The 72089-nt window shown below is 40.4% G+C and overlaps 2 protein-coding genes across 5 annotated transcripts in view; both read left to right on the top strand.

Moving 5' to 3' along the window:
• The first annotated feature begins 888 nt into the window (after positions 1-888).
• atp6v0a1b (ATPase H+ transporting V0 subunit a1b) lies at positions 889-43714 on the top strand. Of its 4 annotated transcripts, none has more exons than XM_038736217.1 (22): positions 889-957; positions 11381-11543; positions 12096-12174; positions 12331-12428; positions 12957-13085; positions 13172-13254; positions 16349-16475; positions 16664-16746; positions 18177-18270; positions 19277-19489; positions 19847-19997; positions 21144-21283; positions 21404-21567; positions 22391-22481; positions 23016-23134; positions 24406-24622; positions 25605-25712; positions 29264-29464; positions 32093-32110; positions 34200-34317; positions 34553-34724; positions 41731-43714. In XM_038736217.1, the coding sequence occupies exons 2-22, from the start codon at positions 11427-11429 to the stop codon at positions 41822-41824; spliced, it is 2616 nt and encodes an 871-aa protein (XP_038592145.1). In that variant the 5' UTR covers positions 889-957; positions 11381-11426; the 3' UTR covers positions 41825-43714. The 4 variants fall into 4 exon arrangements, with proteins under 4 accessions (XP_038592145.1, XP_038592147.1, XP_038592146.1 ...); XM_038736219.1 differs by having other exon boundaries at positions 29357-29464; XM_038736218.1 differs by lacking the exon at positions 32093-32110.
• Positions 43715-59066: 15352 nt separating this feature from the next.
• Positions 59067-72089, top strand: part of rfng (RFNG O-fucosylpeptide 3-beta-N-acetylglucosaminyltransferase) — a 20658-nt gene continuing 7635 nt past the window's right edge. The window contains exons 1-2 of the mRNA XM_038735780.1: positions 59067-59478; positions 63685-64259. Coding sequence (XP_038591708.1) covers positions 63780-64259 — 480 coding nt within the window. The 5' untranslated portion in view covers positions 59067-59478; positions 63685-63779. The remainder of the gene's footprint in view (positions 59479-63684; positions 64260-72089) is intronic.

The following is a 72089-nucleotide window of genomic DNA, read 5'->3' on the forward strand; positions in this document are numbered from 1 at the left end:
TGCTGGCTCTGGGACTGTCTCGCCTTCTCTGCATGTTAGCTTCATGTTATCTTCGCAGCAGCAAATACAGCCACAGTTTTCCAACCCACGTTAGTTCCATTATTTGCTGCGTGGGTGTTGCACTATGTCATGGTATTTATCATGGTGTTGGATTTCTACAGAATTGTATACCCCACCTTTAAAGGGTACCTGTGTCTGCATGAGACATGAGTGTGGCATGTTACAACCTGAGAATGAGAATGAGTAGTCACAACCCTACAAAACAAACCCAACACTTCTTCTCTTTTTATGTGATAAATTCACTGTTTCAAACCCACAGTGAATCTGAGGAAACAGAAAAACAATAAACAAGTGAGAAAAGTAGTGCCTAAACAAGAAGCAGGTATTCTTATAAAACTTTATGTTACCTCTGAGTTCCAAATATGTGTATTTCTGTGTGTGTGTGTGTGTGTGTGTGTGTGTGTGTGTGTGTGTGTGAGTGTGTGAGAGAGAGAGAGAGAGAGGTAGGTAGGTGGAGAGTAGGTGCACTTGGATCAATAAAATGTAGCCTTAGGGTCTTTGTTTACCATTTTATGTACAAATATGCACAGTGTCGATGGCATGTTCAAATTAAGTCACCATCATTTGTAATCTTTTCATCTTTGACAGATTTAAAGTTAACTTCCGGTTGTGATTCCACAATAAAACCACAATGAGGAATCCATTACCCTGATTTTGAACCATCGAACGCGCCAGCGTGTGATGAACGGTAAACATATTTGAAATGCATTTGTTTCATTTTTGGTGTCTATTTAAAAAAATAAAAACATGTCAGTCAAGCGCATACCCCTAGCTTTTATTTTGAAACAGTCTATTTTCGGGATGCTTCCGGCCCATTGTATCTATCTTGACGCACCTCTCCGGACCTCAGCATCCAGCATCCCGGGGAGCTCGACAGACCAGCTGCGGGTTACGCAGGTGAGTCAGGATATTTAATGTCTTTAATGTAAATTAGATTAATTTCAGCGGTTCCGATTCTGTGTAAGAGAGGGAATTATTAACCATAGTCCTATGAATCATAATATTTTGACGTCTGGCCTGCGAGGACGATGATAAGGCGACCGACTGGTTCTTTCGTAGCAGAGTGATGTAGCCTAATCAAAATGTCTGTCATACGAACCGAGTCGTCCGGTCTGAAATGTTACTACAGCGACCTAACGGCACACAGCAGCTTGTAGATGAGTTCCCCCAAATTACATTCTAGGAATGGGCCTTTAATGTTGTTGTGTAAGGAAATAAACGCATACATATTATGTATTAGTGTCTGTCAGAGTCTTATTTCTGAAAGCGGACGGTGCAGTGTGTGGGAGGAGGGGGCGGATGCTGGAGGCCGGACTCCCGCAGCATCATGGCGTCCTTGAGCCGTGAAGGGCAGAGCTGCAGCAGAGAGGATGCTGCGACACCAGCGATGCTCCGCTCTGCATGTTAGCTTAGGGATCTGAAGAAGCTCGATTTTATAGAGCACAACATTTTTACAAAGATGAACAATCACTTGTAATTTAGCAGCCACATCATGGCGTTGTGTAGGCGCTGTTATAATAAAGGCCTGTCCCCCCCAGCTGTAGAGTCTTCCTGTAGGATGATCTACAGTATCCTACATATGAGCAATGCATTGCTGTTAAATTAGACTGCTGTGAAATTAGAATAAGGCCTGCCCTTCATATGAATGAATGAGATGAATACAGGATTGATTGAATCTAAGATTTTTACATTGTGATTTTTATGTTAGATATATTGAGAAATAGCTGTAGCCTACTCCACTAGCAGCGGTTTGCATTAAGTAAAACAAAATAAAATCACACTTACAGTTCAAAACATACACAGCTTACACAAACCACGCACAAGGTAGGTTAAACAAACAGAATGAACAAATTTACAGATATATATTCATTCAAACTGCCATGCTACTATACACCTGAATAAAAGATATGTCTCTCTGATTAGATCTGTGCAAATGACGATGGTGCTTAGAATGAGTTCATAACCTTATCTTAGTGTACTTTTATTCTAAAATATTCCAATAATGTGTCATTTTGGAATTATTCAAACCCACGGCCAAGCCACTACTTTACTGATCAATATTAACATTTGACAAGCTGGATCCAGATCATTTGTTCCTTGATATGTGACTTAAACAATTAATCCATTTTCATAATTGTTGCCAGTTTGTAATGATCTTGGTCTGTTGTGTTGAGTCCGTTTCCCTGTTTTACTCGGTGCCTGCTGCTGTTTTTGCTTTGATCTGCACTTCTGTTCGCTTGAGCACGTGTCTGCCTGTTCCTGGTTTATTTTAGGAACTGTCTGTGTTTCATACCCAGCTATGTGTCCTGTCCTTCTGATTTCCCAGATTTGTATGACCTGTTGATCACCCTGCCTGTCACGCGGGGGTGTGTGTGTTCTGTGTGTCTCACCTGTTTGCTCCCGCCCTGCTCGCTAGACCAGTTCACAGCTCTAGAAAAAATTATGATGCTCTGTATTTGTATAGTGCCTTTCTAGTCCTCCGACCACTCAAAGAGCTTTTACACACTACATTGCATTCACCCATTCGGGGGAAATTCAGGGAAGGAGTAGACTAACTACAAACTAAAACAGGATGTAAAGCTCACAACAACAAAGGAAATATATCACCAAATAAAACATAACTAAGAAAACCTATTCAAAAGCAAAGACCACAGAGTAAAACCAGACCAGACCAGAACAAAACTACAACGTAACACAGGAAACAACTACAAACACACCCAACCAACCAACCCAAACCTGTGACATCATCTTTGCTTCTCTTTGATGAAGTGCTTATTTCTTCTGGTTCAAACCGTCCTCACTGTGCACTTCTCCCCAGCTGCCATTTGCCATTCTTTTTATAGGACACTTGATGTCATTCTACGCTTGTTGAGTGACATCTGAATGAATTGGCGGGTCATCCCGGTCACTGGACAATCAGTTTTAGCCCTCTGCCAGTCTGTAGCTTTGTTGCCGCGACTGTCTGTTGCTTGATCTTGTTCTTATTAACTGCTGTCTTTGAAATTTTAGAGATGGAAGCAACCTGATGCACACTGAATCCCTCTCCGGTAAAGCCAGAATTGAACCCATCTTTTCCTCACTCAAAACTATTTTTTTCAACTCTTGACATGGTCAATTGTTCTTTATTTATTCAAGTTACCTTTGAGGTACTACTAGCACCATTTTTACAAACAAGCTAGTCCTATTGCAAGAGGATAGTGATGACTACAGCAGCGGTTTTTATACTTTCTCATATAAGGTTTTGTTCAGGTGATCACTTGATCAGCACCTCATTAAGTACAATGAGGTGTGCTTGTGTTGGATTTTAACAGACACTGGAACGGAATGGCTGCCATACATATAGAGACGCTGATTTCAGAAACATTTTGGAATGGTGTCTTTAGTTTTTCCAGAGCTGTATATTGTGTACTGTTTCTGTCAGTCTTTGCTGGATCATTGTAGCTTGTCATGCTCTGTCTTGTTACTCGTCTTGTGTGTTCCTGCCTGATATTCCCTGTCAGTAAATCTGCCTGCCTGTTCGCTCCCTGTGTCAGAGGATTTTTGGATATTTGCCTACTTCTTTTGGATCCATCACCTTGCTTTGTTGTAATACCCTGTTTGGTTGGACTATGTTTTTTGGATTTGTCACTCCTAGTAAGTGTGTACACGGAGTTTTCTTGTCAATTAATCATCAGAAGTTATCCTGTAAGCTTCCTGTGTCTTGCATTTGGGCCCAGAACCTGACACAAGCATGTTTTGACTCAGGGCACCTCTATAGGACAGAGTCTCAGTATTATCAGCAAAATGTACCTAAAGTATCAAAAGTAAATGTACTGGCCCCTGTGAGATGATATATATGTTGTGTTATGTAGAATAGCATTAGATTATTATAACTCAGGTATTTATGCTTAAGCTGCATTTTAGTCTTGTAGTTGGTTGAATTGGAGCTCATTTTTAAGAATTTAACCAATGGTTATTTATGTCATGGATTAATCTGATGATTCTTTTCTTGATCAATTAATTTATTGTTTGGTTTGTAAAACAGAACAAAATAGGGAGAAATGCCCATCACACTTAGTGAATCTGTGACTACAACAGTCAGTTCGATGTAATTTAGGACAGGGAGAAGCAGCAAATCTCCACATTTGAGAATCTCAAACAATAAACTGCAACATGTTGCGTGGCAAACTACAAGTAATCTGTTGCTGATACATTTTTTGGTAATGAACTAATCAATTAGTTGATTAATTGACCAATTTAAGCCATTTAAGCTCAAATTGTTTATTCTGTAGCTTCTTTTTTATTTTTTTACAATGCATCAAATTTCTAAAAAAGTTAAAGTTCTTCAAACAGATGTTTTTTTATGTAAATTCATTGTAAAGTAACAACTAACTCCAGCTGTCAAATACTTGTAATGGAACAAAAAGTACTATTTCCCTCTGTAATGTAGTAGAAGTATAAAGTGTCATGAATTAGTGTAAAAAAAAGACACCTCAAGATTATACTTAAGTACAGTACCTGAGTAAATTTACTTGGTTGCCTTCCACCATGGGGTGGACACAGTGGTTGAGTTCTCATGTAAGTTAAGGTATGACTCCCATTTCACAACATGTCACCAGACAATGTTCTTTCCCATGAGTAGTTCATGTCTCAGCACAGAGCTGTAAGGGTGTTGTGGTGGTTGAGCAGGTGGGACCCAAATGCAGGACATACGACTGGCAGGTATAGTTCAAAGATTTATTAACCAAAGGCGAGCGCACTTACTATCAGTGGCTGAGTCCAAAAGAATCCACAAGGGCAAGGGGAGAACACAAGTCCAAATACAGGTTGACAAGGTTTCAGGCAGATCTCCAGACAGAGCTTCTCCTCACGACAAGAACACTGCTAACACTGTATACAAGGTATACCACATACAGAAGGTAACACGAACAATGACCGGACAAGGGCTGAACAGAAAGACCACACATATATACCAGGGATAACGAGCAGGGCGGGACACAGGTGACAGACATGAGGCTAACGAGGCAGAGAGACAGCATGGAAAACAGAGACAAGCAGACAGGCAGAGAGACAGCATGGAAAACAGAGACAAGCAGGCAGGCAGGCAGAGAGACAGCATGGAAAACAGAGACAAGCAGACAGGCAGGCAGAGAGACAGCATGGAAAACAGAGACAAGCAGACAGGCAGGCAGAGAGACAGCATGGAAAACAGAGACAAGCAGACAGGCAGAGAGACAGCATGGAAAACAGAGACAAGCAGACAGGCAGGCAGAGAGACAGCATGGAAAACAGAGACAAGCAGACAGGCAGGCAGAGAGACAGCATGGAAAACAGAGACAAGCAGACAGGCAGAAAGAGAGACAGCATGGAAAACAGAGACAAGCAGGCAGGCAGGCAGAGAGACAGCATGGAAAACAGAGACAAGCAGACAGGCAGGCAGAGAGACAGCATGGAAAACAGAGACAAGCAGGCAGGCAGGCAGAGAGACAGCATGGAAAACAGAGACAAGCAGACAGGCAGGCAGAGAGACAGCATGGAAAACAGAGACAAGCAGACAGGCAGGCAGAGAAACAGCATGGAAAACAGAGACAAGCAGGCAGGCAGAGAGACAGCATGGAAAACAGAGACAAGCAGACAGGCAGGCAGAGAGACAGCATGGAAAACAGAGACAAGCAGACAGGCAGAAAGAGAGACAGCATGGAAAACAGAGACAAGCAGGCAGGCAGGCAGAGAGACAGCATGGAAAACAGAGACAAGCAGGCAGGCAGGCAGAGAGACAGCATGGAAAACAGAGACAAGCAGACAGGCAGGCAGAGAGACAGCATGGAAAACAGAGACAAGCAGACAGGCAGGCAGAGAGACAGCATGGAAAACAGAGACAAGCAGACAGGCAGAGAGACAGCATGGAAAACAGAGACAAGCAGACAAGCAGAGAGACAGCATGGAAAACAGAGACAAGCAGACAGGCAGGCAGAGAGACAGCATGGAAAACAGAGACAAGCAGACAGGCAGAGAGACAGCATGGAAAACAGAGACAAGCAGACAGGCAGGCAGAGAGACAGCATGGAAAACAGAGACAAGCAGACAAGCAGAGAGACAGCATGGAAAACAGAGACAAGCAGACAGACAGAGAGACAGCATGGAAAACAGAGACAAGCAGACAGGCAGGCAGAGAGACAGCATGGAAAACAGAGACAAGCAGACAAGCAGAGAGACAGCGGGGGGGGGGGGGGCACTTAACACAAACTAAGAACTAAGATACGAGACAAGACAGATACTAAGTAGTAAGAGTAAACTAGATACCTGGCATAACTGAAACTCAAAACACGGACTATATAACAGATACTGGACACCGGGCACTAGACAGGACAGAACCCAAAACTCAACATACAGATAATAAACTAAACTCAAAAGTGCAAAACAAGGTATGGCTGACAGGCAGAGTGTGACAAGAGCTCATTGTGAAGACATATAGAAAGGCAGGTACTTCATCAAAGTACAGAAAGAATGACAATATCAAGATTTAAAATAAAATGAGGTACATTTTGTTCAACATATACTTTAGTATGTTGTTCTACTCACCCTCTCTGCTCTGTTGTACTGTAATATACTATAATAAAGTATAGTATAGTATAGCATAATATAGTATAGTATAGTATAGTATAGTATAGTAATATAGTATAGTATAGTATAGCATAATATAGTATAGTATAGTATAGTATAATATAGTATAGTATAGTATAGTATAATATAGTATAGTATAGTATAGTATAGTATAGTATAGTATAATATAGTATAGTATAGTATAGCATAATATAGTATAGTATAGTATAATATAGTATAGTATAATATAGTATAGTATAATATAGTATAGTATAGTATAATATAGTATAGTATAGTATAGTATAGTATAGCATATATTATAGTATAATATAGTATAGTATAGTATAGTATAGCATAATATAGTATAGTATAGTATAATATAGTATAGTATAGTATAGTATAATATAGTATAGTATAATATAGTATAGTATAGTATAATATAGTATAGTATAATATAGTATAGTATAGTATAATATAGTATAGTATAGTATAGTATAGCATAATATAGCATAGTATAGTTAGTTTAGTATAATATAGTATAGTATAGTATAATATAGTATAGTATAGTATAGCATAATATAGTATAGTATAGTATAGTATAATGTAGTATAGTATAGTATAATATAGTATAGTATAGCATAATATAGCATAGTATAGTTAGTTTAGTATAATATAGTATAGTATAGCATAATATAGTATAGTATAGTATAGTATAGTATAATATAGTATAGTATAGTATAATATAGTATAGTATAATATAGTATAGTATAATATAGTATAGTATAATATAGTATAGTATAGTATAATATAGTATAGTATAATATAGTATAGTATAGTATAGTATAATATAGTATAGTATAGTATAGTATATACTACACTATTATTATGCTGCGCTAGTATAGCATAGTATAATACAGTATAGTATAGTATAGTATAGTATAGTATAGTATATACTACGCTATTATTATACTACGCTAGTATAGTATAGTATAGCATAATATAGTATAGTATAGTATAGTATAGTATAGTATAATATAGTATAGTATAGTATAATATAGTATAGTATAATATACTATAGTATAGTATAGTATAATATAGTATGGTATAGTATATACTACACTATTATTATGCTGCGCTAGTATAGCATAGTATAATACAGTATAGTATAGTATAGTATAGTATAATATAGTATAGTATAGTATAGTATAGCATAATATAGTATAGTATAGTATAGTATAATGTAGTATAGTATAGTATAGCATTATTAGTATAGTATAGTATAATATAGTATAATATAATATTATAATAGTATAGTATAGTATAATATAGTATAGTATAGTATAGTATAGCATAATATAGTATAGTATAGTATAATATAGTATAGTATAGTATAGTATAGCATAATATAGTATAGTATAGTATAATATAGTATAGTATAGTATAGTATAGTATAGTATAATATAGTATAGTATAGCATAATATAGTATAGTATAATATAGTATAGTATAGTATAATATAGTATAGTATAGTATAATATAGTATAGTATAATAAAGTATAGTATAATATAGTATAGTATAGTATAGTATAATGTAGTATAGTATAATATAGTATAGTATAGTATAGTATAGTATAATATAGTATAGTATAGTATAGTATAATATAGTATAGTATAATATAGTATAGCATATACTACGCTATTATTATACTACGCTAGTATAGCGTAGTATAATACAGTATAGTATAGTATAGCATAATATAGTATAATATAGTATAGTATAGTATAATATAGTATAGTATAGTATAGTATAGCATAATATAGTATAATATAGTATAGTATAGTATAGTATATACTACGCTATTATTATACTACGCTAGTATAGTATAGTATAGCATAATATAGTATAGTATAGTATAGTATAGTATAATATAGTATAGTATAGTATAATATAGTATAGAATAATATACTATAGTATAGTATAGTATAATATAGTATAGTATAGTATAGCATAGTATAGTATAGTATAGTATAATGTAGTATAGTATAGTATAGCATAATATAGTATAGTATAGTATAGTATAATAGTAGTATAGTATAGCATAATATAGTATAGTATAATATAGTATAGTATAGCATAATATAGTATAGTATAGTATAATATAGTATAGTATAATATACTATAGTATAGTATAGTATATACTACGCTATTATTATGCTGCGCTAGTATAGCGTAGTATAATATAGTATAGTATAGTATAGTATAGTATAGTATAATATAGTATAGTATAGTATAGTATAATATAGTATAGTATAGTATAGTATAGCATAATATAGTATAGTATAGTATAATATAGTATAGTATAGTATAGTATAGTATAATATAGTATAGTATAGTATAGTATAGCATAGTATAGTATAGTATAGTATAGCATAATATAGTATAGTATAGTATAGTATAATGTAGTATAGTATAGTATAGCATAATATAGTATAGTATAGTATAATATAGTATAGTATAGTATAGTATAGTATAGTATAGCATAATATAGTATAGTATAATATAGTATAATGTAGTATAGTAATATAGTATAGTATAGTATAGTATAGTATAATACAGTATAGTGTAGTATAGCATAATATAGTATAATATAGTATAGTATAGTATAATATAATATAATATAGTATAGTATAGTATAGTATAGTATAATATAGTATAGTATAGTAATATAATATAATATAGTATAGTATAGTATAATATAGTATAGTATAGTATAGTATAGCATAATATAGTATAGTATAGTATAGTAAAGTATAGTATAATATAGTATAGTATCGTATATACTACGCTATTATTATACTACGCTAGTATAGTATAGTATAGCATAATATAGTATAGTATAGTATAGTATAGTAATATAGTATAATATAGTATAGTATGATATAGTATAGTATAGTATAGTTTAATATAGTATAGTATAGTATAGTATAGTATAGTATAGTATAGTATAATATAGTATAGTATAATATAGTATAATATAGTATAGTATGATATAGTATAGTATAGTATAGTATAATATAGTATAGTATAGTATAGTATAGTATAGTATAATATAGTATAATATAGTATAGTATAATATAGTATAGTATAATATAGTATAGTATAGTATAGTATAATATAGTATAGTATAGTATAGTTTAATATAGTATAGTATAGTATAATATAGTATAATATAGTATAGTATGATATAGTATAGTATAGTATAGTTTAATATAGTATAGTATAGTATAATATAGTATAGTATAGTATAGTATAATATAGTATAGTATAATATAGTATAGTATGATATAGTATAGTATAGTATAGTATAATATAGTATAGTACAATATAGTATAGTATAGTATAGTATAGTATAATATAGTATATAGTATAGTATAATATAGTATATTATGATATAGTATAGTATAGTATAGTATAATATAGTATAGTACAATATAGTATAGTATAGTATAATATAGTATAATATAGTATAGTATAATATAGTATAGTATAATATAGTATAGTATAGTATAGTATAATATAGTATAGTATAGTATAGTTTAATATAGTATAGTATAGTATAATATAGTAAAGTATAATATAGTATAATATAGTATAGTATAGTATAATATAGTATAATATAGTATAGTATGATATAGTATAGTATAGTATAGTTTAATATAGTATAGTATAGTATAATATAGTATAGTATAGTATAGTATAATATAGTATGGTATAATATAGTATAATATAGTATAGTATAGTATAGTATAATATAGTATAGTATAGTATAGTTTAATATAGTATAGTATAGTATAATATAGTATAGTATAATAGTATAATATAGTATAATATAGTATAGTATAGTATAATATAGTATAGTGTGATATAGTATAGTATAGTATAGTTTAATATAGTATAGTATAGTATAATATCGTATAGTATAGTATAGTATAATATAGTATAGTATAATATAGTATAATATAGTATAGTATAGTTTAATATAATATAGTATAGTATAATATAGTATAGTATAATATAGTAATATAGTATAGTATAGTATAGTATAATATAGTATAATATAGTATAGTATGATATAGTATAGTATAATATAGTATATAGTATAGTATAATATAGTATAGTATAATATAGTATAATATAGTATAATATAGTATAGTATAGTATAGTATAGTATAGTATAATATAGTATAATATAGTATAGTATAGTATAGTATAGTTTAATATAGTATAGTATAGTATAATATAGTATAGTATAATATAGTATAATATAGTATAGTATAGTATAGTATAGTATAATATAGTATAATATAGTATAGTATGATATAGTATAGTATAATATAGTATAGTATATCATCCTCAGCACTGTACAATGCAAAATAGTTTTATTTCTGTATGTGATTTTATAATTTTTGTATGTAATGTTTGCTTATGTGAGTTGCAGAAAGGGAACTATGAGATGAAACCTCATCTCATTATACAATCCTTTGTTGAAAAATGACAATTACATGTACCATGTACCTTGTAGTAGAGTTCCAGACATTACAGTATATCGCTCTAATTTGTTTTAAAGGATAATAACAGTTCCTTTAGGAAGTCTTTTGACTTGACCTTTTCAAAAAAACAATGAAGCTCTTTTCAAAAATCTTTAAATCTAATAATTGCACCTGTCTTCCTGTCCTAGGTGCAGTGTTTCTTTATTCTAGCTGAGGCAGAGTTTGGTTCTCATCATGGGGGAACTATTCAGGAGTGAGGAGATGACCCTGGCCCAGCTCTTTCTCCAGTCAGAGGCAGCCTACTGCTGTGTCAGCGAGCTGGGAGAACTGGGCATGGTCCAATTTAGAGATGTGAGTATGAAAATTCTCATGCTGTGCAGTTTCTGGGTGGTAGGACTCCTCTAAGGTCAGTGAAAAAGGTGAAAGGTCAGAGGGGACATGTGGGGTTACTTGTTTCCTGCCTTATACACAACATCACACATGTATTGGTGATAAATAATGAATTCATATTAGATGTTTTCAGTTTCAATTTCCTGGTTATTAGTCACTTAGCCAAATATCCATTATTAACAACATTTCTTTATACCTAAATGACAAATTAGGTTGTTTGACACTGCCTCCCTAAACAGCATATTACTGTTGGAAAATACCCGACCAGCGACAGGTGTACTTACGTGACGTCTACTTAACTTAAAACTCAAATAGCTAAGCACTGACTTGGTTTCACATAGGAATCAAACACGGAAGTTCTGAGTTTGACCCATCCAGTGTGCGTTCATCTCCTTACATGGACTTTCTTGCTATTTAATCTCTGCCACATGACTTCCTAGCTTCCTTCCCAGCCACAATAAACATGAACAGGTCAAAATCATTTTGTAAATAATTTTATTTGTACATCCACAGCTGAATCCAGATGTAAACGTGTTCCAGCGCAAGTTTGTGAATGAAGTAAGGCGGTGTGAGGAGATGGACAGGAAACTAAGTAAGTAATGAGACAAGTCAACACTCAGGCCCAATGGGACAGTGTAGTTCCTACCTATGAGTCAGTCCAGCTTCATTCGCTGGTACTTAATTGCTCCTGTCGGATTAAGACCACCTAAATGCAGGTATTGAATAATGGATTCTCTCTGCTGAACAGGGTTTGTGGAGAAGGAGATCAAGAAAGCTAACATCCCAACTGTGGACACTGGAGAAAATCCAGAGGTGCCTTTTCCCAGGGACATGATTGATCTAGAGGTAATCAGTCTGCAGTCTGTATCATTACTACTCATCATCAATTAATGTTATTTTAACACATGTCAGGCAAGGAGAGGATTTAAAATGCTTTTGACATTTGTCAAATGTCATGTGATGATAAATGCACCATTGTTAAATGTATTATATGGCATTGAATTTACCTACGCACACTAATAACTTGGTAGAAAGGTAGGGGAAAGTTGAGGGAAAAAGTATCGAAAGCTTGAAAGTTCTACCCATAGAGTCCAAATAAGGTTTTACATTTCAGTAGTTCAGTTGGATTTTATTTACTCCAGCCCTTTAAACTATAGTTAGATAGATTTGTGGTTGGTTTGTTTGAAAAGCCCCTCAAATTTCTTTTATTTGAGAATACCATTACTTTAACAATTTTTATTGCTCATTACTGCGTGTTGACATGAACATTGAAAATGCTGTAGCTGCTGTAAGATTAGACATTAGCCAAATGCCAAAACATTGTGAAAGGAGATGGAAATAAATCAGTGAGTGTTTGCTGACTGTGATGGTCAGGCCACCTTTGAGAAGCTGGAGAACGAACTGAAAGAGATCAACACCAACCAGGAAGCCCTGAAGAAGAACTTCCTGGAGCTGACGGAGCTCAAACACATCCTCCGTCGAACACAGCAGTTCTTTGATGAGGTGCGCCCACACACCCATTAGCAAAATAAATAATTGATGTGCTTCCATAAATAAAGCTACTGAGGTTTTCCTAATGTCTTTGACAGATGGAGGATCCCAACCTGCTGGAGGAGTCATCAGCCCTGATGGAGGGCAGTGAGGGGGGGCGTGGTGCCCCGCTCCGACTGGGGTAAAGCATAGGGCTCATGATATTATCAAATACACATTCTTCAGTAGTCTTGGAAAATATTGAAATAGTCATATGACCTGCGCGTGACACATTGCACACAAATACATATTTTGGTGGTCAGCAAGATCTCCTCATCTGAAGAGATTTGTTGTCAAAAGATTGTAATGAACTCATTACTACACATAAACACAATCCCAGGTTTCTGTTTAAGACTGTGGATCAGCTGGTAAACCCAACCCCTCCTTGTGCCTCAGCTGGAAGTAATGATGACTGTGAATTGTTTTTATCTTATTTTACCAATAAGGTGGTGTCAATCAGAGCCTCTATTACCCCCGTGGACTCTTACTCAGAGGTCCCTCACCAGCAACAACAGAGTTTTAACCAGTTTTATCCCATCGACTTGTCTGAGCTTTTAAAAACAGTATCACAAATGAGAGTGTCCTCCGGCCCACTTGATATAATACCTACAAAATTTTTACTGAAAGTAATAGATTCTGTTGGGCCCCATTTGATCTCTGTTTTCAACAGCTCCCTATCTACTGGTTGTGTCCCTGATTATTTTAAAACGGCTTGCGTGAACCCACTTTTAAAGAAACCTGGTTTAGATCCCTCCCTCCCACATAATTTTAGACCAATTTCAAAACTGCCTTTTATTGCAAAGATTCTAGAAAGAATTGTGTCCAAACAGCTGCTCACTGTGCTGGAAAATAACAAATTATTTGAAAAGTTTCAGTCTGGTTTTAGGAAGTACCACAGCACTGAGACTGCCCTGCTTAAAGTCACCAATGACCTTTTAATGTCTGCTGATGAAGGTATGTGCTCAGTCCTGGTACTCCTGGACCTTAGCGCTGCTTTTGACACCATTGATCACAACATCATGTTAGACAGACTGAGGCACTGGGTGGGGATCTCTGGTACTGCTCTAGAATGGTTTTCATCCTACCTGTCAAATAGGAAGTTTTGCGTGTCTGTAAACAACTATGTCTCTTCATTCTGTCCAGTTAAATATGGTGTGCCTCAGGGGTCGGTCTTAGGACCCATTTTGTTTTCCTTGTATCTGCTTCCCCTTGGACATATTATCCATAAACATGTCATTTCTTTTCATATTTATGCTGATGACACACAAATATACTTGCCCGTCAGATCCACAGACCCTGGAATGCTGAGTTCACTTAACAACTGCCTTTGTGAAGTTAAAAAATGGATGTCAAATAATTTCCTCCAGCTGAACTCAGACAAAACAGAAATCCTGGTCATCGGGTCTCAGCAGATGGCAAATCAAATACTGCCATCTGCTGGTTCCCTAGTAAATCACATTAAGCCTGTGGCAAAGAACCTTGGTGTTTGGTTTGATAGTAATTTAAATTTCGAGCAGCACACCACAAAGCTTGTTCAATCATGTTTTTATCAACTTAGAAATATAGCAAAAATTCGATCTATGTTAACTTTTAAGGACACCGAGACCATTTTACACGCCTTCATCTCATCACGCCTGGATTATTGCAACAGCCTTTTCACCTGTTTAACCCAAAAATCTATTGATCGACTCCAGACTGTCCAGAACTCAGCTGCCAGGCTTTTAACCAGAACAAAGAAATATGTCCACATTACTCCTATTTTAGCTTCATTACACTGGCTCCCAGTATGTTTTAGAATTGACTTGACATTCTATTGATCACTTTTAAAGCTCTTCATGGCCTCTCGCCTTGTTATATTTCTGACCTTTTAGTCCCATACGCACCAGCACGTACCTTGAGATCCTCGGGCAGAGGTCTGTTGTCTGTTCCAGAGTCTCGACTGAAAACTAAAGGGGACAGAGCGTTTTCTGTCAGGGCCCCGAGGCTCTGGAACAGCCTGCCCGAGGAAATCAGGTCGGCTGAGTCGGTGAACTCTTTTAAGTCCCTTCTTAAAACATACTTTTATAGGAGAGCTTTTCCTGATCTTATTTGACTTTATTTTATCCCTTTTATTTTATTGTATTTTACTAATTTTATATTAAATTTTCATGCTCTTATCTTTTTTGTATTATTCTTTACACTTGTTAAAGCACTTTGTAACTTGTTTTTGAAAAGTGCTCTACAAATAAGGATTATTATTATTATTACTAATTAGTTAGTGATTTAATTGAAAAATCTGCCATTTTCTCCAGATGTGTGGTCCTTTAGCAGTAATATAATCAGATAACTATTGAATCAGATGGGTCTCGATATTAATAATAATAATGTGCACAGAAGGATTCATAAATGTACAAATGCAAATGATTATATATAAATATATACATACATAAATTATACCAAATATTTATCGTAATAGTATTGTTATTTTCATTAAAAACATATTTGGATTTGGACACACACACACACACACACACACACACACACACATATATATGTACATACAGACTGCTGAAGCTGCAATTAACTGCTTGTCATGTGGGAACTGTGAATCTAGCCGTGGCATGGAAGTGTCCAAACACCCACACACAAATGCAGTGAAGTTAACACATTTCATGCTGCATTCCCACCTGTACATTAGTGAAATAACGTGAAACCATTGGCAAGAATGATTCTAGCATCACCTGCGCACATCCTCATGCAAGTTATAGACGAAACAGGGACCACTTCGTATAGACCATAGACCATTAAACTTTGTGAGAGAAAGTTCATATTTAAAGACATAGAATTGTGCTCCATGATGTGTTTATTGTGTCTTGGAACATTGTCATCTTCATATCCATTATCCCCCAAAGGATCTCAGTATCTGCTGGAAATTGTTGCACGTTGTTGGAATTAAACACGTCATTCAAGCAGAGAAAACTTAATAGAAATCATTTTCTTAGCTGAAAGAGGAAGAAAGGAGGAGCTGGTATTATGAAACATCTTGTCATCCAAAGTGACATATAAAATATGTCAGAGGTCACATACCTCTGGAGCAACTCTCACACCAAAGGCCAAAGGCGTCTTATCCACTGCCCCATCACCACCCCGCCCCCTCATCAGTTCTTTTTACCATTCAAAAGGCAGACTATGTGCACACTGTGGTCTGTTTGGTTTGTGTTGTCTACTCTGAGCACTTGTTTGTTTCGTGTATGCAGGTTTGTGGCTGGAGTGATCAGCAGGGAGAGGATTCCAACGTTTGAGAGGATGCTTTGGAGGGTGTGTCGCGGGAATGTCTTCTTAAGGAAGGCAGAGATTGAGGACCCTCTGGAGGACCCCACCACGGTCAATGCTCAGTCATAGAGAATAGAAACATATTAAGAAGAAAATGTACAAAGAATCAAACAAAATTCAGCCATACCCAGTTACAACATAATAAATGAGATTTTACATAGTAGAAACAGACGTACGACTCATCAGTGAGTTATGTAAGTAAGTGTAGGTTTTCTAACAACTTCTTCTCTTTCCAACAGGGAGACCAAGTCCACAAATCAGTGTTTATTATCTTCTTCCAAGGTGACCAGCTCAAGAACAGGGTGAAGAAGATCTGTGAGGGGTGGGTGTTATTGAAGAAAAATGCCTAAAATCTAGCTGAATATTGCATACAACTTAAATACAACATGTCATTGTATGTTAGCCTGTCTTGTCCCTTGTGTTTTGCTGCATACAGATGCCACAATTTATGGACAGGAGCCAAATCCTGAAGGTTGAGTTTAGGCATGTGCAGTTATGTTAAGTATGATATAACAGTGAATATGGCTATGTTTACAGGATGGTTAATAAATGGAAGAATGTGGCAGGACTGACTCTGGCCATAATCGCAGATGGATCCATAAGAAGAATGTTTATCCAGAATAGTAAACAAGGGGATTTAGCGCCATAAAGGTCTACAACAGAAAATAGTGGAGAAGTCTGGACTACCATTTACAATTGCTCAACATTTTGTCCGATGGCATGTAGTTAACTATGCTAACTATTCAGAGTGGAAAACATATTCTATCTTTTTAGAGAAAGGTTTGGACTTTTTGGAATAGAAATATGTGAAGTGGTTCTGAAAATGAAGCCAACGTGGAAGTGCCAAAAACTGCAGTTCCTTGAATGACCACTTGAGTCTGGCTCCAAAAGCGAGTCAGCCACCATAAAGTGTGATTTATACTTCTGCATCGAATCGAACCCTATGCCATCACCTACGCCGTAGCCTGACGTGCACCTCCTCAGAAATGTAACTACACGTCGGGACAATGCGGACCGTAAGAACTGTGATTGGTCGGCTGGGTAGCCTCGCAATGCTTCCGAGCCGACAGGAAGTGCCCCGTGCTTTGAAGTAAATTTTACTAGCGGCCAAACCAGCAGCTGAAATTACTCGTTTCACTATCAGACTGTGATCCATTTGGTCGATAACAGCTGCATGTATATAATTTGACCACCATTCAAGTTAGCAGAGGGCTAAACCAGAAGTTAGCCTGCTTCGCCGGCAACACTGCTCTTGTCTGCACAGTTGACGGTGTAGCGTTACCGCCAACTAGCGTTTGGTGTTTTTGGTGTAATTGCAGAACGATGTAGACACTGAAGTATAAATGCATGGCTACGTGCGTAGCTGACGCTGTAGTCTACGGCGTAGACTCGATGCCGAAGTATAAATTATGCTTAAACCCCAATGTTAAAATGCCCAATTTACAGCAGAAATAAATGTTTACAGCCCGGTACAAAAAACGATTTTATTCCCCTCTTCATGAAAGCTGTCAGCTGTCAAGGAGGGGGCCTAAAGGGAGGAGGGGGGGATTTTTTCAGTTGGATACTTTCAGAATCTAGCTATCTCTTGCTAGTTCTTCAACGTTGCCTACCCTAGCTTTAACATTATGCATAAAAAAGGGTGAACAGATCATGTGCATTATAAAATATGAGTAAGACAGAAGGAAACCAGGAGAAAGTACAGTATGTGTTAGATGCTGTGAGTTGACTCTCCTGGTGGGTGTAATTTTTCAGGTTCCGTGCCTCACTCTACCCGTGTCCAGAGACCCCACAGGAGAGGAAGGAAATGCTGGCTGGAGTCAACAGCCGCATCGATGACCTCCAGATGGTACGTTTGTCAATATGATGGATCTTTACATCTCATTACTATTATTACACACACATTAAATAAACCAGAAAAATGTTAATAAATTCAAAATAGAGTAAAGTAATAGTCAGTTTCCATGGAGGTGGCTGGCCTTAGAGTAAAGCCTGCTTATTGTTTAAGCCACATTAACTTCAGCGGTGCAGTTTATTTTTTAATTCAGTAATTCTTTCAAAGGGCCTTTGTACTCTTTGTTACACTGCTGCTCACTAAACAACAAGACATTAATCAGAAACTTAGCACAACAGGATGTATGTGTAACATGTATTTTGAATCAAATTACAAAAGCCCTCACAGTGTTGCTGGGTGTTTTCTCGTGCATTAGTTCTTATCTGTGAAAGACCTTTGTCCTGTTTCATAGTGCTGTGGTTTCCCAAAGTTTGCCTTATTAAGCCTGGAAAAAAGCCTGGTTCTGCTTGAGAGGCCTGCTCTACTCTGAGCCTGCCATCTAGATACAATGCATTGCACTCTAGTACAATAGAGCATTTTACCCAGAATCTTAACTCAGACTGCAGGAACATGACCTAGGCCTGGGAGCCAGTAAGATCAGTCCACTTTTGCCATTCACCAACATGTTTACACCGCAAATACTGCACATTCTAGGTGTTTCATTCACATTGTGGTAATTTCATATATCCATGACAGTGAGCTACGACTGTAGTCTTATAGGCTTTTGGATACACTTGTTTACCACTGATGTCATTATAACACTTCAGGTCAGCCAACAGACACTGTAAAGGTCCTGCGCCATCTAAACATCCAGTGGTTCACACCATGTAAGTTACCAACTTAGTTATATCCATGGTTTGAACTAGGTGTTTGGGAAACAGTTGCGTCGCAACTGCATAGTTCCAACCAAGGAAGTTGCTACCGTAGTTAGCAACCATGCTTTTGGAAAACGCACCCCAGTTTGATTGAACAAGGATCTACAGTAGAATGTAAAAGAAATTGCTCCACACTGCTATTGTAGGTTCTAAACCAAACAGAGGACCACCGTCAGCGAGTGCTACAGGCCGCCTCCAAGACCATGCGGGTGTGGTTCATTAAGGTGAGGAAGATGAAGGCCATCTACCACACGCTCAACCTCTGCAACATCGATGTCACCCAGAAGTGTCTAATTGCTGAGGTGTGGTGTCCTGTCTCAGACCTGGACTCCATCCAGTTTGCTCTGCGCAGAGGGACGGTGAGTTGTTTTTAGTTTGGTTGTTTTATTTACGCTGATCACATAATCAATTTCATACTGAAGTAAAGTTTAACTGAAATTTGAATTATCCCCACTATATGTGTAAAGAAAAATAAACTATAATGATACTACAGCTGTTGTGCATATTGTTTCCACATTTCAAAAGAGGATAAAACTGTATTTGCACATAATTGTGGAAACTGTTTTACAGCCATACATACAGTCACAACTGAAGTGAGCACACTATTTTGAGTTCACAGCCATTGATGTTGAGTGGAGGCCTCTGTGTAAGTCATCTGGTCTTGGCAGTACAACATGGGCAGTATGTGGCTGATAAGTGGCGGCTTTATTTGACAGGAGAGAAGCGGCTCGACAGTGCCGTCCATCCTCAACAGGATGCAGACCAAGCAAACTCCACCTACCTTCAATAAGACCAACAAGTTCACATCAGGCTTCCAGAACATCGTTGACGCATACGGCATTGGAAATTACCGGGAAATTAATCCAGGTCATACAGGAAGTCATTTGTCTATATTTGGATTCATTGCTCATCATATTAATTCATATTTGAACTAAAACGTGTAATAGTGCAGCAGCAATAAGTCTTTTTAAGGACTTTGCTTTTTGAAATCTCCAATGCTCTCCTGCATGATATTGGATGCACTGTCATCAGCAGTTTGGTTCAGTGTTTGTCAAGACACATTAAAACAGTGTTGTGGCTCTCTCTTTTATACCACTCATCATGCAAAACTAATTGTGTGTCACAAGAGTGGGTTATTATAGAAGTATCCTAACTTGTCAAAGGTGGTCAGAGCCTTTAATTGACGTCACCTGCAGAGGTTATTAGAAACAGGATTAGAGACTTTATTTCTAATTCCCTCTGCTAGAGTAGTACTGTATTTATTCACTAATTATGTCAAGTGGTTCCATTTAGCCGTTCTTGAATTGCTGTTAAGATACTATCAGTAATTCAACTTCTTAGATGCCTTTCAGCCTCTCAAAGTGCGTAATCCCTCTATTTCCTGGTAAGACTTTAATGTGAAAAGTCTGCAGAAGTATCAATAACAGTTGCTTAACTGCTATAAAAAAGGGCAAACTGGAATAGACTGGAAATAATTAGTGAATAAAAACTGTTTTTGAACGTGAGAGCAGCAGAGAGGTGAGTATAATATGTCTGTTGCTGTTCTGATGGAAGTGTGCTGTGGAAATATACATTATACAGAGAATACTGTAATAGCTTCATTTATCATGTTAGCTGTTGCAGTTTAGGAACCACCTTCACCCTTCCTCTCGCCTCTCCTCACATAAATTATGTAATTTATAATAAATTATTTTATATAAATATATTGCAATTTCAATATTCTACAAGTTCTCAGTAGTTTTCCTTTAATTCTGCATTGATTAAATATTATTATTGCTATATGTTATACATGTGCACTCCATATGTTTAGGTTCACTGTACTTTCACTACCTTACACTGGCCGTAAAAGCTGGTAAATTCAACCTCAACCTTCAGCCTATGAACAAAGTTATTCTTTATCTGACATTTGCAGCTTCTTGCAGCTTGGAATTTTTAATACTGATTGAGATTAGACAGATTTTTGTGGGATTTTGATAGTTCGAGCCTCATTCCTTCCCTTCCTACCTGTTACAGCTCCGTACACCATCATTACTTTCCCCTTCCTGTTTGCGGTGATGTTTGGTGACATGGGTCACGGTGTGCTGATGACCTGTGCTGCCCTCTATCTGGTCATCCGAGAGACTCGCCTCCTCGCCCAGAAGAGCGACAATGAGGTACAGTAAGACATAAACCATGAATAAAGTAATAAAAAGCTTTAGAGTTCAACATCACAGTACAACTATTATAAACATACAACATATGGTGTTTATTTAAGTTGCTGTGTGTCTCTGTAGATGTTCAACATGGTGTTTGCTGGTCGCTACATCATCCTGCTGATGGGGATCTTCTCCATCTACACTGGCATCATTTACAATGACTGCTTCTCCAAGTCACTCAACATGTTCGGCTCTGGATGGAGCGTCAGGCCAATGTTTGGCCCCAAAGGAGCCAACTGGACGTAAGTCAGCCACCAGATCTGCGTGGACATGCCTGATTTTTTTTCAATTGCATTTTCAATCCATCCATCGTCAACTGCTTGTCCTGCGTACAGGGTCGCGGGGGGCTGGAGCCAATCCCAGCTGACATCGGGCAAAAGGCGTGGTGCCAGCCCATCGCAGGGCCAAACATAGACAAACAACCGCTCACACTCGCACCTAGGGTCACCAATTAACCTAGTCTGCATGTCTTTGGACAGTGGGAGGAAGCCAGAGTACCCAGAGAGAACCCACGCAACATGCAAACTCCACACAGAAAGTCCAGGGCAACCAGGGTTTGAACCCACGACCTTCTTGCTGTGAAGCGACAGTGCTAACCACTGCATTTTCAGTCTAGTTTTTCAAATCTGTAGATTCATTTAAGCACCATGCTTAAATTTCTGTATTTTCGAACATATTTTCCATGAAAATTGTTTTAAAAAAGAAAATAGGCATATTTGCTTTTTCTGAGAGTGAGATGAAAAGATTGATCTCCCCCCGTGTCTCTCTGATTTAAACTCTACTTCTATCTTATGCCGATGTTCAGCCGTCATATTATTTTTCTCACATTTCATATCACTGATATTAGTGGATGGATGGATAAACTGTTTTGAAAGTGTATATTGAACACTGTCTATTTTCCAGCTTTCAGGAAAAATCCTAGGGATATGTGATTTTATTTATCTTACTGGTATAGCATGTGTGATTTATGTACTAAAATGTATTGGTGTTCCCTCTAAAACCCGCAGCTTGTAAATAATCTGCCTAATTTCAATAATACATTCATTTCCTGCTGGTCTGTCCTAGGTTTGATACACTTGATGGAAATGCAGTTCTACAGTTAGACCCAGCAGTTCCTGGTGTGTTCAACGGGCCTTACCCACTTGGAATTGACCCGGTAAAACCTGTACACTCACTAAAACAAGATAAATAAAATAAATAAATAGCTGGCACTTTTCTCTGGTTAGAACCACCGTGCAATATTTACCTTGGGCTTGTTAACTTCAGGGACAAGGCTGGCAATGTTCTGTATCCTTCATCAACATGAACAGACACACTGTAGTTTATTCTGTCTCAGTCCCGCATACACCGTCGTGCTGCCCCAGATACTCACTAGAGCGCCACGTTTGGATTCATCCGCTGCTGAAAAGAGTCCCCAACAAATGCACTATTTCCTCCTGTTAGTTTGATAAACTAAAAGTACACTTATTAGCTGTTTTCTAAGAAATGACTCAGCCTTTTTAAACATGAAACTATATGTTTGTGAGCATATTTACAGTATGTCTTCAGTAGGAAACAATGGGCTGGAGGAAATAATGTAGAGTTAAAATATATTTGGTTTATGTTCACCAAAATGCACCACAACAAAGGAAAGATAAGGAACCATCACACCCAGGTTGGTCTCACGCATATGTTTCTCTCATCTCTGCAGATCTGGAATGTTGCCACCAACAAGTTGACCTTCCTCAACTCATTTAAGATGAAGATGTCTGTGATCCTGGGTGTCATCCACATGCTGTTTGGAGTGTCTCTCAGTCTCTTCAACCACCTGTAAGTGCTACACTCAACACCAATGCTGGAAGTTAACAGCTAAACCTGTGGGCGTATTTCTTAAATTTCACTCCGTTTATTTACAGGATTATAGCATCATCACTAGATCTCTTAACTAGGCATGTCATATATTTTTAAACACGGTAAGCCAGTCTCAGTATCTCTCAGTATCCTTTAAATGAACTATGTCATACATCCAACAATGCCTGAAGACAAAAGTGGTTATACTGGATTTGAATGGCCACTCTTAAAGCTGGCATAGAGAGAGGCGAGATGTGATTAATCATACAGATCTGGTTAACACACTTCTGGACAGATGTCCGGGGTGTTGTGCTCAGGTTGCACAGAAAGTAGTTGTGTGAATGAAGAATGGAAAGGAAAAATAGCAAAAAGGAGAGCGTAAGAGAGAAGTTAAAACTTTGGGTAGTCAGATATTCTTGTTTTGTAAAGTTGGAAAACATTAGCATTGGAGGACAATCTGACACGTACTTGGTGTGAAGCATACTGCGGCCCTAAAACTAGTCAGAACTGCCAAAAATTGGTACATGTACAACTGTACATGTTCTATGACAGGTTTAAAATCGTTTGAGGTTTTTGCCTGTATGTCCACAGGCTTTCAACACAATACATCTCTTTAGGCAAAAATTACTTTCTTAGATTTTCTCCAAGTTTTTATTTTAATTTAATATAGATTTTGATATCAGGCTCCCTTGTCATGTGTGATGTAATCAAAAAGTTAACAAATTTTGCTTCAGAGTCAGTGAGTCTGTTTAGTTTCCACATGAGCTCTGTTTTAAAGTAACGTGCTTTCATTTTGGTCTGCCTGCAGCATGAAAAGTCATCCTCTATGTCCTTATTGCTCTCTGACTGCACATCACCTGGAGTACCGTTGACACTCGCTACAAATTGAAGCAGGATTCCAGCAGGATATGTTTTGAGTTAGGACTCAGGTTTATTAGGGTTGTTATATCCATCTGAATGGATACAAGAACACTCATGGAGCATAATGAAACAATTACCCCGATTGTAAAGTCTGTCCATGTTCTGTTATTGAAACATACTGATCCAGTTTGTCAGGTATCAGCTCTTCTGGTAGACATTGCCACTGCTCTCCAACACCTTCACATTCATGATTTACTGGTTGGGTTCAGAACAGGAACATCAGCAAAGCGAAACATTACTACTTACACATTCCACACTTGATTCTCCATCACTGACATTGCAGGTAACCTGCCTCGTCTGTGTTGCTAACTGATATCCCTGCACTGCAGGTACTTCAAGAAGCCGCTGAACATCTTCCTGGGCTTCATCCCAGAGATTGTTTTTATGGCGAGCCTGTTTGGCTACCTCATTCTGCTGGTCTTCTACAAGTGGACAGCCTATGACGCCTTCACCTCCAAGGACGCGCCCAGCCTGCTCATCCACTTCATCAACATGTGTCTCTTCAATTACAACGACCCCACCAACAAGCCCCTCTACAGGGGACAGGTGCTCCCTCCCTCATCCACCCCTCTGCCTCTCCCAGCACTAGTATAGTTGAACCCTGGTAGAGAGGTACACAGCAAATCATAGCAAATACACCCACAATAGTAATTAAATACTTGCATAAATCTTCTGGTCAGAGGTCAGTTTCAGCTACAGAACAGATACACTGGAGCTGGCAGGAAGTTTGTGTCTTACTTCAGGATAGGAGACTTCTGTAGGGCTTCTTCTTGCTTAAGTGACCCTTGAACTGAGGTCATCCAGTTAAAGGACATTCTTTCAAACTACTGTAGTAACCTTTACCAGACCTACAGTGCAGTCACACTGGGGAACACTTTTGCACAGCTAGGTATGTGGTATGTACCAGTCTACGTTTTCTTACTAGCTTACTAGGTTGACAGTAGGGCTGGGCGATAAGGCAAACATTTTATCACAGTAATTTTATTCCCCATGCAGTAGAGGAGGCGGCTGCAAATGGAGCCATAATTAGCCTAGCCCCATTTCATCTCTTACATGGGAGACTGTTCCAGATGCTTCACATTGACGTACACAAGAAGTGGGAAAGTTAACCTTATGTACATTTTACATAAATCTTTAATGAAAAGCTCAGGCTTTTCTTTGCTTCTGCACAAACTAGCTTTGTTCCAGTAATGTGATTGGCTGTGGGTACCTCACCAAGCAATGGACCCTATCAACAGTAAATCACTTCCTCAACATCATATACAGGGTTTTTATCCTCTCACAACCAGTGTTTATATAGTGTTTCTATAGCCCAGCTCTGGTCAAGAGTATTTTTTCTCATTTGAAGCAATCATGAAAACAAGAAATAACTGTAACAAGTGACTTTGTTGCAGAGAAGCAAAGTACTAGCAGTAAAGATGGAGGACTGAGTTAGGCCTCATCAGGATCTGATCAGGGGATTTGCACCTTCTGATCACTGCTACACATCACCAACAGCTCTTTAACCTCTCTGTGTTTGAATCTGTAGATGGGGATCCAGATTTTGTTGGTGCTGATTGCGCTTGCATGTGTACCCTGTATGCTGATTGTGAAAACTATGGTGCTTCGGCGTCAGCACCTGTGGAAAAAGCACCTGGTATGTGAATCTGATCCCACCTATAACCTTACTGCTAACTTTGATGAATAACAATTATAACCTTTGGTATAACCTTTTTTTCACTCCTACTCTGCCATTCATTTCAATGCACATTGTACTGTGTAATGTGGTTGTTGTGCCATGACAAATGCTTAAAGCCTGCCTTGGAAACGCTCATATTTTGGTTGGAAATGTCAGAAATTCTTCAGAGAGAGGACACCCTAACAGTTGATGATCATCCTTATTCTACCTGTATATTTGGATGGATTGATTGGATTTGACTGGAGCTCTTGTTACTCTCACCGGTTGTCTTAAATCTCAAACAAATGCAGTCCCATCACACTGAGGCTCAGTACCAATTAAAAGGAATGGCGTGAATTGACCATAGGTCACTGGTCACTGTTGTGGTATTCATAACTTTGTACGTGCTGTGCCAGTCAGTGTACATTGTGGCGGTGATTTTGAAATAGTTTTGTCACATTTTTTTTAAGTTGGTTATAGTTTTAGCTAAATTATCAAAGGCTCACCTATAAAAGCATGTCTGTAGCGTGCTGCCTATTAGTGCAACAGATTAAGCAAACCATACTGAAGAGATTTTGGTTGGAGCAGGCTAATGTTCTTCCAATCAGGAACATACAATGTGTGATTCTGATGCATTTAGGTCGTTGAGTACAATTTTGTGTTAGAACAGTAATAGGTTAATTTGTACATTCTTCCATCTTTAACATTGTACTTGTTACACATTGACAAAAATTGTAATGCATTTCGTCACAGTTTGTTTTGACAGGTTACTTTACATTTCATCTGTGATATTCTCATTGACATTTAAAATTGTTGTGTCATTTTTCTTATGTGAGGCTGAATATTATGAGCATATAGTTTGGTAGGCCTATTAAAATTAAGTTTAATATGAATGTGTTTATTTTAGGTTAGTAGTTATCTCGTTTTACAGAGGCTGCTCATGTAGCGTGCCACCTTTTGCGATGTGGGCGCAGGTAGTAATGTGTTGTGAGTTTTCAGTAGCTTAAATGTTGAGATTCAGTCTCTCAACCACTATTTGAGCACATTTTAAGGTATGAAGTGATTTTTTGTTTCATTGCTTTATGAAGTTAATTTAGAACAGTGTTTGGAACATTTTTGAGTGCATTAAATAAGTGAATCTCATTATTGAAGGGATGAGAAGTTCTGAGGTAGGAGTTGGAACGACAACTCATTCAGTGCCCGAGTCTTTTCATGTGGAAATGCCGACACATCGCCAAGATGAAAGAATAAGGCTGATATTTTCATAAACGCCATAAGAACACATTAAATCGTCATATTCATATCATAGGTCATTTAGGCATTTACACTGTTGGCAGTTTTCAGTCTTCCTTCATGTGTCAGCTGCAGCTATGATACTATGTCTATTTGTCTAGTATTACAGATTGCTCTTGGTTTGTAAAATAGGCTGCTCTGAGGCCAGACTTGTCCATGTCTACTGCTAACTTCGCCTCTTTTATGTGAACGCGCTTGTGTCTGGATTGGGAAACCCTGCGTTGACTTACTGAGTTGATAACCAGTTTCGTGTGACCTCTTATCCCGATTGTTAGGGTTAGTGAAGACAGATAACGAAAAGATAACCTGGGTATGTTGAACTCGCTTCGTGGTACAGGCTCCTGGGCTGCTCTATGAACTGGCGGATGAGAAAATGAGATGCAGGTGAGGAAGTGGCGGGAAGGCCTGGCAAACACTGAGCAGATGAGAAAAGTGGAACAGGTGTGTCGATGGATGAGGCAGTCAGGTGATGAGGAAAGGAGGGAAGGTCCAAGAGCTGGGGTGGATGAATGGAAAATGGCAATAAAGGGGAACTGTGGCTGGAGAGGAAGGACAGAGAGAGAGTCTGTGACATTGGCACTTGATATCAGTTCCATTTGAAGCATTAATACTGTATCAATGAAGTATTTACATCAAGTTATTACAAATGAACTGGCTTTCATTCCATATTCAATTTAAACTTGCCTGCCGACGACTGCAAAAAGGCCATTTTAGTACTTGACTGGTGCAGGATGTTTCTGGTAGCTTGATGACCCAACAGGATGGCGATGGCATAATGGTTAAGACACATGCCTTTGGTGTGAGAGACCCGGCTTCAATCCCCCACTGTGACCCATCTACCATTCAGTCCCTGAGCAAGATACTTGACTCCTAGTTGCTCAAGAGGCATGAGACCTCTGACATATATAGCGACTGTAAGTTGCTTTGGATAAAAGTGTCAGCTAAATGAATAAATGTTGATTATAATAATTTAGATCAGAGTTTCTTCTTTGCCATTTAGAATCAGATTTAGAATCAGAAGGAGCTTTATTGCCACGTAGTGTTTTACACATAGGAGGAATTTGCTGTGGTGATAAGGTGCTACACGTAGACAAACATACAGTCAACATAAATAAATGTAGAAATATAAATATGTAATGGAAGAACAACGTTGCAGATATATACATGTGCATTATTCTGGGTCTGTGCCGTGCAGAAGTAACGCAATGGAAGAGAATATTGTGTACATATAAATATATAAACTTACAACATAAAAATACACAACAACAAAGATCAACAATCAACAACAAATATGAGCGACGTTCCAGGTCTGTGCCCGACACGAGATGAAACAGTATTTACATGTGCAGAGACATTTGTATCATTTGCAAGTGGAGAGTGTCAGTGGGGGACCCGGGCCTTGTTAATGAGGCTAGTTGCAGACGGGAAGAAACTGTTTTTGTGGCGAGAGGTTTTGGTCCTGATGGACCGCAGCCTCCTGCTAGAGGGGGGAGTCTGAAACAGTTTGTGTCCGGGGTGGGAGGGGTCAGCTGCAATCTTTCCTGCTCACCTCAGAGTCCATACGGCGTACAGGTCCAGAAGAGAAGGAAGATTGCAGCCAATCACCTTCTCTGCAGAGCGAATGATGCGCTGCAGCCTGCCCTTGTCCCTGGCAGTGGCAGCAGCGTACCAGATGGTGATGGAGGAGGTGAGGATGGACTCAATGATGGCGGTGTAGAAGTGCACCATCATTGTCTTTGGCAGGCTGAACTTCTTCAGCTGCCGCAGGAAGTACATCCTCTGCTAGGCCTTCTTGGTGAGGGAGGTGATGTTCAGCTCCCACTTGAGGTCCTGGGAGATGATGGTGCCCAGGAAGCTGAAGGAGTCCACAGTGGTGACGGGGGAGTCACACAGGATTTGGGGTTCAGGGTTTAGGGTTTTTACATTACATTAACAAGTTGTACTTTGCAAAATGGACTTTCCACCTCTGTTTGTTGATGTTTATCGCAACCGGTGAGATTATCTTGCGCTCCAAAAAATTATTGGTTACCCAAATCTAATACTGAAGCAGAGATTTCAGTTCTTTCCACCTTTTTTAAAGTTTAAGTGGTGGATGCATTTCATTTTGGAATGGAAGCTTTCACTTTCTGTGCTGGGTGCCCTCTTTTAATTAAAAAAAATTTAGTTAATAAGGAAGAAAGCGTTCAACCTAAGGCTTGCTTTAAGCTAGACACAGCTCTTGTGGCTTTTGTATCTAGTCCCAGAAGAGGGAAGAAACCCCTGCAGAGAATCTAGAGCAGTCTTTAGAGCAAACAGGTGTGTCCTCATCATGCACCGGACTCACCCAACAGGGCACGCAGAAGTTCGGAGGGGTGCGGGTGGGCAACGGGCCCACGGAGGACGAAGCTGGCATCATGGACCACGACCAGCTCTCCCAGCACTCAGAGGAAGGAGATGAGGTGAGCTCATGAATTATCACCACTGATGATTCAAATTCCATCCTCTTCCAGACTTTCAGACCTAGGATATAATATTTGAATAGTTTTTAGTAAGATTATGATGCTACATATGCTTTCACTATTGTATATGGACTGATGTCACACTTCTGCAAGCGGAGATACCAGGAACATGAGTAATAGGATCCAAATGCACACGCAGAGGTAGAGTTAAAGCAGTTCAAAGGTTTATTGGAAAAGTAAATTTACAAAAAGGGTTACAGGATAGTCAGGCAGGCACAGGTCAAATCCAGACAAAAGCATTCAAAGAGGCAAACAAATCTGACAGGGAACAGGCAAAATCCAAAATGCAGGTAAAGTAAAGGAGAACCGAAAACACTGGGAAAACAAACACTAGGAAAAGCCTGTAATGCTTGATCAATGGGACAAAGATGAAGAGACAAGGGAACACACACATTAAATCCCCTTTATAATTTGATGGATTACTAAACTCATTTTCAGCTTTATACTTGTAATTAGGGCTTCTACTAGAACATGTTTACATGCTTTAATGTTCATTAAACTCATAATTTTTAAGTTCTTCCTAATGTCAGCTCCCTTTAACCAAGTAGTTTTGGTTCCTAAACCTAACCAAACTACAACTGTTTCACAAAGATAACTGTGTGTTTATTATTCTTCTCATGACGCAAAGGTCCGGTACTTCTGTCGCTGGCACTCTTACACTGTACCATTTTGGGAGTCATTGGCAACCTACCTATTTTGTCGTTTAGGTATGAAAATGTGTTGAAAAGCATACAGGAAATATGTGTAGAGCTGCAACTAAAGATGATAGTCATTATTTATTATTGTTTTTATTGGCTGAGTAGTCTGTAAAATGTTAGATTGTAGACATTATTCATAACAAATTACTTTCGTTTGACCAACAGTCCAAAACAATTATATAAAACTGAAAAAAGCAGCAAATCCTCACATTTGAGAATATTCCATGAGTATTTAATGATTTGTACCCTTAATTAAGCATCAAAATTGCTATTGACTAATCATTTCAGCCTTTGATTTGAGGCACAGCTTTTCTGGTTGTGTGGACATGCCATTAAAAAACCTACCAAATTGTGTTTATTGTTACACTACAGTCACTTATCAACTATGTAGTTTGCTTTATAATCAGTGATATCAGCTCAATAAGGACAGTAAGGACGGTGGTTTAGTTCAGCTCCGTATAGTTACGGAAGTTAAAGCTTCAGACTGTCAAAAGCTTATAACTAATAATTTGAAATCCTGTGTCGCAGTCCATTCACCAGCACCACACCTCAGTCCCTGTGTTGCTTTCTTATCAGAGAGCAGTATTTTCTCCTGAGGCGTAATGAGATATGGGGGTAATGTGGGCTCAACAGTGTGCAGAGTGAAAGACCGGGCAGGGATGGCCTGGAACAGATAAGGGATGGATTTTCCATTTCAGAAACATAAACAGCAAGGTGGTTTTCATGAGAACCAGCGAGTGGAATTTCTGAAAATACCACCCAGTTATATCTGTGACTCAGAGGTTTGGTGTCTCCCAGGTCTCCTGCATAATAAATCTCTGAGTGTTTATGTTGGGATAACATATTGCACAACTGTGAGAATGTGATAAGATTGCATTGTGTCATCATTATTCCAAGATTATGATTTTCCACATAAGAATGACTTATCAACAGGGTTATGGAATTTAATATTGAATAATGTCGGAGCAGCAAGTGACTATAAAAGTATCTGGCTGGACAACTTACTAAATACTACAGAAATTGTAGTACATTGCAGCAGTACAGTGTACGTTGATCGATACAGGCATATGGAAGGACATCTCTCTTTTTTCCTTTGTCATTGTAAGAGATGAGCAAGCAGCCCTTGTTCTGTGCAAAAACCTTTTCTAATATTCAGTTAAAGCTAACATAAGACTTTGGCAGTCGTGTGTAGGTGTATACCCATGCTGTGTCTCTGCAACAAACCTACATTTGATTTCCAGGACATACAGTATCTCACAAAAGTGAGTACACCCCTCACATTTTTGTGAATGTTTGATTATCTTTTCATGTGACAACACTGAAGAAATGACACTTTGCTACAGTGTAAAGTAGTGAGTGTATAGCTTGTATAACAGTGTAAATTTGCTGTCCCCTCAAAATAACACATCACACAGCCTACTCACTTTTGTGAGATACTATACTGTACATTTAAAACATCGAACCCATCCTTTAAGATCCAACCTGACTGAACTTAAGTTGTGCAAAATTTGAGATACAAGCCTGACCCAAAGTAACATTTCGATTTGTTCCATCTATTATTGACTGTCAACTTGCAAGGCTAATGCAATTCATTGGCCCATTGAATAGTAGAATTTCTTATTAAATTATGTTTGAAAATAACCAAAAAGTAGAACAAACCCAGCCTAAAGCTTTTTCCAACAAAATGGCCCAAACTTAACAGGTCCTGACAGAGGTATCGTGTTTCAGGTTAGGTTTGGTTCACATCCCAGAACTCTAAAGTCTAGTGAAATAAACTGCAAAACAATGATCCAAAAGAAGGATGGAACCTTTTGGGTCGATGCAGTTTGTAAATTCTGCCACTAACCTTTGACCTTTGCTTACTTTCAAGCACTCTGAGGAAGAGCCGGTAAGAACCTGAGTTTGGTATTTTCTTAGCATGTCTGGATGCTGTCTTGTCTGATCTGTTTGTGCCTTTAGTAACAAGTGTTGGTCTTTCTTTATTTGAATTCTGGTTGGTCTGTCTCCTAAGTCTCCTATACACCTATACTGTCCACCTCCTAGTACCAGGCATGTTAATGTGTGTGACTGTAAAAGTGTGTGTTTGCACAAACTGTGACAAGCTGCAGATCATTTAGTCCGACACTTATTCTTACAGTCTTGATTTTCCAACACATTTTACAAGAAGAAAAACTGCTGGGATGTAAGAGTTGAATTTGTTTGCACTTTTTCATTGGTAAGATTTTTCTTGAGGCAAGTGTCATATTTGGTCACTACATTACTAATCAGAGCCACTGGCCTCCGTGTATAGTGCCATTACGGCATGTTAGCCTGTGTTGTTTTCATTAGCCACTTGTGTTGGAGACCCTTAGAATGGGAACAATGAGTGCTGCTTCCATGAACTCTATTTCATGGGTCCAAGGACAAAAGAGAAGCATGGAAAGAGGAAACCAGACCAGCACACAGCCAAACCCAACAAGAGCAACATAGAGCGATAGACTCCCATGCCCCCCACCCCCACCCCCCACTTCATACAGGAAAGGCTAGTCTTGCTCCAGGAAGGAGAGAACAGAGGAACTCGGTTGGCTTTACAATATACAAACAAATCCCTGCGCTGTGATCCTGCTGGGGAAAAAAGGCTCAACAATCTCAAACAAGTCAGATGCTGTTGCTCTTTGTTTTCTGCCTGATCAGAGCTAAAAGCTCAGGCATTAAGATGATAACAGAATTTCCATTCCAGGTCATTTCCACCGTTCATGATATGCTGTGATGACGTGTGTGTAAGTAATGACATACTGGAAATTCTATTGTTTTAGCTTGTTTCTTCCAGTGGTGTTCACTATTGCTAGAATGTGTTTTAAACAAACTATTGTCAGTTTGTTTAAAACACACACTATTTATTTTATACTTTAATTTTAAACAATCAAACCATCTTAAAACATTGATCCGGGAAGAAAAAACACATTCACAGTAGTAGTCTATGTTAAAGATCAGCTAAACAGATATGATCATTCTTGTAGTGATTGGAGCAAAGCTGCAGACAAAAGAATCAGTATCGTTGGAGATGCAGTCATGTTGAAGTCAATTTATTTGTCACTACTCAGTCTGTGAAAGCAGTTGCATTATGCCAAACAGATTTCTAACATGCTGCTTATTGGGATTGTGGAGTTTGAAAGATGTGGGAGGTCTAACATGTTTGTATGTTCTGAGACTTTAAGGAAGTGCTGTCCTTAATCTCTGTAGTACCTGATTAATGTTCCAGTTGTGACCACAGATAATGCAGATATACTACAATAGATGCACTGGTGGCCTGAAGGTTAGAAAATCGGGCTTGTGACCTGAAGGTTGCCAGTCCAAGCTTTGAACTGGATTGATAAGTGAAAGAGCAGTGCTTCCCCCTCATTACCAACATTGAGGTGCCCTTGAGGTGGTGATCAAAATGCCTTAAGCCCATGGAAGGTGCTTGAGTTGCCGCATGTAAAGGAGGAATTCACAACAACATTCATTCATTCACACACACAGTCACACACTGATGCAGGGGAGGGTAGTAACTCATTACATGTTAAGCAAATGAGTAAAAAGCAACCTTTCACGTCAACTGTACTGTACTCTTTACTCGTAACCCAAATCCACTGATGCACTGATGGCTGCCAGGCAAGGCACCACCTGCTCGTCAGGGGCAGTTCAGTGTCTTGCTTAAGGACACTTCGACACTCTCTCTGTGCATGTTCTGTATGCATTGCGTATTTGCCCGCTTAAGTTGGTTTCTCTGAGAATCCTGGTTTATTGTGTGCATGTGAGTTATGCATTCCCGATTTTGCCCTATGAAAATTGTGTTCCTAAACAAGAAGCCATTCCTTTGCACTCCCAAAATAATTACTCAATGATTGATTACTCTTGATTACTTGAAACAAAACTCACTTTTACTCACAAAAGTATACTACTATAGCCATTGGTGGTGGTGATGGTGCACTAACCATCTTGTCTTTCCACCACAGTTTGACTTTGGTGATGTAGCTGTCCACCAGGCCATCCACACCATAGAGTACTGTCTGGGATGCATCTCCAACACAGCCTCCTACCTGCGCCTCTGGGCCCTCAGCCTGGCTCATGCACGTGAGTAAAAGCTTGCACACACACACACACACACACACACACACACACACACACACACACACACACAGAATTTTATGATATATATTTTGCAAAACATAATCTAAAGACGTAGATAGAGACATTTTGTCTTTATTTGACTATATACAGTAGTTGCATTAGTTCAATGACATTGACTTCAAAGATGTTTGTGTCATGTATGTTTTGGTGCAAACCTCGTTGTTGTATGTGCGTGCAGAGCTGTCAGAGGTGCTCTGGTCCATGGTGATGCACCTGGGTCTGTCCTCCAGGAGCGCTGGCGGGTTCTTTGGCCTGTCCATCATCTTCTCTGCCTTTGCCACGCTGACTGTTGCCATCCTGCTCATCATGGAGGGGCTGTCAGCCTTCCTACATGCACTGCGTCTACACTGGTTAGACACACAAACACACACACACCCACTAACACACACACACACACACACACACACACACACACACACTCACACACACTCACATACACTCACACACACTCACACATGCACACCCACACCCACACACACACACTCACACACACTCACACACACTCACACATGCACACCCACACACACACACACACACACTCACACACACTCACACACACTCACACACACTCACACATGCACACACACACACACACACTCACACATGCACACCCACACACACACACACACTCACACACACTCACACACACTCACACACACTCACACATGCACACACACACACACACTCACACATGCACACCCACACCCACCCACACACTCACACACACTCACACACACACACACTCACACACACTCACACACACTCACACAAGCACACACACACACATGCACACACACCCACACCCACACACTCACACACACTCACACACACACACTCACACACACTCACACACACTCACACATGCACACCCACACCCACACACACACACACACTCACACACACTCACACACACTCACACACACCCACACACACCCACACCCACTCACACACACACCCACTCACACACACACACACACACTCACACACACACACACACACACACACACACACACACACACACAAATGCGTTTAATTATATGTATTTGCACTGTGAGCACATGCGCCCATATACACATACATCACATGCACGGAGCACATGCAGCTCACATGTGGCAACACAATGAATTCCACATTGAGAGAAAACAAACACCCAGCGAGCTCTCATTGTTCACCTCTTGAACCATGTACCTCTGCCAAAGTTGAACTTCTTCAGTTTTACATGCACATGAGGAATGCCAGCAACCTGAAACATTCCTGACCCAACGTGGTCCAAACCAAACTGTGAGCGTCCAGGACTCCAGATAACCTCACACCGTCCAGCTCCATCGCCTCCTAGCACCACCTCCACCCTGCTGATCCAGCCTGCACCAGTGTAATCCATGACTGACACAGGGGTGTCAGTCATGGATTACCCTGGCACAGGACCACACCTGTAAGATACAGCCATGCAGTAATCAGACTTCATAAAAACATGTGCATGAGCAGGCTGTTAGTAATTACAGGTTGTAAGCAATATAACTTGTCGGAAGATAGCAGCTGTAATCCGGAATCATATTAAAAGACCCATTTTATTCTCAGTAACAGTTTTTTGAGAAGACGGACAACTGCAGAGAACTGAGGAGGAAGTGCTGTGAAAGTGACGTATGATATATGTTCATTATCCCAAGAGAGAAACATCCCTTTCAGCAGAGAGTGCATATTTAAATGCATCCAGTGATAACACTTAGGGACTGATTCATTTACAGTCCGATAGTTCTGCGTATCAAGTTTAAAAAGTAAAAATAACTACATACTGTGAGGGAGAGAGAGTTTTGTAAAAGTGAAAGAGTTGTTCCATTCAAAAATGAAAAAAAATAATAAAATATATATATATTTTTTTTTTCTCACGGAGGTTTTGTGGTACATTGTGTTAAAATAGTTTTTTTTGTAATTTGGGTGAATCAGCCCTTTAATATCCTGAACAAAGTTCCTGGGAAATGTGGCCGGAAAGTCACCAAAATTTGGATTAAGAATAATTGTCTGAGGACCATGAATATCTATACCAAAATTCATGGTAATGTGCTGAAATGATAGGTGTTTATGAAGTGTAGTTTTTTATATTATATAATATTATAGTTTCGGAACAACAGCTTACTTATGATAAGTGGTTTGTAATCACAATTCTTGTAGAGTAATAATCAGAAAAGACAACTACTGTACTTTTCTTGTTAGAAAACATAAAAGGCACCTAAAACTGTAGCTCAACACACTGCAGCTTAAGAAAACACATGCTCATAGACAATTTACAAATTAAGAAAACATATTCAACAATTTGACAACACGTGCGTAGCAATTAGAAAGAGTGCTGCAAAGTGAGAAAACACAGCCAAATACAGGAACATGGTGCAAATGGAGATAACACATCTCAATACAGAAACAATAGTACAGCCTGTTGTCTGTTCTTCCTCTGAGCCGTAGAGCTCTATTGTTGTCCACAAACTATTAAAACCCATCAGTGAGCCTCACTGTTGCACTGGGTGACATGTTCCTTCATCACCATGACACACACACACACACACACACACACACACACACACACACACACACACACACACACACACTGTAGTTTATTCTAACTCAGTCCCACACATGTCCTGCTGCCCCAGATACTCACTAGAGCTCCACATGTGGATTCATTTGCCACTGAAAAAAGTCCCCAAAATATTCACTGTTTGCTCCTGTTTGAGAAACGTTAAAAACCCCAGCGACCAGCTGTTTTAATCATTATTAATCTTTGTTTTTTTTTAATGAAACTATATATTTGGAGCTATTTTTCCAGATTTTCCAGCTTCAGTAGTAACCAATGAGTTTGTGAGAGCCAGAGACATAGGGAAGTCAGAAAGTATAGAGATGGACTAACACGTTGTTGGTTTTGGTCTGTTCAAAGGATTTATTACAATAAGACTTGGAGTGCTTAAACTGAGTAACAAAAAAGCTGTAAAATGGATTTGGTATTTAAATGACATGACCACTGAGTGAAACGGGGAGCTAAAAAGGAAGGGTGTCCTCTGAAGCAGGAGTCACACTGTCTGAACAGAATGGAGCTCAGTGCTTCAGCCATCACAAAGTGAGTCTTTCCATGATCTTGTCTAAAATGCATAAGCTTCCAGTGGCCCACAGAAAGAGGCTGTGGGTGTACTGCGCAGCTTTCAGGCTCCAGTGTGTGTAACTGTATGACTGTGTGGCACCTTGTTAATAAAGCAGCAGCTCAACGAGTCTCTGCTAAGGTTAAAAGGAGAATTGTAGTATTTTTCACAGAGGTGAGTGAATGGAAACAGTCATGTTCAAAGTAAGCAGCAGTCAACCTGGACCCTCTGCTCTGCTGTCCACTCTTCACACACACATGTTGATGAGTTATTTGCACAAACATACACCGCACACCAGAGTAAGTCGAGTGTAGTGTGTGTTAGGTATTTTTTCCACCTCCGCAGCTGTGTGGTGAGGCAGATGAGAGGATCTCTCATTTCTTTCCTCTTTTTAAGTGCTGCCCTCTCACAGCTCAGGCAGGCCAAATATTTGCCACGGCTGGGAGACATTCCTGGGCACTCCCCTGGCTGACTGAGGCCAGGAACCAGCGGGATCTGAAAATCCCCTCCTCTTAAATGAAGACATCAGAGGTTGTCAGGATTTTAGAATTACAGCATTCTAACTGTGGACGCAAGTACATTTAGCATCCTGAGGAAAATTCTAGGATTTAAGTAACAGAGAAAAACCTCAGAGGAAAAACAGACTGACTGCAATGATTTTCATTTTACTGCAGATGAATCAGAAAATTAAGTGCAGTTCACTTGTAGAAGACCCTTTCTGTAACTGGGTTGTATTTACAGTATATAGCACTTTTCTACCTTAATGAGGTGCTATGCAAAGGTGCTGGACTGCCACAGCCGCCCCAGTGTATACTACCGTTTAAAAAAGTTGTTACACTATCTTAGAAAGCGATAGCTGGGATAAAAAGAACATGTGGGTGTTTATTGTCTTAAAGCTCTCTGAAACTTTGTTTCATTTTAAGACATTAACCCCTTAATTTGGGGGAAATGGGCAAGAATGAACAGAATCTGTATTTTGAAAAGTGCGGTTATCATTCTCCATACGTTTCCAGCTCCCGTGTCGTCTGAGGTAGCAGGCACAATGGAAAGGTCTTCAAAAACTGATCAACAGGATCACATATTTGTTAAAAAAGTTCATTTTCAGTATGACATGAAAATAACTTTTCCTGAATGAGCAGGCAGCTTGTCATTGTATTGGTAGATTTTTGAGATGTGTCAGTGACTGTGACTCTCAGCAGCCATATTTGGTCACATAGCAATCTGAGCTTGTGCAGACCATAAGACTGTTTTCCTTATAAATGTCCCATCCACTGACTCTCACAGTTCATTTGTACCTAGTGCTCTCATGTGTGTGTGTGTGTGTGTGTGTATGTGTGTGATGTGTGTGTGAATTTCCCCAATGTCATGCTGCAGTGCAGCTATAAAATGAATCTGAGGCTTTATTGAATCATGTTCCGGAAGTAGAATGAACCAGTCTCATGGCTTATAACCTTCCTGCTTTAACCAGAGTGGGTTAAAATCAAGTGCAACTGGTTGAAAATACTTTCGCACACGAACACGTTTCGCCTGTCATCCAAGATGCTTCTTCAGTTCTGAGTGACTGGCAGGGAATCCCAGCTATTTAGCCTCTGTGCAGTCGTTATCAATGTGATGGATACGCTTGGCTCGTTAGTTCTCCTGGTTGTTGTAACGAGTAGAGTCGCTATGGTCATTAGAGTCTCCTGAGGCCAAGTCTGAACAGCCGTTGTTGGCATTGTCACAAAGGCCAGAAGACTTTGTTCACTCTGGATGAAAAAGGGATGAAAGGACAGCATTGTAGGTGGGGGATAAGTGATGTTGCAGACCTCTCCTCCTATTGAGAGATAGTTTCTCTACTCTGGTGTAAATGGCTTCTATCACTCCTCTTTCAAAGCATCTGTCCTCCCTTCCAAAATATGTACATTGTAGTCCTTGAAAGAGTGTCCCTTGTACTTCAAATGTAAGTAAACTGCTGAGTCTTGACCTGAGGAGTTAGCCCTTCTGTGTTGAGCCATGCGTTTGTGTGGACCGCATACACTAGATTGCTTTTCTTGTGTTTGGGTGTGTGGTCTTTGGGGTGGACCAGTATCTGTCTTAGTGTGTTCTTGGGTTTACAAAACACAGGGATGTGGTGTTTGTTGAAAATCCTCCTTAGTTTCTCTGATATTCCACAATGTTGTTGCGTTTACTCTTCTTTTCTTTATCATGCGTAGTGTTGATGTTCTTCCTGGGTCTTGTGGCTGTTTTCACAAAGGTCCAGTTGGGATATCCACAAATGGCTCTTCAGGTGTCCATGCTCCTTCTCTTGGGCACGGGCACTTGTTGGTATGTTATCAGCTTGGTGGTGCAACTGGTGTTAAAACTACCATTTTCTTGGGTTTATCCTTTCTATATGGTTTTAATCGTTATAAATGTTGGTAATTCCCAAATATGTACTCACTTTCTAATTATCCGATTCCTAATAATCGGTTTGAAATGTTAGTAACACATTCATTAAGGGGTTTTGATCCATCAAGTCTGTAGTTTAGTAGATTTCGGTCCAATCCAAGTGGTCAATAGGAATCTGGGATTGGCAACTGGCAACCCAAGCTTTGTTGTTATTAATGTTTATAACTAATCAACTGAGTGTTAGAACATGATTTTACCATTAATAAAGCCAATAGTCAAAACTTACAAATTTAACCACCTACAGAGACACACTTTAATTTATACAGTATGAGTATAGCAATTATAATAGTTTGAGTCTCTTGGAACAAAATGTTCAAATTCCGACATTAGCAAGCAGACCCAGCTCCCACACAACACATGGGAACAATACTGATGTGTTTGCTGGAGTGAACCAGTGCTCTTTCATACATCCTGTAGTAGTGTGAGCTTCTTATGTAGACACAGAAGCTTCTGGTAGAACTACATGAAGCCATGTGACAAACAAGGCTGGCTGTAATTGTTCCTTAAAATCATCCAGTCGCTGCCATGCAGGCTACTTCAAATAAGATAGAGACTATTGTCATTTTTATCATGGTCATTTCTTAAAACACTTTTTCAGCCATTTCACTAAACGCCTTTTGATATTGATATTCATCAACACTGTACTTCAGGACATACATGCCAACTGTTCTGGTTTCATGTTTGTTTTGACTGGAAAAGTCAAAGTCATTTAAAAAAGTGATCACTGCCACGTCAGTCGCTCTGTTGGTATGACCGCTAAGTGAAGATGTCTGATTAGAATAAAGATGTTTTGGCGGTAGTTGCCTGTCAGACAATGAGTCAGGTCGGCCAGGAAGACACAGTACTGATTGTATCAATCCATCGTCAAGCGCTTGTCGCGGGGGCTGGAGCCAATCCCAGCTGCGATGGGGCGAAAGGCGGGGTACACCCTGGACAGGCCGCCAGTCCATCGCAGGGCCACATAGACAGACAAACACTCACACTCCAAAGGACAGTTTAGGGTCACCAATCAACCTAGCCTGAATGTCTTTGGACGGTGGAAGGAAGCCGGAGCACCTGGAGAGAACCCATGCAGATACGGGGAGAACATGCAAACTCCACACAGAAAGGCCGGGGCAATTATCCTTTAATGTAGTGTGCATATAAATGACAAAATGTGGAGTTGTAGGCCATGATGAACGTATTTGTAAACTGACTACAAAGCAATATGATTCCTCCCAGTATTTGATCAGTATGTCCAGAAATGTTTCATTTTTCATTTTACTCCACAGTTTATATAATAAATAAATAAATAAATGTTTGGATTAAATGGATGGATTGATTTGTTGTTTCCTGATCATGATCCAGGGTTCTTTTGAATAGAGAACAGAGATGCTCTTTTGAAAGTTTCCAAAATTGTTGGCAGCAGCCTCCCAAATCCAACATCAGTTAGGCTCTGTCTGCTTTTAGTCATGTCAATGCTTGTTGGTTATAAACTGTATCTATCTGGTGGTCAAACAGTCAGTGGGTCAAATATGTTGACCATTTTGAGAATAATATCAGATAAAAACAGGAAGTTGCCTGGTGTGTTTGATGGACAAGTGTATAAGAAGAGCCACCAATCAGACAAAACTCACTGCTCGCTGTCCAAGCTCACAGTTATTTTCTTATTAACTGACAAACAGTGTTTCAGCTTGAGAACAATCTTCCCCAGTTCACCCTGACAAGAATAATATTCAACACTTTCATCTTGTGACATGTCTATATAGATGTTTTTAAACCCCAGTTTCACCACCACTTTCTTCCTGTTTCTCCTCCTTTTCAGGGTGGAGTTCCAGAACAAGTTCTACGTCGGCCAGGGCTTCAAGTTTGTCCCTTTCTCATTTGAGAGCATCCTGGAGGGACGATTTGATGAGTGAGCAGGCCTCAGCCCCTCTAGGATGAGCCAGTAGAGTCCCCAGCCTTCCCTTCTCTCCTCGGTGTATGTGATTGTGTGTGTGCGTGCATGAGAAGTGCAGCCCTCTGTCACCCTCTAGTGGTAATTTGTGAAACTTGTGTATGAGCTATAATGTAGTACTTGTTAAGGGTTTTTCCAGTGCACATGTACCAAGCCGTACCAATCCTTTATAATATAATACTGTAAGCAAAGGATTTCAAGGATTTCTCCTTGCCAAGAAATCTGTCAAGGAGATTCTGTAATGCCAATTATATGGATAACTTCCTCTATCTGTGAGAGGGACTGCTTACCTTGATGCACCCAAACATCTGTGCTTTCGCTGTCAGTGTAAATGTGTTCAGATCCACCACAGTTATGAGGCAATACATAAATCAGCTGTTGGATCTGCCTGTAGCACCAAATCTTTGCATCTTGGTGTAATGTCCTGTAGTGAGTCTACATCAACATTGCCTCTCCTAATAAACTGCACTACAGTTTTGTTGGAAGAGCGTGTGGAACCAGGTTTTCTCAATGTGGTTAGGTGTTGCCTGGAACTGAACCAGGATCCAGAATTGAAATAAACTATTTCAGACCTGTGGAAGGTAGCCTTCCTTACGTATATGTACAGCATGGAACACTTGCAATGGAAAAACCTTCATCCTGCTCATGAAAAAGACTGTAAGACCAGCTGTCTTACTCCTGTGTAATCAGAGAGTTTACAAACAAACATTGCAGAAATCCCAGTGTTTACCCTGAGCTCGATGTTTTACTGCACCTCATGTACTCCATCCAAAAGAATTGACAAATTATCAAACAGTGCAAGGAAGTAAAGAAATTGAGACAAAAGGCAGAAGAATTGTTATGGTACATTCGTATACAGTTAGAATACATTCCATAGGTAAACACTGTATCAAAAGCCCAGTCATAAATGCTGAGATCTCTGAATGCGGTGATGTCGCTACATAGGAGTCTTAAACACAAGCAGTCAAGATAAAATGTACTGTAGTTCCAAGATCTCAACTATTACTAAAATTAAGAGTGAAGTTGGAATGTGCTTAACTTCTGCCACAGCTACCACTCACTGCAGAGTTGTAGTACTGCCATGAAATACAAAGTGTTGTATGGCCAGAATTCAATATTCTATATATTATATAACTATGAAGCAATCAGAGTACTCCCAGTATTTGATCAGTAGCCTACCCAAAAGTCACATTTTTTATTTCTACTTAATTTGCCTAGAAACTCCACCAGTTTATAGAATGTAAGGATCAGATGTATTGATTTGTTAATATCTGACCATGACCCAGTGTTGTTTTGAGAAGAGAAAACAGTAGTCCATGATGAGATGAAGACATGGTGTCCTATGTGCTGTGATTTGTAACTTCCCTCTCAGTTGTTGTTGGAAACCAGTTGAAGAGCTGATCTGATGCATTTATGCTAAAATATCTCAAAGAATTGTGACACAATGTTGTCCATCCTTTGTTTTTGAAAAATGTACACTACATTTTCAACATATCTAAAGCTTTAATTTTGAAACAGAAAGCAGCATTTTTAATAAATTCTTCCATCTGGTCACTACGCCCATAAAGGGTTAAAGAAGGTGATGATTTAAAGTGTGCTGTGCTGAACCATCTCTCTTCTGCTCAAACTGAGGCACAGGTTAGATTCACAGTAACAATCATGGTAGTATTTTTATGATTTCATGGTTTGTTTTGTTTCAGAAAACATGCTTTTTAAGTCTCTACATCAGATGTTTCAGTTTTATTTGCATTCTGATGCCAAAAGGCTCCAGAGCAAACAACACATGTCAGTGACTGGTGTTCTGGAAAGTGATGTGTTTGTGATCAATAATAAATAGAGACCAGGGGATTCATCTTGTGTCCTGTTTTTTCTCGCGCTCTGTTTGGGCAAAGCTGGTAAACCCTAAGATCCTCAGGAGCGCTGAAGGCCACAGGTTCCCTCTGTGGTAATTAGCAGCATCAGAGCCGTAGCTGGAATTTTAGAAACACTGTCTTAATCTCCCAGTCCCCACAGACACTTGAAAAACATCTGTAAAATGTTTTGCAGGTTTAATTTATTTAGCTGTGTCACAGTTTGCATCCCTCTCACTCCCTTCCTGCAGACATACACTCTTCCCCAGCCTTCTGCACCACCCTCTTTATCTGTCCCTAGATACATCCCAAGTGTCTTAACTGTATCCCTGTTCCTCTCACTTCTGTCTTTTCAAATAAACTATGCGAGGAGAGAAGAAATAAGGAACTTTGTTTTTAGAGCAACTAGACATTCTTTCCACCAAAGTGTCACGTGAAGAGACGTCTGTCTCTGTTGACAGCGGCAGCTAATCACAGCTGGATCAGCTGTTACTAATAAAGGCTCACAGCTATCAGAGCAGAGCAATTCAATTTCAATTCAATTTTATTTATATAGCGCCAAATCACAACAACAGTTATCTCACAGCGCTTTTCATAAAAGAGCAGGTCTAGACCGTACTCTGTGATGATATTTACAGAAGCCCAACAGTTCCCACCAAGAGCAAGCACTAGGCGACAGAGGCAAGGAAAAACTTCCTTTTAAGAGGCAGAAACCTCGAGCAGAACCATGGCTCAGGGTGGGCGGCCATCTGCCTCGACCGGTTGGGGGGGGGAGGAGAGAGAGAGAGAGAGAGAAGAGAGTGAAAGAGAGAGAAGAGAGTGAAAGAGAGAGAGAGAGAGAAAGAGAGAGAGAGAGAGAGGGATGTAAGGAGAGAGAGAGGGGAGGGAGGCAGCCTACACAATATACACACAGAGGTACAGACAGCGAAGGTAATGTTGCTATAAACTAAATGAAAAATGGTACAGATATTTATAATAGTGTTAATGGTAACCATCGTAATGTTAATGATTATAATAACAATAAGACCAGCGACAACAGTCGCTGCAGTAGAGGGTGTCGAGCAGGAACACAGGGGCAGCAGGCGACCCGCAGCCACAGATCCAGACTCCACAGCTCCAGAGCCAGAAAACCTGCAGGAAGTGATAGGAGGAGAGAGGAGAGGGACGAGAAAGCACAAGACTACCAGAAAGGGGAGAAGTTGTGTTAGTAACATGCAATAATGGGATAAGGTTGCATACAGAGGGAGAGAAAGTAGAGGAGAGAGGAGCTCAGTGCATCATGGGAAATCCCCCGGCAGTCTAGGCCTATAGCAGCATAACTAAGGGATGGTTCAGGACTACCTGAGCCAGCCCTAACTATAAGCTTTATCAAAGAGGAAAGTCTTAAGCCTACTCTTAAATGTGGAGATGGTGTCTGCCTCCTGAACCCAAACTGGAACCTGGTTCCACAGGAGAGGAGCTTGATAGCTGAACGCTCTGGCTCCTAGTCTACTTTTGGAGACTCTAGGAACCACAAGTAACCCTGCATTCTGGGAGCGCAGTGCTCTGGTGGGGTAGTAAGGTACTATGAGCTCTTTAAGATAAGATGGTGCCTGACCATTAAGAGCTTTGTAGGTAAGAAGAATGATTTTAAATTCTATTCTGGATTTTACTGGAAGCCAATGCAAAGAAGCTAAAACAGGAGAAATGTGATCTCTTTTCCTGGTTCCTGTCAGAACACGTGCTGCAGCATTCTGGATCAGCTGAAGAGTCTTAATGGACTTTTTCGAGCAGCCTGATAATAAGGAATTGCAGTAATCCAGCCTAGAAGTAACAAATGCATGGACTAGTTTTTCTGCATCATTTTTAGACAGGATGTTCCTGATTTTCGCAATATTACGTAGGTGAAAAAAGGCGGTCCTTGAAATTTGCTTAATGTGGGACTTAAACGACATGTCCTGATCAAAGATAACTCCAAGATTCCTCACAGTGGTGCTGGAGGCCAAGGCGATGCCATCCAGGGAAACTATATCTTTAGATAATGCGTCACGGAGGTGCTTAGGCCCCAGAACAATAACTTCAGTTTTATCTGAGTTTAACATAAGAAAATTACAGCTCATCCAGGTTTTAACATCCTGAAGGCACATTTGAAGTTTAGCTAACTGATGAGTTTCATCTGGCTTGATCGATAGATATAACTGAGTATCATCTGCATAACAATGAAAGCTTATGGAATGTTTCCTGATAATATTGCCTAAAGGAAGCATATATAAATCCCTAGAGCAGCATGTTTTCTCTCTGTAGCTGTTTAAAAAACACCTGCACATGAAGAACAACCTGCAGTCTGTATTTATACTGCATCCTGCTCAGAGGCAGCATCACTTCTACTGGCAGAAGGCTATTTATTCGTTATCTGTTTGTTATTTCGTTACATGTGGTGTTGTATAGTCATATTGTGGTGCTTTTTTTATAATTTTGCATTTTTGACTTTGACGCTCGTGTTTTTAGGCCAGCAGGATTGCTATACTCAAGACAAGAGCATAGGTGCAAGTATTGGCAAGTATGGCAAAATGCAGTGCACTATGAGTACCCGGATGGTGTACTTACAACAGTCACAAAGTTGAGTGTGTAATGCTGGACGCTGCAGAGCCCTCCGGTCCTGAGCCGTGCACATCCCATGCCAGTTTGTGATGTTTCCAGTCAGGATGCTTTCTACAGGAACTTGGCGTGGGAATTTGGCCTTCTTAAGCTTCCTCAAGAAATCCAGTCATTTCTGAGCTTTCTTCACCAGTGTGGAGATGTGAGACGACCATGTCAGGTTCTCTGTGATGCTGATTCCCAGGAACCTGAAACTGTTCACCTGCTCCACCTCAGCTCCACTGATGTAGACAGGAGAGTGTGCAAAATGTGGTTATGAACATACTGAAAACACCTGGAAAAACTGCTTTTATACAAACCTTCATCAAAGTCTAGTTTCACTTTAACACTGCAACTTCTTTGTATCAAAACATCCAGTTATTGAACAAATCAATTATTTACTTGTTCAATGCTATGGTGTGCCAGAATTTTCTTCAATTAAACAGATAAAACTGAAGTGATTGTTTTTGGAGCAAAGGACGAATGATTAAAAGTCAGCGCTTAACTTCAGTCAATAATGTTCAAAACCACAAACCAAGGTGGAAGTTTTGGTGTAGTATGAATTACATAAGTGACAGATTACATATGATATGAATGATCTGATTCTGATAAATAATGAAAAATGCACTCCCATGATTGCCAATCCATTTGATTTCTTTGTCCTTCTCCCTCTCACCACTGTTCTCCTGGAGTTTCAGTTTTTTTTTTTGAAAAGCCCTGCATCTCAAAAAGATTAAGAATCATAAAGAAAAAAGTCTCGGATCTATTTATCTATCTATCTCTGTATTATCTAATCCGATAATGCATTAATGCCCATGAAAATAAAATATGATATTGTCAAGGCAACAGATTGCACGTTACTCCACACTACTCAGTATGCCTGCATTTAGAGTGAACATGAGAGAATGGAGAGAGAAAGCGAGCATTGGTTATAGCTTTAGGGGTTATAGGCAACTAGTGAATTGTCTCTAGCATTCATTTTGATTTAAACATTTAAATATAATCAAGTTCAAGTGCAAAATCACCAAAATACATGGTCCCAGTACACTTTACAAAATGCATTGAAATTAAATAAAATAAACCATCAACTACATAATGCATGTAAGAAAACACAACATAAAATACAATCAGAATAAAATCAGCAAAATAAAATCATAAAAAAGATTTAAAATTAATAAAAACAAATAATTTAAGGTTTGCTCAATCCTGCCCTAGATTCCCGAACCCAAATTGGGACTGGTTCCATAGTAAGCTGCGTTTCGACCAACAGAACTATACCCCAGAACTATGAACCTTTGGAGGAATTCACTGCGTTTCCACCGAAGGGACCAGGGTCTAAATTTAGTTCTAGGGTCTTTATTTTACCTCCCAAAATGTCCCTGCTCGGGGGGGTTGTACTTTCCAAAAGTACCGGTACTTTGAGGGGAGGCTTGCCTTGCAATAAATTTCTGAATGGGAGAGTAGAGGCTACTGGCTTTAAATCAGGTATGTTGGCTGTTTTTTCTACGACTGCTCCTCTCTTTTCTAGCGTTGTTTGCAAACCAATAAATCACAATCAACAGTCAGATAGCCACACATGTCTCGCCGATGTCCGCCTGAGATCATCCGTCGGCATTAAATGTAGGCTATTGCTCGAAAATAGTAGCCAGCGTGCAGCTGTGTGTTTACAGCGAACAGCTGATGGAGCTACGCTAAATACTGGGTTCAAAGTTGTTGTTTTAAGTTTTTAGGAAGTTTTAACACAGCGCTGAAGTCGGTCTCCTCCTCTCCAAAACAAGCAGAACAGCTGATTATAGCAGGTAATAAAGCTTGTTAGACATCCCCTTCCTTCAACGCTCAGGCGACACAGACGTGATGCTGCAGCTGATCTGCTGCTCTTGTCAGCTGGAAATGTTTTAATAAGTCGCAATTTTATTTTTGTGTTGTTTTCTCTGTGCTGGAGCTGTTTTATGAACTTTGTCACACTCTGCATGTCTGTCTCTGTTTTCCCCTACACTCTCTCTCTCTCCCTACCTGTGCCTCGTTAGCCTCATGTCTTTCACCTGTGTTGCTCCCGCCCTGCTCATTAGTCCCTGTGTGTGTGTATATATACCTTGTGTTTCTGTCTTGTCTTTGTCGGGTCATTGTTTATTGTCACCCAGTGTTGCAGTTTGTTCTCGTGTCTTCAGCCTTACTCGCCCTGTCTCCCTGTTACCCTACTCATTTTTGGATTCTGGTTTTCACCCTTTTGGATTTCTGTTGGACAGCCTTTGCTTTTGGACTCAGCCACTCTGTTTGTAAGTGTGCTCGTCTTTTGTTTGCTTATTAAAACCCTTGTGAACTGTTCCTGCTGGCTTTCGTGTTCTGCATTTGGGTCCTCCAACCTACTACCTGCTTCACCCATACCAAACCCTAACAGAATGACCCGACCAAATATGGACCCAGCGGAGATTGTTAAATTGCCCAGCACCTGGGAGGAACTGGGGGTACCTAAAGAGGAGCTAACAGCCGAGGAGCCTCAGTTTTTTGAGTTACTCTCTATTATGTGGAGAACGGACCCAGAAATGGCCCTGCTCGTTACCTCTTCCCGATGGAGAAGGTCTTTGCTCTGCAACCCCCCAGTGTGTGACTGCTAAGCCTGCTAGCCCCGAGCCCCGGCCTGCCGGCTGCACGCAGGGAGGCATCCACTCGTCCTGCCCGGCTAGCGCTGCCAGTTGCCAGCCTGATCCCCGGCCCGCTAGAGCTGCTAGCCGCCAGCCTGATCCGCCAGTCTCCAGCTCAGCTAGCGCTGCTAGTCCTCAGCCTGTCCCCGGTGCTGCTAGCTCCAGGACTTGTTCCCGGCCTGCTAGCTGCAGGGTGGGAGGCTTCATCCTCTCCCGGCCTTCTAGCACCCAGCCTGCTAGTTGCCCGCCTGATTCCCTCCCGGCTAGCGCTGCTAGCCGCCCGCCTGGTCATCTCCCTCCTGTGTTGGCTTCATCATCCGGACTGGTTGGGGACTCCTGGACATCTAGCTCTCTGGTCTCTTTTTTGATGGACTTGCCGTTAGAACCAGAGAGCCCTAGGATTGCTAGTTACCAACCAGCCAGCCAACCAGCTCTGAGTCGACCAGCTAGCCTATGGCCTGATAGCCTGGAGGCTAGGCTCCCCCCGGAGTCCTCCTTCGAGGGAAGTCGCCTGGCCATCTTTTCGGGTTCCCGTGGTGGTCATCGGAGGCGACCAGGTCACCAGCAGCGACCAGTCTGCAACCAGCGTGATCCCAGGCCAGCTAGTGCTACTAGCTTTCTGCCTGCCCACCTGCGTGATCAGGTGGGCTGAATCTGCTAGCAGCCAGCCTGATCACCAGCCGACTCCTGTTCCTTCGCCGGTGGCCCAGCCGACTCCTGTTCCTTCGCCGGTGGCCCAGCCGACTCCAGCTCCTCGTGTCCGGTCCATGGTCCTCAGCTCAGCTGCTCAGTCGGTCCGTGTGTGTGTGTGTGTGTGTGTGCTCTTGTGTTTCTGTCTTGTCTTTGTCGGGTCATTGTTTATTGTCACCCAGTGTTGCAGTTTGTTCTCGTGTCTTCAGCCTTACTCGCCGTGTCTCCCTGTTACCCTACTCATTTTTGGATTCTGGTTTTCACCCTTTTGGATTTCTGTTGGACAGCCTTTGCTTTTGGACTCAATCAGCCACTCTGTTTGTAAGTGTGCTCGTCTTTTGTTTGCTTATTAAAACCCTTGTGAACTGTTCCTGCTGGCTTTCGTGTCCTGCATTTGGGTCCTCCAACCTACTACCTGCTTCACCCATACCAAACCCTGACAAACTTGATGGCTTTATCCAGTGTGTTATTAAATGTGTAACAAACTTTGTCACGTGTCTCTTCATTATACTCCACACAAAAAGGCTGTGATGAAGGTCAAGCAAAGCCTATAGTTTTCCATTATATTCCAGTCAAATGTTCGTTTATAATTTTGCCCTTGGATAGTGGTTACAAATAATGATGCCTGTGCATCGCTTTGTGCCCAGTATAGGCCTACAGCCTACATCAGCTGGTTAATTTACCTAATCTTCTCAGGTCTTTAGGCCACGGTGGAAACGCACACAACAATGGGCTGAAGGAACCTGAAATCTGGGGACTTAAAAAAGTCCCCGGTACTTTTGGTCGAAACGCGGCTGTAGAGGCACTTGAAAAGCTCTTGCTCCCACTCTAACCTTACTTACATTAGGCACCACAAGCAGTCCTGTATTTTGTGAGCGTAGTGCTCTATTCATAGTTTTCAGTCAAGTGACATGCCCGGTGACCTGGAGAGCAAAACAACAGACCAAGATAGCGGCTCACACCGCGACTCCCCCATAGAGAGCATGCAAAAGCAGTGAAATATCACCTTTCAACTTAAGAAAAATAAAGATATGAACACAAACTGCAAGTGTTGGGCATATCCGATCCATATAACGTTACAGCATCCGCTGCCGCATTTCTGCCATGTTTACTTTTACCTTCCGGGGAATCCCCCTTGTCTCCTCCTCGATTAGTAAATCCGAAAGCACAACAACCATCCAGCATTTTGGCAACACAAAAGTAACAAACTCAAAGTTACAGTGTATCACATGCTTATTAGTTGGTAGGCAGCGGAAAATAACGGAGCCATTGTAGGGAGGCAAGAACTGGAGAAATATGGTCTTTGATCTTGATTCTTGACAAAACACACGCTGCTGCATTCTGGATCAGCTGGAGAGGCTTAAGAGGCTTAATTGTGCTGCCCGCTAGTAAAGAATTGCAATAGTCAAGGCGGGAAGTAATAAATGCGTGGACCAGTTTTTCTGCGTTTTGGGACAGGATGTTCCTGATTTTAGCAATGTTACATAAATGAAAGTAGGCAGTTCTTGAAGTTTGTGTAACATGCAGGCTCCCAGGTTCCTCACGGTGGTACTGGGGGCCAGGGCGATGCCATCCATAGTATCAATGTCGGGCCCAAGTAAAATAACTTCAGTTTTGTCTGAGTTCAGCATAAGACAATTACAGGTCATCCAGGTTTTGACATCTTGAATGCACACTTTGCGAGATATAACTTTTATAATATTTATGGCATGGTTCCTGATAATTCAACCGAGAGGAAGCATATATAGGGTAAAAAGGATTGGTCCGAGCACTGAACCTCGTGGTACTCCATGATTAACGCTGATATGCATGGAAGAATCATTATTCACATATACAAATTCGAATAAATAGGACACCAACTGAGGGCAGATCCTTTGATGCCAATAAAATATTCCAGTGTCTGTAGTAGTGTATGGTGGTCGATGGTATCGAAAGCAGCGCTCAGATCTAGCAAGACAAGTACAGAGACAAGTCCGTTGTCTGATGCAATTAGTATCTCATTTGTAACTTTCACCAGTGCTGTCTCAGTGCTATGATGTCTTCTAAACCCTGACTGAAAATCCTTGAATAAGCTGTTGCTATAAAGATAGTCACAAAGCTGACTGGCGACTGCTTTTTGTTACAGTGATTCAGTAGCACTGTTCTCCTGATCTGGAATTTCTTATCATTAACTGTAAACTGTTTTACTCCCCCCGTGAGTTTGCTTCATTCACTCTGGTCGGTGTTTACATTCCGCCCCAGGCCAACGTTCAGGACGCACTGCGCATGCTGGCCGACCACATACTGTGTGTGGAGCAGACAAACCCTGACTCCCTTGTTATTGTTCTCATGACTTTAACAAAGGAAACCTCAGCCAAGAACTCCCCAAATACAGACAGTTTATAAAGTGTCCAACCAGAGAGGGGAACACTTTGGATCACTGCTACACCACAGTTAGCAGTGCCTATCACGCCGTCACACGCGCTGCACTGGGACACTCTGATCACGTGATGGTCCATCTGATCCCTGCTTACAGGCAAAAACTAAAGCTCTGTAAACCTGTAGTGAGGACATCAAAGAAGTGGACTAGTGAAGCTGTTGAGAACCTCCATGCATGTTTGGACTGCACTGACTGGGATGTTTTCAAGAAGGCTTCCAACAATCTGGATGAGTTTACAGAGGCTGTGACGTCCTACATCAGCTTCTGTGAGGACAGCTGCATTCCAACATGGACCAGGATGAGTTATAATAATGACAAACCCTGGTTCACAGCTAAGCTCAGACAGCTGAGGTTGAAAAAGGAGGATGGATTTAGGAGTGGTGACAGGGCCGGGTGCAGGGAGTTAAAGTACAGGTTTAGCAGGGAGGTGCGAGAAGCTAAACAACTGTACTCAGAGAGACTAAAGAACCAGTTCTCTGCCAACGACGCCACTTCTGTCTGGAGGGGGTTCAGACAGATCACAAACTATAAACCCAAAGTCCTCCACTCCATAAACGATCCTCGCCTGGCAAATGAGCTGAACCAGTTATACTGCCGCCGTGAGAGTCAATCGGACACCATTCCCCGTGACTCAGCTTCAGCTTCAGTCCACCACATCTTCGCCCCCCTCCTCAGAGCTGGCCAGCTCCACTCCCTCCCCTCCTCTCTCCATCACAGAGACGGAAGTCAACGGTCTTTTCAGGAGGCAGAAACCCTGCAAAGCAGCTGGGCCGGACTCTGTCTCCCCATCCACCCTGAAGCACTGTGCTGATCAGCTGTCTCAGGTGTTCACAGACATTTTTAACACCTCACTGGAGTCATGCCATGTGCCAGCCTGCTTCAAAGCCTCCACCATCATCCCTGTCCCCAAAAAACCAAGAACCATAGGACTAAATGACTACAGACCTGTCGCCCTGACCTCTGTGGTTATGAAGTCCTTTGAACGCTTTGTGTTGTCCCACCTTAAATCCATTACAGACCCTCTCCTGGACCCCCTGCAGTTCACCTACAGAGCCAACAGGTCTGTAGACAATGCAGTAAACATGGCAGAATTAGCAGTGCCACTGACTCACAGAAATTATTTTCCACTTTTAAAGCCCTACTAAATCCTCCTACACCTCCACCACCCGCAAACTTGTCTGCTGATACCTTTGCTGCCTTCTTCACAGGCAAAGTGGCGGCTATAACTACCTAATTCTCAAAATCACTCAAAAGCAACCATTCTATTCCCGCTCTGGTCAGCTCCCACTGTAAGAGCACGGCACAAGAAAATCCACCATTTAGCAGATCTTATACATGTCTCCCTCCATCTCTCTCGGGAAATGGTGCAAAAGGCTCAACACTAAGGCTAACATGTAGCAGTCCGACTACATCTGTTCCTCTGTCCTCCCAGGTCAATGGCACTTCACTCTCCTCTTACTTCTTTCCTTAGGTATTTACCCCATTGATGCAATATGTGCTATTAGCTCTTACTAGTATTTATTAGTGCTCTTACTAGTATGTATTGTCAGTTGTAGTTCTCATGCTGTATTTGATGCTTTATTGATGCTTGTCTTGTATGTTGTTCCTCAAATGTAAGTCAAATGAGTAAATGTAAATGTAATGTGTGCCTTTTCTCTGGACCCCTGCCAAATCTGACCAGTGATGTTGTAGATCATTGGCAGACTTTCTGGGGAAGACCTGGTCTGATCCGGAGAGACGGCATCCATCCCACTTGGGAAGGAGCAGCTCTCATTTCTAGAAATCTGGCCAAGTTTATTAGTGGACCAAATCCATGACAACCCAGAGTTGAGACCAGGAGGCAGAGTCGCAGTTTAACACACTTCTCTGCCCTTCTAATTCAGCAGTTACCCACCCAAAACCCTACGCAGAATCGCAGTCTAACACACTCTGCTCCTCCATTTCAGGAGTTACTTAGTGAAAACCCTATAGTGACGGTGCCTGCCCCCCCGACCATTGAAATTATTTAAAAAGGTAAACAGAAGAGGAGCTGTGCATAAAAACCTCATAAAAATTAAAACCACAAGAGCAATAATGCAAACGAACAGGAGAGTTAAATGTGGACTCTTAAACATCAGATCTCTCTCTTCTAAAGGTGTACTAGTAAATGAACTAATATCAGATTATGATATTGATTTATTTGGTCTTACTGAAACCTGGCTGGGTGATGGAGAATATGTTAGCCTAAATGAATCCACCCCTCCCAGTCATATTAATACTCACATTCCTCGAGGCCGAGGAGGTGGAGTTGCAGCTATCTTCGACTCTAGCCTACTAATCAGCTCTAAACCTAAACCAAACTATAACTAATTTGAAAGTCTTGTTCTTAGTCTTTCGCACCCAAGTTGGAAGTCACTGCAACCAATTCTCTTCGTTATAGTGTACCGAGCACCTGGCCCGTACTCTGAATTCTTATCTGAATTTGCAGAGTTTTTGTCAACTTTAGTCCTTAAAACGGACAAAGTTATTATTGTAGGGGATTTTAATATTCATGTGGACGTTGAGAATGACAGCTTTAGTACTGCATTTATCTCACTGGTAGATTCCATTGGCTTCTCTCAGAGTGTTCATGAACTGACTCACTGTTTTAACCACACCCTCGACCTTGTTTTGGTGTATGGTATTGAAATTGAACATTTAGTGGTGTTCCCACAGAATCCCTCTTTGTCCGACCACTGTTTGATAACTTTTGAGTTTGTATTGCTGAACTACTCGCCATTGGGCAAAAATTTCTATACAAGATGTCTGTCTGATAGTGCTGTAGCTAAATTTAAGGATGCGATTCCATCAGCTCTAAATTCATTATCAAGTCACAAAGTAACGGAGGACTCCTATGCTAATTTCAGTCCCTCCCAAATCGATCATCTTGTTGATAGTGCTGCAGGCTCGCTGTGAATGACACTCGACTCTGTAGCCCCTACATACTGAAACTCGCAAATTAAAGCAAATATCGCGGAAACTTGAGAGGAATTGGCGTTCCACCAAAGTGGAAAATTCTCGTTTAATTTGGCAAGATAGTCTTAAAACTTATAGGAAGGCCCTCCGTAATGCTAGAGCAGCGTACTACTCGTCATTAATAGAGTAAAATAGGAACGACCCCAGGTTTCTTTTCAGCACTGTAGCCAGGCTGACAGAGAGTCTCAGCTCTATTGAGCCAAGTATTCCCATAGCTCTCAGTAGTTATGACTTCATGAGCTTCTTTAATGATAAAATTCTAGCTATTAGAGACAAAATTCACCAAGACCTGCCCTCAACTGGCACCGAATTATCTCTAAACTCAGGAACCTTAGAAACAGCTGTAGAACCAGATACATGTTTAGACTGTTTTGCTTCCCTCAATCTTTACCAACTAAATTCAATAATTTCTTCATCTAAAACATCAACCTGCCTCTTAGACCCCATCCTGACTAGGCTGCTTAAAGATGTTTTACCCTTAGTCAGCACCTCTATACTAGATATGATCAATCTATCTTTATCAACAGGCTATGTACCACAGTACTTTAAAGTAGCTGTAATTAAACCTCTTCTGAAAAAGCCAAAACTTGATCTGGATGTTTTAGCCAACTATTGACCTATATCTAAGATCCTGGAGAAAGCAGTTGCTAAACAGCTGTGTGACTTTCTACAGAGCAATAGTTTATTTGAGGATTTTCAGTCAGGATTTAGAGCTCATCATAGCACAGAGACAGCACTGGTGAAAATTACTAACGACCTCCTTATTGCATCAGACAAAGGACTTGTCTCAGTACTGGTTTTATTAGATCTTAGTGCATTACTGCATTTGATACCATTGACCATCAGATCCTATTGCAGAGACTGGAATATTTCATTGGCATTAAAGGAACCCCTTTAAGCTGGTTTAAGTCCTATTTATCAGATCGATTTCAGTTTGTACATGTTAACGATGAGTCCTCCATGCACGCCAAAGTTAGTCATGGAGTTCCTCAAGGATCTGTCCTCGGACCAATCCTCTTCACTTTATATATGCTTCCTTTAGGCAATATTATCAGGAAATATTCCATAAGCTTTCATTGTTATGCAGATGATACTCAGTTATATCTATCGATCAAACCAGATGAAACTCATCAGTTAAAAAACTGAAGTTATTGTTCTGGGGCCTAAGCACCTCCGTGACGCATTATCTAAAGATATAGTTTCCCTTGATGGCATCGCCCTGGCCTCCAGCACCACTGTGAGGAATCTTGGAGTTATCTTTGATCAGGACATGTCGTTTAAGTCTCACATTAAGCAAATTTCAAGGACCGCCTTTTTTCACCTACGTAACATTGCGAAAATCAGGAACATCCTGTCTAAAAATGATGCAGAAAAACTAGTCCATGCATTTGTTACTTCTAGGCTGGATTACTGCAATTCCTTATTATCAGGCTGCTCGAAAAAGTCCGTTAAGACTCTTCAGCTGATCCAGAATGCTGCAGCACGTGTTCTGACAGGAACCAGGAAAAGAGATCATATTTCTCCTGTTTTAGCTTCTTTGCATTGGCTTCCAGTAAAATCCAGAATAGAATTTAAAATCATTCTTCTTACCTACAAAGCTCTTAATGGTCAGGCACCATCTTATCTTAAAGAGCTCATTGTACCTTACTACCCCACCAGAGCACTGCGCTCCCAGAATGCAGGGTTACTTGTGGTTCCTAGAGTCTCCAAAAGTAGACTAGGAGCCAGAGCGTTCAGCTATCAAGCTCCTCTCCTGTGGAACCAGGTTCCAGTTTGGGTTCAGGAGGCAGACACCATCTCCACATTTAAGAGTAGGCTTAAGACTTTCCTCTTTGATAAAGCTTATAGTTAGGGCCGGCTCAGGTGAGTCCTGAACCATCCCTTAGTTATGCTGCTATAGGCCTAGACTGCCGGGGGATTTCCCATGATGCACTGAGCTCCTCTCTCCTCTACTTTCTCTCCCTCTGTATGCAACCTCATCCCATTATTGCATGTTACTAACACAACTTCTCCCCTTTCTGGTAGTCTTGTGCTTTCTCGTCCCTCTCCTCTCTCCTCCTATCACTTTCTGCAGGTTTTCTGGCTCTGGAGCTGTGGAGTCTGGATCTGTGGTTGCGGGTCACCTGCTGCCCCCGTGTTCCTGCTCGACACCCTCTGCTGCAACGACTATTGTTACTAGTCCTATTGTTATTATTGTTATTATAATCATTAACATTACGACTGTTATCATTAACACTACTATAAATATCTGTACCATTTTTCATTTAGTCTATAGCAACATCACCTTTACTGTCTGTACCTCTGTGTGTATATTGTGTAGGCTGCCTCCCTCTCCTCTCTCTCTCCTTCCATCCCTCTCTTTTTCTCTCTGTTCCTCTCCTGCCCTCTCTCTCTCTCTCTCTCTCTCGCTCGCTCTCTCTCTCCTTCACCCCAACTGGTCGAGGCAGTTGGCCGCCCACCCTGAGCCATGGTTCTGCACGAGGTTTCTGCCTCTTAAAAGGAAGTTTTTCCTTGCCTCTGTCGCCTAGTGCTTGCTCTTGGTGGGAACTGTTGGGTTTCTGTAAATAGCATCATAGAGTACGGTCTAGACCTGCTCTTTTATGAAAAGCGCTGTGAGATAACTGTTGTTGTGATTTGGCGCTATATAAATAAAATTGAATTGAATTGAATTGAAATTAAATTAGGCTGGCCACAATAAAAGGCCACTTAAAAATGCGCAGTTCCATCACACAGCACAATGCCACAGATGTTGCAAGTTTTGAGGGAGCGTGCGATTGGCATGCTGACTGCAGGAATGTCCACCAGAGCTGTTGCCTGTGAATTGAATGTTCATTTCTCTACCATAAGCTGTCTCCAAAGGGGTTTCAGAGAATTTGCATCAAACTGGGATCACAACCGCAGACCACGTGTAACCACACCAGCCAAGGACCTCCACATCCAGCATCTTCACCTCCAAGATTGTCTGAGACCAGCCACATGGACAGCTGCTGCAACAATCGGTTTGCATAACCAAGAATTTCTGCACAAACTGTCAGGAACCGTCTCAGGGAAGCTCATCTGCATGCTCATCGTCTTCATTGGGGTCTCGACCTGACGACAACTTCGCACAGCCATTGAAGAGGAGTGGGCCAATGTTCCATAGGCCACAATCAACAAGCTGATCAACTCTATGCGAAGGAGATGTGTTGCACTGCGTGAGGCAAATGGTGGTCACACCAGATACTGACTGGTTTCCAGACCCCCCCAGACTCTTTTTTCGAGTGGCCTTTTATTGTGGCCAGCCTAAGGCACACATGTACAATCCCCATGCTGTCCAATCAGCATCTTGATATGCCACACCTGTGAGGTGGATGGATTATCTCGGCAAAGGAGAAGTGCTCACTAACACAGCCTTTTGTGTACATAGCGAAAGTCTTAGATCTTTGAGGTCAGCTCATGATGAATGGGGGCAAAAACAAAAGTGTTGCGACATTACTTCAGTCAGCCATGCCAAGATGTGTGAAGCAATAAAGAATGCCCAGAAGCCTTACTGCATTATATTTTTATATTGTGAATTGTCAAATATTATTATTATTGTTGTTGTTGTTGTTGTTGTTATTTATTAATTTATTATAGACTATAAATGTAGCTCAGTGACTTACCGGAGGAAAAGAGCTAGTTCCTCATTCGTTTCTCATTTGTTCCCTGGTAACGTTAACTATTCAAATGTTGAGCAATTTTTATAAAATTGTAACTAATAGAGACGAAATCTCTGATTACATTGTGAATGAGTAGCAGATATTGGATGGAATTATATGATTTTACCTTTAACGTAATATTACAATAAGTTACGACAGTTTTAATTTCTTGACTTCGGTGTAACTTTCAGAAAAGTGAAGAAATTAAAACCAGTGTCCACTCAGATCATCTTGCTTTACCTACCCCACTTACGTTGTATCTTTTATTTTGAAGGTTTGACCGGAACAGAACGTCTATGATCCCGGCTAGCTTGGCACGGCTGTTGCAGATGAGCTTAGTGGTTTGAGGAATAGTTGGTTAACTAGAAGCTGACGGGCTATCTGTGAAAGTAACGTTTTGCGTGTGTAGTAGAAGTCTTCTTAATTACGTCAATTACGCCGAATAAGACCGATTATCTAAACCGAGAGAGAGAAGAAAAGGTTGTACATTTGAAAAGCATTGTAACTTAAAGTCACGGCGGAACAAAAAGTCGAGTCGAGCAGTGGACCCCGGTGAACACCGGTGTCATTTATAAGTTAATTCAATACCGCCGAACCTGGGGATTGTTTTTCCAGTAAGCTAGCTAGTTGTGTTTGAGTAAAAGCTGCATGCTTTGTTGCGTTTTCTAGACTGACTTCAAAGCGGCATCCTGGAAAGAAGAATTCAATGTGTCCTCTGAAATTTCATGGTAAGTCTGCTGCAGCGAAGCCCAAGTGCTATTCTTTGCAAAGCTGTTACACCACGCCAAACTCCACTTAGAAATCTTTCATTTAGACTGACCTCATGTGCCTCATAGAACAGGAGGGTAAACCGTATGGGAATAGATACGAAGTACTCTTCAAATCAGCAAACATGTAACGTTAAACCTCCGATTTGAATCAAAGTTCTACTTTTGGAAATGCTTCTCAGAGTGAGCACACTCTTACGGCTGGAAGCAGTGACCAAGTAAACATACACATGCTGTGGAGATTAGAATTGCTTGGTACGTACGCCGAATTATCAGGTTGTCTCTCTGACTCTAAAAATCACTTGTACCATTAATAATCGACATGTAACATTTGGTATCAACAAGCTGATCTTAAATAGATTTTAAAACGGAAGTAGCATAACGTTAGCTGTTTGACACGGAAGTTACCATAAAGTATCATATACGGAGATTATTGTTTTCCAGACAGAGGAGACACTAGGATTCCTTATTTCAACATGGATTGATTTTATAAATGCTCTAAGGGGAAACTTAGGAGTGTCTAAGTGTTTAGGACACTTCAGGCCAGTGCGGGAAACTAATCAGTTCGGCCTCTAAACTGCTAGAAATGGAACCTTTTAAACGCTGCTGCCATTACAATGGCATCACCAGTGGTTGGCAGAGGACAGGAAACCATTACGCATGTAAAAGTAAAAATTATCATTTGACAAACTGACTCGAGTCAAAGCTACTTTGTGTTTTTAATATTCTTTTGTGTGTGGGGCCAAGTCATTTAATACAAGTCAGAGTTAAGTATTTCAGATAGAGCCCAAGTCTCAAGTCTTTGCTCGGGAGTCTGAACCCAGTCTTGAGTCTTCTTTTGGAATAATAAATGTTTGCTGTGCATCAGGTCAGAAACAGCCACTGTGCGACACAGGTATTTCTTGGGAATGCACTTTGCTATGCATGTTTTCCCTAATTTAGCTCTTTGTGCTTATTATAATTATTAGACTTATTTTTTTGCTCTATATGAAGGTATCAATGTGATCACTGTACTAGCTGCCTAGCCTGCTATTGTTGCCTTTATCTGTTCTCATCTTGAGATGGACATGTAGCCAACCAAACCACCTGCTCTGATATCAAGGGAGCTGCACAAGATCTTCCTTCTCCAATAGCTCAGGCACCTAATACAAAATGATTTTTCCTAAAGCTTGCCCTCTCTCTCTCTCGCCCTCTCTCTCAATTCAATTCAAATTAGCTTTATTGGCATGAATGTAATAACAACATTGCCAAAGCATCATATATACAACATAAGAACAATCAGCCTCATACATTCACATACATTCTCTCTCTCTCTCTCTCCCTCTCTCTCTCCCTCTCTCTCTCACCCCCAACCGGTCGAGGCAGATGGCCGCCCACCCTGAGCCATGGTTCTGCTCGAGGTTTCTGCCTCTTAAAAGGAAGTTTTTCCTTGCCTCTGTCGCCTAGTGCTTGCTCTTGGTGGGAACTGTTGGGCTTCTGTAAATAGCATCATAGAGTACGGTCTAGACCTGCTCTTTTATGAAAAGCGCTATAAGTAAAATTGAATTGAATTTACAATGTGAAGAATTGTTCTGGCAATAACACAGGAGCAGCTGGTTGAATGCAGTAGGGGTAGCCCACATACAGAGGGAGATCTGTGTCTCACATAAAACCCAAGAGGTCTGTTTTATCCACATATATCTGCTTTCTCCCTCCTTCTCAAAAATGATTGTTTCCTGAATAACCATTTTAGGTTTTCTTTAATACACCGATAATGGAAAGTAAAGTATTTCTGCAGCTTGTGATAGGGCAGTGCAGGCTGATTTCCAACACTAGTGTTCACTTACTGGATTTGGGTTACATTAGTAGAACAACCAAAGTTTAAATAGAAAAGGTATTTGCCTGATTTTCTAAATGTTTGCATCTGCCCAGCTCATTCATTCATTTCGGGTAATGCAGCAAAATGCACAGTAGAAAACAGACTAGTTGTGAGGAAGGAAAAATGCAAATGTAGCGAAGTTAAAAGTAGATTACTGTTCCAAACAATACTCGAGTAACGAGTAAAAGTACAGTTGATGTGAAAAGTTACTGTTACCTTTTATATCATTTGCGCTACTTCCCACCCCTGGGAAGACAGTGGGATTTGACTCAATATTGAAATTCTTCTTGAATGTGGACTAGATATTCTAAATATGCGTGTTGCCCGGTTAGAAATAATTTTAGTGTTGTTTTTTTAGTTAGTTTTATTATAATAATAATTTATGGATTCCTGCTCTATTCTCTTGTCCTGCCACAGTTCGACATACTTGTCCTTTTGGGAGGTCAGCTACAGAACAGCACCTTTGAAAATTGTTGTTTACACTTTAAGAATGTCCAGAGTATGGTGGTTAACTTTAAAAACGCATTTTTTTTTCTCTGTTTTGATTGTTGAACAACAATGACTTGAGCTTGATGGTCAGAGCCTGTGTGGTATTAATATAAAGAAGACTTTCTGTTTGTCTCTACTTTCTGCGTATGCGAGGGCCTGCTAAGGTCCGCATGACAAAAAAAATCGTCATCAGAGTGTAGGCTCTGTGCAGATGTCCGCGTGCCTCCCATTTTTTATGACCGTCATAAAAAACGGCCGACTATGCTACCAGGGCACCAACCTATCTACTGTGCATGTGTGGAACGAGTCCACCAAGCAAATAGTATAAACAGAAGTAATCTGCGTCTGCTCCAGAGTATATTTGAGCCTTAACACTCTCTGGGATCACGATTTAGGGCACAAATACACACATTAACTTTAGCACCTGATAAAGTGCAGCTCACAGTCCCAAACAGAGCAAGGTTGCACCTCAGTTTTTAGATGTTTATATTGCGAAACTCTACCAGCTACAGTACCACTGCTACTGTCACACACTGCCAGTCACAGCGCGAGAGGGGGTGCGCTTGATTACTATCACGGCATACGCTGTGGAGATGATTCCCTCATTGAGTCGACGTTATCAGTTAAACATTTGCTTTTCCCCTTGTCACGGTTTACTGGCACGAGATCTTGTCACACTCCTGTTGACAAGGATTAACAAATCAGAGAGAAAAGTAGAATACAAATAAAATAATCCTAAACCCTTAAGATAAATACTGAATTTCCATGGACATGAGTTTATTTGATTGTCTTGCAGCCCCGGCATTTGTGCCCTCAAAAAAGGCTAAGTATGCTAAAATGATGAAATTCCAGGCCTGGTCAGAACCCAGGATTAAACCTGAAGTTACCCAACTAACCCCAACCTCGTAGTACAGGCGTCAGGGCTTTGAAGGATAGCCCCTTTTGTTAATGTGTCCCTGCTCTGTGAAAATGGCTCTGACTGATAACTGCAAATCAGACCAGTATGAACACTGATCACAATGGCAGTACTGGCTGTCTGCTCCTGGTGGGGCTCAATGGGGACTAAACAGGGCCCAGAGACCAGTATTGGAAACAGATGTTTGGGCGTTGATATGTTGGTGGGTTCCAGTGAGCTGTAAAATGGGGGTATAGAATAGTTTCTGACAAAACAGAATGATTCGGTGAGAAAATTATTTTGAATAATGACTCTTATTAGCTCTTAACGCTTATTAGAGTTGCATGGTAGTAATGTAGCTTTAATTAAAGGGGCATGGAGCAGTGTAAGACTTAAATAACCTCTGTCTCAAGCAAATTTTCATAACTATTTAAATGAAGTACTAATTGTATGGAAATGAAAAGGTTAATAGTGTCAGTTATTGCATGGAGCCCTGTTTGGCTCTCTCTCAGCTTGGTCATGGATGTAGAAAGGCCGGTGAAATTTAAAATTAAATTTAGTTTGCTTGTTTGTTTTTTGTCTCACAGTATATAATATGTATCATTTATTTATCAGCATAATTTATTTTACCCTCCCCCTTGCACACACTCCTCCACGTATATACATGGCACACTTACACAACACACTTTCAAACATGCATGCAAACACATACAATGTACAAGGTAAAGAACCTCCTCCATGTCTTTGTAGTGCGTGATTGACCCATGTGGTCTCTTTAAAAATTAGGACTTGTCTAACCTGTTAGTTCTGTCCTCTCAGAAAGCCCCATCATGCAGCTTGTGTCTACACTCTGCTGATGTGTGGGGAAGATGTTGTTTGAGCAGCTGAATGAATCTTAGAGTATGAACGTACCTTTTCTGTGCAGGTTTCCTTATGATGGTATGAGGATGGGACAAGGTGGTGTTGCAAGTGACTGCAGCCCTGGAGGCTGATGAACCTGGTCTCCATTGGCCAGTCAGGATGCACATAGCTTCAGTGGGTGTCAGCAAGTTCTGCTTCCTGTTTTCCCTCGCATTGTGTGGCCTCCTGCTTCTGTTCATCCCTGCCCTGCAGCCCCCAGCACGCCAGGTGGATCTGCCTCAGCCCCGATCCCAAGTCAGACCTGCACGTGCAAGCCCATCACAGCATGCCGGGGCTCCAGCGGTGTCTGTCCATGGTGGGGCCATTGACTCCGCTGCAGGGCTGAATAGGAGCTCAGCACGACAGGGGGGATCCATTGAGACTGAAGTTAGCAGGAATGATAACAATAGTCCCAAGAGGGTGATGGACTCCAAAAGAGGAGCTCTTCCTGGAGGAAAGGGCGGTGGACTCTCAGCTTCTAGGTCTCGGGACCTGTTGCAGTTAAAGGACATTTTTATTGCAGTGAAGACTACCAGGAAGTACCACAAGTCCAGACTGGAGCTGCTGATTCAGACCTGGGTTTCCCAAGCTAAAGAACAGGTGAGGAGAGCTGCAGTAATTGGTTTGATGAAAAATGGCCGTCTGCAGACGCTGTTCTGCTGAATTGTCTCCTAGCACATCCACTCCTGCTTAAAAAAAGGCAACAAACGGTCTGACCTGCTTTTAGTGTTTCTGTCACTCGTTTGTGAGAAGGCGATTAAGCTAGCCGCACTTACATTTGGAGGGCGAGCTGACAGGTTAGCGACTTTATCCTATCAGTTTCTCTCTTTACAAAGACAAGTGTTGCAGAATGAGAGTCCTGCCTGAAGAGAGGCTGTGAAGTCTTCCTGCTACGCGATAAGAGAACCACATACAACATTCTTTATCAAATTGGGTCAGACTTGATGAATTTAGCGCGAGGATACATGTGACAACTTCCGGTTTTCAAAATAAGGCGTCTATACAGGATGGAAATAAGATTAAATGGATAATATTCACAGATGTCCATTAAAAGTAATTTACTTATTTACATGTAATTTACATGGTCCTTCAGGACCCTCTTGGGCCTCGGACCCACCCCCTATAGTCTCTCCAAAAATTCATTTCGGTGCATCCCTAACTTGAACGCTTGATCATTGTTAACATACAACAGTTATAGATAGTGAATCAAATACTGTAGTACTGAAATGATTAGTTGATTGACAGAAAATAGCAAACAATTGTAATAAATTAAATAATTTATGTGAGTCATCTACAAAATACCCAAATCAGGGGGTTCAATTTCTCAAATGTGTTGCTTTTATCTATTAATCTGCTTCGAACAATGCCTGCACTCACAAGGACGATAAACAGAAAATGTCTGCGGGCGCATGCAGGCAGCCTGTCAGTGTGGCTGCTGTAGAAAGATGTTCGCGCTCCCCTCGTGAGTTTTGGGAAGGTGGTGAAAAATGATGTAAATCTAATCTAAAACCATTACTGGCTAGCCTTAAATATGTAGTGTTATATTGTAGAGAATACAGAAGCTGAATGACGTCACTTCTGACAGAGTGTCCCCCACTCTCCATTAAACACCAGTCACGTTCTGAAAGCTACAGCAGAACCCAATATATTTTTCTATTTCATTAATGAACACAAACTCCATCTAAAACAACATGTTACTGGCAAAGATAACCATGTACTGTATATTAGATTGTACCCTGCATGGAATAATGGAATTATGTCTTTTCTTTGTTTTGATATCTGCGTTACATCAGCCTCCGTGCTCTTTAAATATAGGCATTGTCATTAAAAACCCATATCTGTCGAAAACTAAACTCCATAAGGAGACTCCATACTTCCTATGGAGGTAAATCAATGTTGCTCTCATTATAATTGCACTGACTGAATCTCAAATATGTATTACAATACACAAAACATGATCTACTAATAGATTTGACATCCACAAACTCTCCATGATCCACAAATATAAAACACGATCCACAAATAGATTCCAAATCCAAAAACAAACTCTCCGTGATCTCATATAAAACAGTTGATTTGTGAATGAGTTTGCATTTGTCAAGTGTCAAATCAATTTAACCGAATAACCTCTAAGTTAATTGACTGAAAACAATGATGGAAAAAATCTGAAGGCTGCAACACTGTCAATAACCATGTGGAGGCCACCTGTAGTAGACCCCCTATTCAGTTGGTGGTAGTGTGCATATTCATCAGCTGTTGTCTTGGATCTCGCATGCATGACCTCGTTGTCTGGCTGGCTTTAGCCATCGCATTGGTAGGCTGTATCACTACATAGCGTAACTAAAATGTCACGGCAGTTGCGCAATTCTTTAGAAAGCCTAATAATTTTAACATTTATCAGCCAGCAACCAATGTTACGAGGAAGCAAGAGGCAGCAAGGAGGTAAAAATCATTCGTCGTCGTGTGGTGACGAGTAAAAGTATCTCTGTTCATATCTTCTCTCCGCATTCTTATAAATAAATCATCTCAAGATCTATAAATTAAATGGTATTGTGATCGAGTTGTTGTTAAAAATTGTTTTTAAAAATGCCGTCTGTGTGTCTCATTAAATATTTAAATTAAAGTTATGGGTAACAATAGATTATGACAGAATTTTTACAACCCTGTCTGTCAAAATGATTGACAACGACAAAGTCGAATGCAGCCTCTGCTGCGAGGGGTGTGGTGCATGAGCTAGAAGTCCTCCTACAATAATTCACGAGTTGTGATCATGAAAGCTATCGGCTGCAAAATGGCAGCACGTCTTAACATTTAGAGCACATCTTTACATAAATAAACTCTCAAGTAAACACTGCAGCATGTACTGACTCCTGTGCTGACAGAGTGAGGCGAGATGCAGGAAGCGGCGTGGCTTCAGAACCATGTGGAGTTCACCAGTTTACATTTGGTTTTAGGCTTATGCAGTGATGTTGGTGCTTATGGATTTGAGTCTTGCCTGCGCACACCCTGTCTGTTGTTCGGGTGCTTTTTAGGGTGTTGCCTTATCACCACCAGAGATTCCTCGCTCATGTGGTTAGTTTGTCCTCGCTGACATTTAGTGGAACCACAAGACATTTATAAGAAAATAAATCTTGACTTCACCCTTCATCTGTTCTGTGTCAAAATCCCCTGTGTGAGACCAAGTTGTGTATCGAGGTCACTGTGAAATTCTACAGTTTCACTGTTTCTGCTGTATGTTATTCTTCGCTTTGGGTAAGACTGCTTTAAGAATACTTAAAAGTAGGGATGGGTATCGTTAAGATTTTAACGGTATTACTGCTACACCTTATATGCCCCATACTTTAACTGTATTCCTATTGTTTCTTTTTGTTAGAAAAAACAAAACAAATTAAGAACAGAATTAACATTGCTTTATTTTGTAAAATGTAAAATAAATAACAATTATTTACAGCAAAAGAAATGGCAACGTTTTGAACAAATCACTATTGTGGTGATGGAAATGTAAAACAAACTAAATAAACAATTATTTACTGCAAAAGAACCACAATGTTCAGCCAACATTGACAAGAAGTCTTAACTGTGCTCAGAAGAATAAAAAGGTTGTTCAGGTTGAAGTTGGGAGGAACTATGCTAAGATTTGCGTTGGGTCAGTAAAGTCCATGTACAACTAAAAATGGTAAAGTGTAATTTATCCTTACAGGTACAAGAAAACTTGGGGCCTGGTCACACTAGCATTTATAACGGCAACATTTCCCATTGAAATCATTTTGTTTCAATTCAGCAACAGTGTCATGGGGGGAATAAAGCCATGCTGGGCTTCATATAAAGTTCAAATTTGAACTTTTCACACTATTGCCCAATTGCAAATCATCTTGACAGTGCTGATTGTTGGAGAGAATTGAGAAAGCGTGCTGCTCTTCATCCACCTCATGCTGGAGAACTGAAGCATCTCAGCTTCTTGTTCCAGCAAGAAGGCCTCGCATTGCAGATGGTCTCGCAGTTACTGCAGGTACTGCAGGTACTGCAACACTGGCTCTCTTGGCCATGCAGGTGAGAAATCATTTTTTAAGATTTGGCATTATTAAGTACTAAATGGTGGAAAATGTTGACACATACATACAATTAAATATTTTATAATTACAAAATTGTATTTAATATTGTCATAGCTCAACATATACCATATGTGTTTTTTTTGGCGCTCACGTTTTCCTTCATTTTTAACAAACCCAGGCCCAAGGCTACACCAGTTCATGGATGAAGTTGGGGCTGTCCAGATCAGCAGGACCAATGTTGATGACTACACCTTCAACACCCTCAAGCTTCACCTCACCAACAGCTTCTGTGATAATGAGTCAGAGCATTGAAAGAGTCTGGGGACCAGTATTCTGAAGGCAACCTCCACTCTTTGATCTGTCCAACTGGCCAGAAGACACCACTGATCTGGCACCATTTGGCTCCCCTGAGCTGAATGCCTTCAAGGAACGTTTCCGTATAGTACTTGAGACATGTGAGGACTTAGAATCCGTGGAAGCAGTTAAGCTGATGATACACAGGACAACTTTTTGAGCAATGTTGCTGAAGGCAAGTCTGACTATGTTTTGAACAGATAGCGGCGGTGCAGGGCGGGTGGTGGGGGGGAAGGGGATTATGGTAGTAATCTTTACTCATTACCACTGATGGCAACGTTGCCCAGCACGATTGCTCTAATAGTTGCTCCGTGTATCATCAGCTTTAGGCGAGAGTTGCTTGACCTCAGGATTCTTGTTGCCCGTCACTACAGGCACCTCGATTTCCAGGTGCTGTGGCAGCGGTTGATTCGGGATGCCACTGGAATGGCCCGCCAGTTCCGGCACATGCCAGGTGGTAGCAGAGATCAGTGTCGTCTAGAGATGCAACAATTCTGTTTTTCCTGCCGATTCCGATTTAGCCGATTCCTGATTTTCTTTATTTCTGAAACTATAATTCACAGCATACAGAAACAGTTTTGTAACTTTTCTTTACTTGAAAATGATCTTTCTTAGGATCCCCATCCCCAACATTGGCTTTTCTGACTGGGGTCCATTCAACATTATAAAACACTCTCAATCTAAAAATGCTCCTGGTTAGGCTCCTGGACAGAGCTTTTAGTACGAATAAAATCTAACTGAAAATAAACAGCAGTAGGCTGTAACAAAGCTCAGTGTTTCCCACAGAATGACCTAACTGTAGTGGCGGGGGCTATATTTGTATTTTTATTTAAAAATATTTGAAAGAATACATTACCCTTTGTTACTACTTATCTCACCAATTACTTAAGTGTTTACTCACAATCTACAGTAATCTGCTCACCTTGCAATCCCTTCAGACACACAGCTACACCTGTCTGCTCTGTTGACTTTATTTGTCAGCAGTTTTAGAAAGACAGCTGGGTTTAGCTGTTGACTTTAAGTTGTTAACCTGTGGTACTGAATGACATCGGCACCAACAGCTGTGTTCACTGTTGCTCTACCTGCTCGTGCTTTTAAAATATCCACTGTGTCCGCGTCTTCTAACGTAGCCTAACACAAGATAGTCTGTGTGTTTCTCTGCTGTCTCTTCTTCACTCTCAGTGAAGAACTTCCATGTGTGTGCGCACAGCCAGTTACTGTCTGGGCCGCTGTGCGCATGAAGGAAAACACCGTCCAGCGCAGCAGGTGTGCAAAGTTTAGTGTGACTGGCAGAACATCGGACATTTGACGCTGTCTGGCGCCAATCACCGGTCATGGCTTTTTAAGCTGAAAACCGGCCCATTCTGTTCCCCAGCCGGCCGATCGGTGCATCCCTAGTCTTGTCCTCCCCATGAGCTCTTGCTGTGAGGGTGGCTTCTCCAACATGAAGAGGATCAAGTCAGCACTCGTGCATTACTGTGCATTCAGACCAAATGCGAAGCGAGGTTTGGGGGTGGTGCCATTACATACAAAGTCAATGCAAAGACGTGGAGAGATGCGATTTCCTCTGGAGTGAGAAAACTTGCATGACACTGTGTCACAGTAGCCTATCAGCATTGAGCATTCCGGACGTCACTGATGCAAAGATCATTTTCCATTGTAAACTTTGTGCGACCAGCAAAAGGTTTTCGACCGCAAAAAGTTCTACATTTAATTTATTGAAGCAAAAAGTAATATAGTAACGTAACTAATTATTAATTATTAAAATGTTTACTTTGTTTCATACTGCTGTAGTAATCGCGGGTTATGTTTATTTGTATTTGTTTATTCCCTATGAAATTGTTTAAATTTTTGCCAGATTCTATTTTATTTTTGCCCAAATTCTGTCTTTCTGTATTTTATAATTTAAGCACATTTTGTCATTAAGAGTGTGTAATCATTTGGTGGATGAATAAAATGTCAACAATTCAATAAGAAAATATTCAATAAGAAAATAAACAAATTGACTCAATATCATGAATTTGATGTATCATGGAAATATGCATATAGAAATATTCAAATGTATGTGCAATTATTTAAGGGGACAATTCACCATAAATGTATTGTAACAGTAAGATATTAAAATACTATAAAACCTTTTAATAGGTGCAATTTCAAATGAAAGCATTGTTGCTATACATGGACTGTAAATTGTCCCCTGTCAAGTAGGTTTATTACAGTCTCCCTATGCTGCTGAACACACGGTATAAATGAGTCTGATGGAGGCTACTCTCGGCGCTCTTCCTTGTTTAGAAAGACTGACCGGACATAACTTTTTAACTTTTTCTAACTGAATATCTGACTCCGCCCCTTGTATCTTCCGATGTGATCTTCACTGCTGCCTCCTGGTCTAAACTAAAGCTACTGGTCATGGTTTTGGTCCACTAAGAAACTCGGTCAGATTTGTAGATATGAGAGCTGCTCCATCCCAAGTCTCTCCTAATCAGACCGGGCGTGAGTTGGGAGAACCTGTTAGAAATGTGAACAGGTTGGTGGTGAACTGTGGGCTCCTGCTTAGGGCTTTGCTTCCTTCAGACAGTCACCTAGCCCACCTGGCTTCCCGGCTGCTTGGGACCTGCATCTGGTCAGTCCACGGTTAATGGGGCCTGTCTAACTACAGCAGCTAATGATGTTATAGATTAACAAGGTTTCCATGGTGCGAAGCCACAGTTCCAATTCACTAAGCGCCCCCACCTCCTGCCCCGAAACATTTTTACATGTACCATTACCACTAAAGGATAACGATAAAGATATAACCAAGCTGCAACCTCCTTCAATCAACTGATCAGTTAACTGTTCACACTTTATTTTGAGCAGTTTGGGGGGTTGCATTGGAAACCAGTTTGTCTACTTCAGAAAGGGTTATTAACAAGTTATTAATATTCAGCCAACATGGCTTGGCCAGTTTTCAAGCTTAAAGGTTTTTACCACACAAAGTTAAATGTGAACAAAGAGAGCCTTTAGTATAAAGTACTCATAAGAACCTCATTAAGTATCCAGCACAGAAAGCAATTTAACCAGCTCTGTATGGAGCCCTATTAAAAGCAATTAGTAAGTCCCACTGCTGGACAAAAAGCCTCAGTGTGGAGAAAAGGAGGTTTAACTGCAGAAGTACTCTGCCCCACTTCACACAGAAATGTCACAGTCAGAGAGAAGGAAGGGCTTCCAGTTCATTTTGTGCTCCCGTTATCTACAGCTTTGGCTCATACCGGTTCAGTCCAGGCCTGCTGTGAAAGGGTTCCACTGTGAGTCTGTTCTATGTTAGCTGTCAACTGGAAGTAACCATTTATTATCGGAGACTGGAAGGCATTACGGGCCTGTTGCCGTTGTTTCACTGCTCTTAGGTCAGTAAAATCTGCCCCCTAGTGTTTACAGCTGCCTGTAAAATTAAAGAAGAAGAATCATGTCAAGTTAAAGAAGCCCTTTGACCCTCTCATTTTATGGTAGGTGAAGGTTAAAGCCTGCCTGCAGGGCTCTGAAGATGCTGAGCATGCCTGTCTCTGCCTGCTGATTTCAGTCTGACAAAGTGAAATCTAGATGGAATGAGTGGTCATTGATCAAACACATCAGTCAAAGCTTCACTGACCATAGCAGGTGAAGTTTGTGTCTTTTGTCTGTAAAATCTCTGGAGGATTCACAAGTTTAACTTGAATTTTATCTGTACAACAGGACCTACAGAGAAATGAAAAGGTTAACAGATGCATTTAGTTCATGTTATTTCTGTAAAACTCTGGACTGGATATGGTACTAGTTTCCACAACACACGGTTGGTGAAAATACACTCAGCTTAAGCATTAAGGGGTTGTGTGAAATGTGCTTTTCCTCTGCTTCACATTAACTTGAGCTGTGTCTGGCACTCTGCAACTGCACACGTGTCCTCATGAGCAAGAGAAAACAATGGAGCACTTAATTGTATCCAAGTTGGGGATCATGAATGTTTGTGTGTGTGTACTTGCATAAACAGTTTTTAACAGCATGTCTATCT

This window comes from Micropterus salmoides, unplaced genomic scaffold, assembly GCF_014851395.1.
Source record: "Micropterus salmoides isolate LMB-PRFRI ecotype aquatic unplaced genomic scaffold, ASM1485139v1 Ms_hic_scaffold_21, whole genome shotgun sequence".
NCBI classification, from domain to species: Eukaryota; Metazoa; Chordata; class Actinopteri; order Centrarchiformes; family Centrarchidae; genus Micropterus; species Micropterus salmoides.

Coding starts and splice junctions, on each gene's coding strand:
- atp6v0a1b (XM_038736217.1), top strand. CDS start 11,427: ATGGGGGAACTATTCAGGAGTGAGGAGATGACCCTGGCCCAGCTCTTT. Junction 19,490..19,846: donor TTGCTCTGCGCAGAGGGACG/GTGAGTTGTTTT, acceptor TTTATTTGACAG/GAGAGAAGCGGCTCGACAGT. Junction 25,713..29,263: donor ACCTGTGGAAAAAGCACCTG/GTATGTGAATCT, acceptor TTTTGTATCTAG/TCCCAGAAGAGGGAAGAAAC.